Source organism: Lepidothrix coronata, unplaced genomic scaffold, assembly GCF_001604755.1.
Source record: "Lepidothrix coronata isolate B3197 unplaced genomic scaffold, Lepidothrix_coronata-1.0 Scaffold193, whole genome shotgun sequence".
In the NCBI taxonomy this organism is placed as follows: Eukaryota; Metazoa; Chordata; class Aves; order Passeriformes; family Pipridae; genus Lepidothrix; species Lepidothrix coronata.
Window position 1 is genome coordinate 1,646,108 of NW_016690373.1, and position 72,089 is coordinate 1,718,196.

The 72,089-nt window shown below is 41.5% G+C and overlaps 1 protein-coding gene and 1 long non-coding RNA gene across 4 annotated transcripts; both read right to left on the reverse strand.

Moving 5' to 3' along the window:
* Positions 1–5,848: 5,848 nt before the first annotated feature.
* FGF9 (fibroblast growth factor 9) lies at positions 5,849–32,451 on the reverse strand. Its single transcript, XM_017831606.1, has 3 exons — positions 31,211–32,451; positions 24,625–24,728; positions 5,849–6,287 (listed from the first exon to the last, which is right to left on the reverse strand). Exons 1-3 carry the CDS (start codon positions 31,485–31,487, stop codon positions 6,042–6,044), a joined length of 627 nt encoding a protein of 208 aa, XP_017687095.1. The 5' UTR covers positions 31,488–32,451; the 3' UTR covers positions 5,849–6,041.
* A 12,284-nt stretch (positions 32,452–44,735) lies between these two features.
* LOC108505514 lies at positions 44,736–56,334 on the reverse strand. Of its 3 annotated transcripts, none has more exons than XR_001877546.1 (4): positions 56,222–56,334; positions 55,374–55,469; positions 53,599–53,812; positions 44,736–52,728 (listed from the first exon to the last, which is right to left on the reverse strand). It is a non-coding gene; the product is annotated as an uncharacterized LOC108505514 (long non-coding RNA). The 3 variants fall into 3 exon arrangements; XR_001877547.1 differs by having other exon boundaries at positions 44,736–48,426; positions 50,573–53,812; XR_001877545.1 differs by having other exon boundaries at positions 44,736–53,812.
* Between the last annotated feature and the right edge of the window lie 15,755 nt (positions 56,335–72,089).

Consider the following 72,089-nt stretch of genomic DNA (forward strand, 5'->3'; position numbering starts at 1 on the left):
TTTCTGAAATGAACTACAGTCTATGAATAAAAAGGATGGACTGTGGCAGAAGGAAGAGAAAAGGAAAAACAAGAGTCCTAGCTGAGAAGATACTACCTTGCCTGCCAAAACACAAGATGTCCAGAAAGAGAAAATTGGCTTAACCAAAGAAGACAGAGATACATAAATTGGCTGCAACTTCTTCAGTGTATGGACATTCATAACAAGCATAAAGGTTTCTAAAAAGCAATAGAAATCATACTACATAAGAAATATGAAAGAAAGAAGTATGCATTCAAAAGCACAGCTGTGAGGGAGTATTTCAAGATACTGTTTCAATATTTACATCTACTTTCTCAACAAGGGTAAAAAAAACAATAATAATTTCAACTAAAACTACTATTTACAGGGCAAGGGGGAGGCTGTCAATAAAATGAATGAGTTCCAACATTACAGAAATGCTCTTTTCACCTAGACTTACTGCCTCCAACAGTAAGATATACATAAATCCAGGCCCTCTGCACATGGAAAAAAAAATCTATAGGGCATATTTTGCATATCACCATAATTTGGGGGTCTGTGATTTCTCAAGAAAACAGATATGTGAGAAACATTTTGACAGTTCAGTCTAATTCCAGACTTCTTTTGACTACGTAGTAGTTGCTACTTGTGAGTGGTGCACATAAAAATTACTTTCCTTGACCTCAAGAAAAGTGATTGTTGGGTTTTTTTGATACAAGGTAAAATCCCTCTGCATAACTAAGCAACATGTAGTAAGCTNGATCTCCATGATAGGATATTTGTGAGCGAGTGTTCAAGAGACAGTTGAGGTTTAAAAGAGCTGGCATGACTTGAGGATCATTTAAAAAGACCTCTTCTATAATAACAGCAACATACCAAATATTAAGGAATAAATAATGTTGTTGTCCTCCATGTGATAGCTACGGTAAGACAAGGACTATGGCAGCTACTCTGAGCACAACAGCAGCATCTTTGCAAAGCATGTGATCCCCTATCCTAACCCAGGATCACACAGTAATTTTCCTGCTCCAGGGTTTAGACAAGAATAACTCTGAAAAATTATATAAAGAGAGCTGGACTTCAGAAATCATGAATGAAAAATAAAAGAATCTTTTCCAATATCACTGAGTAGAAGAAAACACACACACAAGCTAGTAAAGATAAGAAACCATCAGGGAAAAAGACTGGGTTTTATAAATTATTTTGCAGGTGGAGCTTGCTTATTATTCTCATTTAAAATTTCCTGAACATCAATAAACATTTTCTGCTTTCAAATTTCTTGCAACTCAGCTGGGAAGACACATTGCACAATAGCATTTTTTGTTTATAATCACTAGATGTCTTTCTTATCCCTAACAGATAAATTTTTTCAGACCTAAATTTAAGATGCCAATTAGCCATGCTCTGCACACTTCACAGTGCCAAAGTGTTCAGCAACAAACTCTAGGGCAGGTTGTTCCAGCTTCTTGACAAGAGGAGATGAGGTTTTGCTACTGGTACTTGCTTAGGGTCCAGATGGCAAAACCAACTTGTAGTGTTATGGTAAGTTGAAAGATAACAAGGCAGGACAGAACTGACCGGAGAACAACCCATGGAGAGTTCTAACAGCTTAGGAACAGAGATAAAATTCTGGAAAACAGAAGTCTTCTGGTTTTTATTGTCAGATCAGTAAATGATATGCCATGTGGAATGAAATACTGAGGATGACGTGGTTGATTACTTCTTTCCCCAGATTCTCTACCTACAAATACAGCTCCCTACATATATACAGCTACATCAGTAATGGGGTTGAGTTTCCAAGATTTCATCAAAATTTTAAAGAATCTGGAGCCTCACAATTTCTGCAAAACAAACTGCAGTTGTAAGTAGCGTGGTCAAATCTCAAGGTTCGCTACTGTACCTCATAGGGACCCTGTGAGAGTTTACTAGCTGGGACAGGAGTTCACACAAAAAGGCATTCAGCACAGTTCACAACCCATCTATTTCTACTCCTATAATCATGAGTAACAGAGCCAGACCTTATAGTCACTTTTTCACTTGATATAAGAGGCAGAGCAGAGCATAAGCTATGCTGATACAAGGGACTCTGAAAGACATGCTGCAGAAGCATCTTCTCTTGCCTCCTGCCATATTCTGTCTCCCAAGAAACTTAGAGATTGCCTCAGAAGCTGTCTCTCCAACTCACTCCTATTTTTATGTTTATTAAACACATATTTCTCTTTTATTCAGGCGGACAATAGCAACACTTGACTTCTTAGACCAGAGTCTTATCTCCAGCCTCCACATCTTACACCCAGGCATTTATACAAGACACCTTTTTTTTCCATCCAGTTAGCAGGCAGTTTAAGTTCAGCACTGACTGGAGACAATTTAATGCAATTTTCCTAGAATTTTTCTCTTTCCACTCTCTGCACTGCCCAGTTCTCCCAGGTTTAACCCACTCTACTCAAGTTTGGGAGGGGGCCTGACACATTAGCAGATGCAGCTCAAAATCAGCCCATAACATAACATTGGTCTGGATCTCCATCACCTTTCTGCCCATGCTGCTTGCCCAGACACATCTGCTTCAGGTGAAATGATAATACAATTCTTGACAAAAATATATTTCCCTGCTTTTTTCCAATTTAGCAAAAAGACAGAAAATATTGATGACTTTTGCCTTCTGGGGATATTCTCACACACTTTCTAGGAATAAGCAAGTACATCTTTTTGCCATCACATTATCACACATGTGCATGGTTATAAGAAAATGTTCTGAAGGGACATGAAGCAAATAATACCAATTTGCAAAATTCTATAGCAATATATTTATAGGAATTACAGAATTCTGTATGTATTTACACACCATTACAGAATATCAAGTAAATAACATGAATTGTTCTTTTCTTTTTCCCTCAGATTTTTCTTCAAGTGAATTTTAGTGCTCAAGCAAGGTGCCAGATGGACAGCACTAGAAAATGAAGACTTCTGTTTGTCCACAGCACAGGAGGAGAGGCACCGCAAGCCTCCCTGCTTTGCCACGTCAGCTCTCTCCAGCCCTGTTTTAGCAGGACCACATAAGGAGCAGGAGGGCATCCATACCCCTTCATACCTTGGCAAAGGAGCAAAGCAGCACCCAGGTGACAATGGTTTTGCCCATCCCCCACCAGAAAACAAACAGAAATAACTCATTTTACACCAGTGACTGAACAGAATCTGTTGTTCGCTACCTGAAACAGGCCAAATTTGACCCAGTGAACCTGCAGGGAGTGGCAAACTGCCAACTCCTAGGCCTTCCAGTCTTGCAATAATGCCTAAGTTAAATTACATGTTTCTATATTTACATAAAGTCAGTATTTACACACCATTACAGGTTATTCGAGTAAATGGGTTACAGTTTATTTATATGGACTGCCATAAACTCATAACATTTTTCTTGAGTTTAATCCTTTCTTTAGAAAAATACAAAAAAAATAAATTAAATAAAACATGTTAACTAGTAGTAATGATTTGCCTATGACTAAAAATCCAAGTCGATTTAACATTAAGACTCTAACCATGGCCTAGTATTGTGGCCTCAACTCAGAGTATTTTTAACCCTTGCAAATAATTTCCCTGTGTATGCCAGATTTACTGAAACAGCAGAGAGTTGTAACCTCTCTTCCTTGTGGTAGGATTGATCCATTTAACACTGAGCAATGAGTTCTCTCTGGAGTTCTCTCCAGAAGCTCCCTTTCTTCTCCTACGGTCTTTGCATTGCCCAGACAAACAATTCCGAATCCAATTGACCCACAGCAGCCAAAATATCTGTAGATCTCAGTAGCCCCAAAGGGTCAGAGACAAACACATGGGCTGCAGTTGAAGGCTATAAATTCCCAGGCAATAACAGTCCCTAGACAAGTATGTCTAACTGTATCCTACAAATCCACTAATGTAATTTACATATCTTTATCATTCATAAACAATTACAACAAAATGCCATGTTTTATTTAAGATTACTGATATCGCCATTTGAGACATGGCCCCTTCCACCTGCTTGAGGGCAGAAAGGGCATGTTTGCTCAGGACACCGAGCCAGAGGTTATTCCAGAACAGAAATAAGTTTCAAATAATGTAAATCAGATAAATAAGAGTGCCTTAGAGCAAAAATTTCTGAATTATGAATAGGCTACGAACATATGTATTGCTCCTCCAAAACCCATCTGCGCTCAGCCCCTGTGCCTCTGCGGACAGCCAGGGTGTCAGGACCAGCCCTGCTCCTGACATATCCAATGGCAAAGGGTACACTTAGTGGCACTGGATTAAAATCCTAAGGGGCACAACAGCTACAAAATGCATTCTTCATATGGACCTTAACATGACATTTGTCTCTATTTTTTTCTTCAAGGTACTGGGGAAAAAAATGCGTCTTGCTAAGGGCTAATTTCCAAATGATAACTGCTAATCAATGTGTTTGTGTATTTAACATAAAATGCTACATACCGTTAAACATTACATACTGTTACCTCACTTAAGGTTCATGAATATTAGAACATACTTTAGGAAAAACAGTAAAAATAAGTCTAATACTGTCCCCCTCATTGTCATTATTGATAGAGATTTATTAGTTTCATTTTGCAAGTTTTACTTTAGGAAGGGTGCTAATATCATGTATTATGACAGTTCACACTGAAAGCAATTTTCCATAAAAGATATTACAATGACCCCTATGGAACTTGTATAATTTCACAGTAGATAGTCAAGTGCACAAATAAACATGTTTACAAGAGTGATCCTGTTAACCTGGTTCTTGCCCTCTGAAATCTTTATGTGCTCTTTGTGGAATCTTAAAATTAGTACAAATGTTGTTGGTATTATGTTGTTTCTGGCATTCTCTTTAGGAAAAAAAAAGCATATTTATCACTTAGCTTTGGTATAATCTGCAATAGGTTTTAACAAGTAGAATATATTCCAACCCCTATATTTTTCACAGCTGTGAAATTTACAATGATGTAAGAAGTCATTTTATCAGAGAGGAAATATTACAGACACATAAAAAAAAGTTGAAGACCCAGTTTTCTCTTTAATCCTCTGGGGTAAGCTATGAAACAAGCAGTCAGAAGAGTGAGGACTCAGTGTCATGAGTGGTGTGCATAATTGTACAATAATATGGGCACAAAAGAGATTGTCGCCTTTAGTACATGAGGGTCACTAGAATTTATTATTATTGTCATTACCTTTTTATTGTTGTTTTTTTTATCCATGCACCTTTATATTTACTTGCATGAATTCACCACAGGTTCATAGTGGCCTTTGCCATTTTAATGCTTACAGAGCCTAAAGCTTCCAAAATGCCTATCTGGCCTGTACATATTTCATTAAAAATAAACTCTATATAATAAATAAATATATAAAATAAATAAAATGTTGCCTTTGGAATTTCTATAAATAAATTTAACTTTTTATTTTTATTTTTTTTACTAAGAGGTCTTTGCTTTAAACTCAGTGGGGTGAGACCCAGAGAGCGATTAACTGAAAAGTCTCTTGTTTAAGTAAGACTGCACCCTCCATGCCTTTGTAAATGCAGCGTACACTTGAGCAGGCCACCAGCCAAAAATCCTGATGAATCAAAGTATGGCAGCTATGCTGATATATGACGAAGTACAACTGATCAAAAATTTAAAAGCGTGTCTATTCCCCAGCATGCATCAGGCCTTCCTCCTCCTCACCCTCCTCCTCCTCCCCTTGGTTCCTCTCTCTCGCGCTCTCACTCCCATTCATGCTCTCCCTTTCTCTCTCTCTCTCTCTCTCTTTCTCTCTCTCTCTCTCTCACACTCACTCTCTCGCGCTCCCTCTCGTACTAAATCAAGCGAGTGGGCATAGGCTCTCCTCCAGGAGGACAAACCTTTAAGTGCAGAACAAAATCAGCATGTTCCATCCAAGCCTCCATCATACATTATGCATGCGACAAAGTTTGGCAACAGTGGAGCTGATGTGATGACACAGCTAATCAATAAGAACCCACCGCATGAAACCTTTATAGTGGTTACTTTTTAAGGGCTCAAGTGAAGGAATTGTCTTTGTCAACTTTGGCTTAAAATATCCTTATATAGTTCCGGTACTTTCTCAGGGTCCACTGGTCTAGGTAAAAAATGTGTAAATTTTTGATGCCGTTTAGTCCTAGTCCCTTCTCTTGGAGTCCCATCTTTATTTAACGCAACATAGTATCGTCTTCCAGTGTCCACATGTTTATATAGATTTGATGAATATGTGTTATACCAGTTTTCTTCAAATTGCTCTCTGAATACACACTCCTGGGTTAATTTTTCCTGTGGAAAGAAAAGAAAAAGCAGTAAGGAGATAGCCACTAAAATAAGCTACTTGTTAAAGAACTACTGTTTCCATAGCTTGAAATCAGTACCTCCTTGCTAAATTGTGAAATTAAACATTTCAATACTCCTAGTTTTAGCTATGTAAAGCTGTATTGCTGGCTATTTCAGTAGGCAGTCACGGGGTGGATAACTCTATGTAAAGCAAAAATGATTCTCCCAAAGTCTCATTGCCCAAATCAATACAGAAACTACAAAGCTGAAAACAGATATTTTCGATTTTGATCATTCCCAAGCAGATCACAAGACCTTACTGGACTTGTATAACTAATTGCTTTAATCATAAGTGCAGGCATTCAAACAAACAGATATAAGTAAAGAAAACTAGAACGGGTTCGCAGGACTCTAACAAAATTTATGGTCTTAAAATCTCAATGTCTTCTCATTGCATGGAGAACTCAATGCATTTCATTAATTTAAAAAGATATAATTTACTACCCTTCGTTTGTTTTATTATTTGCATCATGGAACCACGACCCAATAGAGATTTGAACAGGAACACAAACCCTGTGTGCTGAGATGAAGTTAGGCAAGGAAATGTCCTCCAGACTTGCCTTACCAGGGTTGTCCTTGTGTCCTGTCCTACTGACTTGACCCACTGAAGACATCAACTGTTCATGAGATCCCCAGCAACAGAATTTCACTCCTTCCAATTGACCCACTTATTCAATCTGTGTGTATCCCTCTACAACCTTTTGGTCTAAATAGGTGGGGTTTGCTTAAAATGCAGCCACCTGATAACAGGATTTATTTTAGGAAGGACTCACACAAATGACTGAGCAAGAACACTGAAAAAAAGGCAATGAGCTCTAGCATGGGAGAGCTGATGGAAAGCTGGGAAAAATAAGCCTGAAAATAGTCTTTTCAGCTGGCACAAAAAATATAATGATAGTTCGATACATTTTTTTGTAACAAGGTTCTCACTTCAGTAACACCATATCAACCAAACCAAGCTTCCAGATGAGGATCAATTTCTAATTACTACAAAGTTCCATACAATGCATGTGTTTTACAGACATGAAATCTTAAAAAAGTCCTTTTAGATAGAGGCACAGAGAAGGAAAAATAGAGACCGAGAACTAGATGCAGCAAAGCATATGTGACACCTATGCCATAAATGTGCAACCGAATACAAGAAAGGAGCCACAGCTCAAGCTCCAGTGCCCTCAAGAAGCCACCTTCCATGACTTAATACAGAAGCTTCCCAAAGTCCACCATCACCGAAGCTTGCATCTTGCCCTGGGGCTGCAGGTGCATTTGGGGCCACCTCTGCTGCTTGAGACTCAGGTCACAACCCTTTCCCAAAGCAATGTGTTTTGGCCCAGATGTTTCACTGCTGATTTGCATGGCAAGCACTCTGCTCCCAGGTTAGAGCTCTGCAGCTCACTAGGATTGAGGACTGGGGTCCCAGTCAGGTCCAAGGAGCCTTACACACCTTACAGGAGCCACCCAGTAAACATCCCATGTGGGAAAAGCAAACCACATTCAAGTGGGGAAAGAAAGCCAGCACCCCTCTACACCTGTACAAACTGGGTACTGAGCTGCAAAGCCAGGGTCCTCCTCAGTGCCTAAAGGTTTGGGATTTTAAGGTTTCTTCTAAATTCAACATGTGGCAACTCCAGTAGGCAAGAAAGGCAGCAAGGGAGCAGCTTCTGATTTCTGACTGAATGAGTACTGGGTACCTCATTACTACTCAGTAAGGAGAAATCCCTGACAGGACCAGGGATGTTAAACACTTGAGAATTCACTGTGGCAGCAACTGTATCCCTGTGTGGATATAATAACTTATTTTAGAGGCATTTCTGACTATGACATTTTTAATGTTCTAAGTAGCTCAAACACAGCAACACTCTATACTGGTGATAGGCAAAAGAAGCACAAATTTGTCAAGTTAAACCCTTATCTATGGGCCAGACCTTGCAACCTCCAGTTGATAATTGTCTCTATGTCCTTTGCTAGCTCAAAAATGCAGCTGCAATGAGTACTACTGGACCAGCAGCAGCTGCGAGTTACACCCATTGCAGTATCCCCCTTGTACAGCCTCAAAAGTACAAACTACTATGAAAAATATTCAGCTGCAATAAAGATTATCTGTAAGTATAGGTTTCATTAGTGTTTTATTTTGCATGAGGTTTAAAATCACTTTTTTTGCTTTAAGACAGAAGCAGATGCTAAGGGATATTATATGCTGGGCCTATATAGGTCCATGGGGAAAGAGAAGCCAATTCAAATTGTTTTCCTGCTCTCAGAAGGCAGTAGGATCACATGACAAGCACTGCAGAAGCACTCCCTGCTAAAAATAGCGGCATTTTAGGAAGATATTTCAGTCCTGTCTTGAATTCATTAATTATTCACTTCATCTGCATTTTTTTTAGCATCATCATAAATTTCTATCTTTGCAAGAACAGTACTTCCCCATGCCCTGAAGGAGAAATTTTAAAATAGCCTCTCTTTATCTGGCAGGTTTGATGGATCATGACAGTGCTGTGGCACACATAACTAGCAGACCTTGAATCAGGGGGTTTGCACTGTACTGCACTTGAGATGAGTTAAATGGATTTCAAGCTTACAAATTCAATCTTTATTTTACCAGCCTATCCTGGTTTTACTTTCTATTCACTCACAACACAGCTACATCTCTTTTGTCCTTCAAAAATTGCAGAAATTCATGTATAAACAGTAGGCAAATACTTCGTCATGAACTTGACAGAGCAGTCAGGATTTAGGATCAGATATGTAGGGACACTAACAATCAGCCTTTCAGAGAAGTGAAATAATTTCTTTATAAATTCATCAAACCTTTTCCTTCTAGGACACCTAGAAGTTCTGGCTGTAGTCAGAAAGCTCTGGAGCAAGTTGGTGTCAGTGACTTTGGATCAGGTTCTGTAAGTATTGTGGGACACTAAAATCCCATAATACCCTTCTTCCCATGCCCTGCAAGGTTATTACAATAATGGCTCATCTAGTACCAAGAGAGAGAGAAATCAACACCCACCAGGATAGTCATCTGTGTAGAATCATAAAGTCATTTAGGTTGGAAAATACCTTTAAGATCGTCGAGTCCAACCATGAACCTAACACTGCCGAGTCCACCACCAAGCCATGTACTACCACCAGCCTGCACAGCATTACTAGCTTACACTCATGTTTTAAGTATGCACTCCATTATTCAAGCCAGAAACGAGCACAATGCAGGGGTGAGGCTGGTCCGTCCGACCAATACCACCTTCTTGCCCCACCAGCTTAGGATGGGAAAGTCTTGATGAAAGCCAACTCTTCCAGTATGGAAAGGATACAATGTTTCCTGATCATAAGTAGCTTGCATTTCTCCTTCTGGCTGTGACTTTTAGAAAGTCCCTCTATTCATAGTTGAAAGCAAGATTTAGCCCTAGAGTACAGCAATTTTTGCATACTTCTATTCTAGCAACAGACTTCTCTATCAATTTTCTAGTGCAAACATTTCCTTGCACCATACTTAAAGTTGCTAGATGTCTTGGTCGAAAGCTGACACAAATACCAAACATACCCAACTGGAACAGCTATGGAAAGTAACCTGCATTCCTGTGAAAGGGGAGGCTGCCTGCCTTGCTCAAATAATTTAGTTCAGGGCCAAATAAGGAGGTGACCTCAAAATTATATCAATCAGATGTTCCACCACATTCCACGTGTTTTCTGTGAGGACTGTTCATAGAGCATTCAATTCAAAGTAATTGATTTTCATTTCACTACATTTCCACTCTTCACCTGTTAATTTTTTTAACTCGGAATGTTCAAATAATTGAATTGTACGAAGATGCACATATCACAAGCACAAACCTCCAAGACAGATTCAATTCAGAAGTCTGCTAATGCCTGGTCAATTAGCAAGCACAGGACCCCTTTCCCTTCCTACATTCTCTACCACCTAACAAAGGAGAAAAATAATTATGTTTTCCTATTTCCAGGCAGACCAATTAAAAGTGGCATTGTAAATTATTAAAGTACATAGTTACAGCCATCACAATGAAAGTTTTGCTAGCTTGTTTAAGAATAGCTATTCCTGTGAAGTAGTTCATTATAAATAAGTGAAAATACACAAAACACACGTACACTGCTCAGAGCATGGTTTCATGACTCTAAAGAACATAAGATATTTGTGCTGCTTAGTAGTTGAAAGAACAGTGTAGGGTCCTATACAAAACACTTTAATATTCTTTCTTTTTTCTTTTAAATAACCCTATGGATCTAAAACTCTCATTAATTTTGTAATCTGACAGAAGGAAGCCTCTTCAGACCACCATTCCTAAAATCACAATACCTTTCATGCCTAGCAAATTATTCTGTTCTATATCATGTATCATTTTCCCTTTTGCAAACTGCTACAGTGATTCATAAGAGACAAGAAAACATCTAACCCAGAATTCCAAACAACTATTAACAAGAAATATATCTGATGTAGTCAGCACTTCCTATATACCTGCTGCACGTCATCACCATGTTAATCCATTCTGTCTTAATAAAATCATGTTCGAATATATAATCTCCTAAATAATTTCATGGAAATCCCTCATTATGGCTACATGGCACTAATAAAAACTGCGTATGTAGCGAAGAGAAACAACAAAAAACCCCTATTCTTTTCTGAAGTGGTTTGCTCTGCTGTTCTGCCTACCAACACACACATTTTACATGCCGTTGGCCCTTCCCATGCTGTAATGCAAACAGCCTCTAGAACATACTATGTTCAGCTAATAATTAACACTCATCCAGAGCCGTCATAAATAAAAGTCTAGTTTAGCATTTGCTGTGGTATTGTCTGAACTCCCATGCTAAGCCTGTTAGTCTCTGGCTGGGTGAACAAACTCCAGCCACAATGAGAAGCCAAATACCAGGGTCCAAGCAGCTCCACTTTCTTTTCCAAATTAGACCACAGTGTGAGGCAAACTCTGCACACTGAGTGTCTGACTTTGTGAGTGTCACAGAGCTTTCTTTGATGAGTTTCTCCAAGCAGTGTTTTTTTCAGAATGCTTTGTTTGATAATTTGACAGAACATGAAAAAGAAAAAAAGAGAAGGAAAAAAAGTCTATCAAAAGGACCAGCTGACTGGTTTTTTGTGTTTGCGTCAGTACTTCTCCACAAGCCTTTCAGACAGAAACCTTACAGGGCCAGAGGAGAGATGGGGCGAATAGTCAGGCACCCATGTTGCCACTCATACACATTTCATATTTCACAGCACTTCTAATGAGATGAGGGAAATCAGACAATGTGTCCTGGCAAAACCACAGTTAGGCAATTGCGTTCTCCCTACCTGAGGTCACCTTGTACTGTCACAGAGATGGAGCACTCATCTTCCTTTCTTCTCCTAAGCCACTTAGTTACAGTTCTTTTTATATATAAATCCCCACTTACAAAATAAATAAAAAAAATGTGTGACTGTTCTGTGCTGCTGCCATGGAGTAGTTATGACAGTGCTTAAAGATTAATATTTTTCATACAAAACATCCCAAGACCCAAGAGAACCTAGTCCCCTTGGTATCATGATTGCCAAAAGCCACAATACCTACACAGATACACACCCTGTGGTGATTCCATGTCCCTATGCAGGTGACAGAAAGGCAGAGCTTCCTGAACAAAGCAAGCAGACTCCAGCATCAACAGTAAAATCCCAGGAGACTGTCAGTGCAGGAGGGATTTCATTCCTTCATTCCTTTACCCTGTTGCCCCACTTCTCCCACTCCCTTGCTTTCCACACTATCACAGACCTTCTCTGGAGGGACCAGACTGGGATAGGTACTACACTATCCCAGGGCTGTTTATGGAGTTCTGACATGAGCTGCAGGAGGATGAGATGCCAATTAGGCTTCAATCCATTTTTGCCACTGCCAGCTCCTCAGCTCTTGGTTTTGCTGATATCCACCCCTTTGAGAGTCTTCTTTGCAGCATCTGTCAAGCTTTAAGCATGCCCTCCCTGGACATGAAATCATTATAAGACGAGCAACCCCACTGTGCCTGAGCTTGCACCTGTCAGCATAGGCTGCACATCAGCAGCCATGTTCCTGTTTATAAAGGCTTGATTTAGATCTGTCCAGCTAAGTGCATGAGATGAAAACTCATTTCCACCTAAATACCCAGGGTCTGCTCATGATGCTTTTGGAAGTCATGACAAAACTTCAGGGACAAGTCTCGGGCTACATAAGCTGTCACAGTGTCATTTCTCTGGAAGCTAACAAGCTTCCTTCTCCACACCACAGTGGAGTAGTACCAAGACAAAGTCAACTCTTACAAAACAAACAAACAAACAAACAAACAAACAAAAAAACGTGTTCCCCTACATTCCAAGCCAGCAGGAATTGGCCCACACTGTGTCATTTACTAGTCACACTTCTGACCTCTATTTTATTTTTGGTTCCCCCAGCACAATCAAGAACTGCAGTCATCAATGTTATCTAAGTATCTAATTTATAACGCTTGGCTGAACCCTTCCAGGAATCAGAAAGCAAGGTGGTATGCAATCTGATACAGGGGTCAGAGCCAATTTTTAAAGAAGACAAGGGAAGAGTTCCCACCAGCTTAAATGGAACATGGATCAGGCTTGCAATGATAAAAAGGCAACAAATATTTTAAGACACTAAAAGAACCATTTCAGGCATGCTCAGATTTACTGAAAGCTGTAACTTGACCTACCCCAGCTCCCCACTCCACAAATTCTCTTCTGTCAGAAGACAACATATATATCAAACTAGGGCTGCTATCCTACAGCTACACACACATACTCTTTAGCCTGAATACTACTTAAGCTTTTAACTGAATGGACATTTTTAAATAAAACATGCTTTCCTTAAATCTAACCAAGACGGAACATAGCACAAAAGTGTTTTGTCAGTATTTTTTACTTTGTTATGTGGTTCTCTAAGCACAGAACACAGGCTTAAAGGAAAGATGGCCCTCTTTCAGCAGAAAGTGCTGCCTCTTGCAGGAGCAGCAAAACTCATATGCTGAAAAACATTGTAAAGTGGGGGATAAAAGGCACTTAATCTGCGTGAATCTCTACATTCAGTGAGTACCCCCCAAACTGGATTTATCCATCATAAGAGAAGCATTTCATCTCTCAGCTACAAGGTGTCACCATAAAACCAGCAGAATGCTCAGTGCCTCTCATAAAACACTTTTGCCACAGGGACCAAATAATTATTATACGTAAATGTACACTAAAATACTTCATGTTTTATTCTTTCAGCAAAACGATTTGGTCAAGGACTGATGAACAAAAGCCTGTCTCTGTATTTTGCTATTAATTTTATGCAAAGCTACCTGCTAGGTACTAGCTCAGAGGACAAGGACAGTACTGACCACATTGTCATTCTGGATGACAAACAAACACAGCATCACAGGCTATCACAGTTTCGAAAGGTCCAGCCCACCTCAATGAAATGCCACACATCCACCGGAGTCTTGGAAATCAACAAACTTGCCAGAGAGATTTTAAAATCTACGGTGCTTTGGTGGGCACTATAGCAAAGAGTTGGCACTCTAAAATCTTTACCTGGCAGGATTCAATAGCATATTCAGTTTAAGTTGTTTAAAAATGAGGCCTTTTAATTTCCCACCTCTTTTGGACAGGAAGGAAGGCCAGCATTTCAAAGAGCTGCTGCTGAAGAAAAGATGTTCACATTTCCCCTTTCAGACAGCAGTGCTCCTCCATTGACAAACACTTCTCATAAATGATCTCTCCAGAGATGACTCTTCAGACACTTCCCCCATTCCTTTTCCCAGAGGCAATTCCTCCATAAAGTCATGGATTTAGATACGTAATTTTTAGTATTTCACTTTCTGAGTAGAACAAAAAGTATTTCCTTAATATTTTTCGGGAAATTCCCTCATCTTTGGTGTTGCTATGCCCTGCCTTAGGGAAATGCTGGAAGTCAGGTGGCTCTGCTCCTCCATGAGACCCCTACTCCTCACATACACATGCACGCCAGTGGACCTGTCTTTCAATGGGTCAGACTTCAGTCATGCAGTTAATTTCAGCTTTGATGAAAGAAGTTGTCATTCTGTCTGAAAAAAAACAAGATATATATATATATATATATATATATATAATAACAACTTGAACAGAACTGGTGACTGAAGAGCTCAAAGACCAGGCTGTTGGTCTACTAGGTACCTGCAACACATGGACTTTCCAAAGAATTCAGGTTTTTAGAGTATAAGGAAAAAAAGAACTCGGTTTTTTGTTTAAACTTTACAACATTTTTATATTCTAAAATAACTCAAAATATTTTCTTGAAGTCTTCCCTAAAGAGTTTCCTATTCTGAGTCTGACTACAATAGATGCTGTCCTAACAAAGGCATCAGCAGGCCAAAATCCCCCTTGCTATGCAAAACTATACACGCTAAAAGACTGTCTCTAAATTGCAAACTCTCACAGGCAGGAACCTTGTCTAGATTTACATTTTTAAAATTATGAATACAACAGAGTTCTTATCTTGATTGGGATCTGCTGACACAACCATAAAATTAATTGGTGGGTTTACAGGAGCAGGTTTGATTCTGATTCCACTGAGGTCAACAGTATTTCAACCATAATAGAATCAAGTCAGAATTTCTCCTGAGTCACAGTTGCCTCTTATAATTGTGTTAAATTTGAAGAGCAAAGTTTAGCAGATTAAAGATGCATGGCCTAGGCCAGACCTCAAAAGTATGCAGCATCCACACCTGAAGACAAGTTTTACCTCAGCAGCAGCATGTGGTACCCAGATATAAAATCTTATCTTCAAATCAAAAGTAGTGGCAGAGGTCTGCCTTTATAAAAGGAATGAAAAGGAAACAAAGGGGCTTTATAAAGGGGAAAATATGGATTTGCACTGTAACAAGCTTTATTTCTCAAGCTTTTTGAATGCAACACAAATGAATTGCATTACTGCCCATCACCAAATCAGCCGGAGCACATTCAAACCCCAAAGCAAATCTCAACTTAGACAAAATCCCTAATGAAGTCCCTGCAGGGTGGACTTTGTCTACTCTGTCTTTGAAAACGATGAATGGCAAAGTGGGAGAGAGTGCCACATTCACATCTCCCTGGGTCCTGAATCAGAAACAGAGAACATCAGATCTTTATCTGACGCAGTGAATAATCCCCAAGCACATCTCAGTGTGTCACTGCTGCTGATGCTCTTTTAGCAGGTCACTTCAACAGAGTGTTCTCAGATCAGCCGAAGACACTGAACCTTTTCACAGCTCTGGATAGTTAACACAGCTAGCTCCAGAAATGTTCAGGCTGCAGTGACTGGGAGCAACAAAATTGCAAAGAAAAGAATCTGAAGATGTCCCACTCTTGCTTGCTGGGTAGGATTTGGGTTTGTGACGTAGTTATGCCAACTTCAACAACTACCTGCTTTCAGAAGCACAGTGCTCAACCCTTCTCCCATTCCACATTGCACCTGATTCCCCCACTGAGCACTAGTGCTTGCCCAAACAGGCAGCAAGCCAGTTTCAGGAAGCTAAACCAGAAGTGAAGCAACCCTTCCAAAAAAAAAAAAAAAAAGGCAAGTTTTTTGGGTTTTTCTGTGGCTTTAGATCCCTAAAATGACCTCCTGACATGTTGGACAAGTGTCAGTGTAGCAGCAAGAAAGAAAGAAATACACAATAGAAAGAGGGAATCTCTAATCTCCTATTTTCATAAGAACATAAAATTCCAGACATCTTTAGCCAGGGGAAAGCAAATCATCAAACTAATGTTTGAGTAAAATCTTGCTTAACAAAGCTTAGCTTTATATATATGTACACACACACACACATATATAGTACATAATTTATGTAGAAGATACTCTAATCCTGTCCCAGGCATGTAGTGAGAGTCCAAGATCAGCAGTGAACTACAGACCAAGGTAACGAGGTCATTGAAGGTTTTCTCTCATATAAAATTATCTTCAGACCTAGTAAGCATCTGAAATTAAGTCCTCTGAGGAATATCAAAGATCTGAGGAAAAGTGTAGTATCTATCTCATAGACACTATTATTAGTCTTCAGTGACAGGTGTTATAGTCTGTGAAATTCTGATTTAAAAAGTACTGAAGCCATAGTTTAAAAAGAACCACAACAGTTACAGTTTCTCACAAAGCTTTCTTGCTGTGTCAAGCTTATTAATTGAACTTTCAATTCTTCCTAAACCAGTACCCACATCTCAAAAGACCTTTCTTTTCTACTGAGTCCTTCATACCTTGCTGAGTGGACTGCAGTTTCTGCTCTCATCCCCAGTGCTGGTACCTGTGGAGAACATCATTTAACAACACCCAGCTTCCAGCAAAGCTGCTCATCCAAATTCCAAGAGAGACTGTCTGCAAAGGTGAAGTAGATGAGGTAGCTCAAGTTTCAGGGGTTTTCTCAGACTTATGCCCTCCACAAATGTCCACAATCGCAGAGCTGTTTCCTACTGTACAGTGCAGAGAAAGCATTTATGCTTAATCTCCCAGCTCCCCGCAAAATTCCCTCTGGCCAGCTCAAAATCTTGCTTCCTCACAACCTGAAACTTCACCATTATCCAGCCTAAGCTTTCTTGTGACCCATTCAAACCAATCCATCCTTGTACTCTATTTCAAGGACTTTTTTTTTCCTCCCTGGTGTTAAACTTCAACATATTTACAGAGAGCAAGAGCATACCCTCTCAGTTTTCATTCTGCAGGCTAAGTCAAAATCTTTAGACTCCATTTGATAGCCTTTTCATCCCCCTGATCATCCCAGTAAGCCCTTTCTGCACCTGTTTTGGTTTCAATCCATCTTCTTTAACACAAGTGACCAACTGCATTGTGCATTTAGACTGAACCCTCCCAGTGCTGTATGTAGCGGCACTGACAGAGCTCTCCCTGAGCCTCACAGGCAAATATTTTAGGTACTTTAAGTCACCAGAGCCCTTCTGTGAGGTTGCCTCCTGTGCTGCAAATACTTCCCAGCTTAGCAAAAATTTCAATAATACATCACTACCTTTTTATGGTGAGATGTTTAATGTCCCTAATAAAAACAGGGAATACAATCAGTCCAAGGACCAATCCATAAAAACTCCACTAATAGCTTCACTCCAGTCTAACACCTTTCAGCACTCCCCATTGCTGTCTTCTCCTCAGAGTTTTCACCATCTATCATACAAGTCTTCTATTAACACTAATTTTACCCACTGTAACAAATGCTCTCTTCTGTGGGTCATACCTAACACAGCCCTGCAGATTAGCACAATTTCCCATTTCCAGAAAAAGAAATTCCTACCAAAAATAAAATACGAGGTTTGCCTGAAACAATTTATTTAATTTAATTATTTAATTGCGTGTACTTCCAGGTCCTCCTCTACTGTTTCATTTAGAAGCATGTTTCTATGCCCCAAGCACAACCCAAGTCAGACTGACAGCCCTTCAGCCAAACATAAACCACGCAGCCAGAGGTACACACACACTTGAGGATGGAAAACACCTGCACTGCCTTGGAGAGAAGCAAACACTCCCTCACCAGGGCTTGCTCCCACCTTTGTGCTACACCTTCTGGTGACTTGGGAAGGAACCACTGTGGCTGAAGACCTTCTGCTTGTCCAGATTTGTTTTCCAGTTTCCTGCTTCAATTCCCCAGGCAGCAAAGAAACCCTTGTGCCAGGAAAAGGGAGCGGATGGAGGGTTGGAGGGAAAGCAGTCGCTTCTTTTAGCAGTGCTATTGGCTGCCCCTGCTCCCTTTGTTCATCCCATGACAGGGAATTCCCCAGACCCATGTTTCCACCCCAAGGAATATATCAGAAATAGGGCTAGCCCACTTAGCATCCACACTCAGACTGTATTCCATTTACAGTCCCACCTGAGCACACCATGTTGGCAAAGACTCCTGTTCCTTTTCATTTAATAGCTTAAAAAGATTTCGCTTTATATCTTAGTATATGTTTCAGGACCCAAATCAGCTTTATTGCACGAATTGCCATTTTATCCCCATGCTTCTACATCTCTAAGACACAGGTTTTTCTGCAACTTGCCCTTCTCCCATTCCTCACAGACCCTCTGCTAAGCACCCACAGCCTTTTAGTCTCCAAATCCTTGCTTGCAGTTTCACCCTTTCTGGGATAGTGTTTCCACAGGATTTTTGCATTTCTGACAAAGTTTCAAGTTTCCTTTACATTCAGAGCCATAATCACCTTTTTGAACTGGGCCTCTTCAGATCTCAGAGTCTGCCCATCAAATTACCTACAGGCCTGCTTCTTGCAGTCTCCTGCTTAAAGCAGATTTACTCAGAAAGACACGAATCACTGTTTTTGCTAAAACACACCAACAGGTTTTTGATCACGAGAGTGCCAGCTTTTCCTGAGCAATGCTGCTTGTGAGGAAAACCTGACCACTCCTTGCAAGTCAGCTGCCATAGAAACTGCCTTCTGTCTCTCCACCATTTATACTGTTTATCAAAAGGCACTTTATTATTGTAAATAATAATAACAACACAAGCAGAAGGGTTTTTAATCCGGTGCTGCAGCCATTACCCCTCCTGGGATTTGACCACTCAGCCTAGAAGTCTGTGCCTTCACTCAAGGAAATTGCATTTAATTCTCCTTCCAAAAATTGTGCATTGCAACTGTGCTGTTTCCAGGCTCACCTCAGCCATGGTACCTCTGATGAACACTGATGAACATATAATCCAGATTATTATTAAAAATTAAAAAAAAAATCTCTCTGAAGCGTATGGAAAAGCTTTAGATCAGAGGTGCTTAACACTAAAAGGAAAGTGTGATGACACTGCAGGGTAATTTATTTAAATGCTTGTAGTGATCATATACTTGGCCCAAATGCTGTTCCCAACATGCACTTTCAACCTGTTTTTTTCTTGATGTTGTTTCCGTGCACCTTGACCTAACCTTTGAAGGGCTGAACGATTCCCTTCCCTTATTTGCATGGGAACGTAAAAGATATTTTTAGAATGCAGCCAAACAAATCCATGCCTACATCAAGCAATTTTCAGTAAACTATGACAAACCTTTTTTGCCAAAAAAAATTCTGTTCATCTGCCTTTGTAGCTGCATAGCCCTTCCAGGACTGTGGGGACCCAAACAAAAGCATAAAGCACTGCAGGTGCAGCCCTGCTTGGACAACAAAGAAGCGTATCGTCACCTCCCTGCACACTTGCTGGGAAAACATGCTCCTTCAAGGACAATTCTCTCTCCCTCTATCTTCCTCCACCCTCTGCCTAGTGTTTTAGGAGCAAAAGGCAAGTTTGGTATCCCAAAACAAGCTTTCAGTTAATTTTTTGAAGGACAGCAATTTATTACTCTGTTAAAAGCGTTCCTAAATATCACCTTGCAGCACACACACTCTAAGTCAAACCCAGAGGTGTGTAGTTCCCTCTCTGGTTCCCAGTCTGGGCTCTTCAGCTCTGTCCCAGCTGCTCTGTGGCGACATGAAACTTCTCTCTTTACTCTCCCCTGGCCTCTCCTTCTATACACTCCTAGCTCTTTCCCCCTTCTCCAGAAGTCCACCATCTCCACTCCTGCCTTCCTCCTTCCCTCTGCACAGCTCCCTGATAGCTGCTCCAGATCTTCCAACTACCAGTATTCCTCCTGACCATCCAACCTGAGCTGTCTTTTGCGACCTGCCAAGGACACAAGGAGCAATGGAGGCACCAGCATTTCACAGAATCATAGAATGGTTTGAGTTTAAAGGAACCTTTACAGCTCATTTAGTCCAAACCCCTTGCAATGAGCAAGGACATCTTCAACTGCATCAGGTTGCTCAGAGCCCCAGTTAACCTGACTTTGAATGTTTCTAGTGATGGGGCATCCACAATGTGTCTTGGCAACCTGTTTTAGTGTCTCACCACCCTCATTGTAAAAAATTTTTTTCCTTATATCTAGTCTGAGAAGAGGAGTGGGGCGAGTCCATGTTCTTGGGAGATTGGTGGGGCAAGGATGTCAGGAGTGGGATGTAGCACAGCTCTCTACTGCAGAAGAGCCCAGGACAACCAGAGCACCTGAGGTGAGGGTGTTCCATGGTCTTGCTGTGCTTGAGATAGCATAGGACTGCCTCAGAGGACAGCCCGCAGGGGGAACAAGAGGTACCCCATGGCATGGGTACACATCACTATCTGCCACGTAGGTGCCACCTTTTAATATGCCCAAGGGCAGCACAACGATGGGAACAGCCCACAAAAGCATGAAGGTCTTGAGACTGATCAGAGAGACCTCCCTCACTCCATGGCATGGCCCTGAGGAGCACAGCTAAGACACGTTTGCTAATGTTCTTGTCAGAGGTGTTGGCAAGAGCTGTTTGGCACTTGGGAAGGAAACAGTCTTTGAATCTTCTCTTAACACCCTTAGGGTCCTGCCTGTAGTTTGTATTTTTCCTCTTCTCCAGTGACAAGCACAGTAGATGTTGTAAAACCTGATGAGTCATAGCTGCAGGCTGCAAGGGAAAGACAAGGTAAAAGGAGAGCAGGGACAGACAAGACAGAAAGCTGCTGTCACTAACCAGCTTCCAAGTCATTGCCATGTAGCTACCAATGGTTTCTCTGCAGTATCACATACATACATCTTCAGCTTTCCCTGGCTGAATCCATGGCTTGAGGAAGAACTTGAGAACAGCCACACTATGTTACACATACCTGCCTAAGAGCAGCATAAGAATCACTGTGCCCTTCTGACCAGAAAGTGCAGTCAGAACTGCCCACTGTAACAGTGGGACTTTGGGAAGAGTTTGTCAGGCAGCTAATCTAGAAGAAAAGCAGAACTTTGAGAAGGACAAGAGTAACGTGTTTTGATCAAGATATGCTGAAACTGCCTTTACTGTTGTCTTTCATGAAAACTGGCAGCGGTCACCAACCCTGGCTGCTCTGCTTTGCCATATGTCCCATCTCCAGTGGTACCACAAATACACTGGGAAAAATCTTCCTGTGACAAATGTTTCAAACTCAAACATAGAAGGATAGAAGTCTTTTAGGTCACTGATTTGATTCACACCTAATATATTTTTCATGCAGTAATTTGAATATGAATATGGTAGTGTCATAGACAAAGGACACCTGTTCCAATAGTGTTCAGTACTGAATGCCTTACAAGTGGTAGATCTAAGCACCTACTTAGATCCACAACGCTAATGTGGAGCAATACCAAGTATTTCTTAGGTTGCTATTCAGTTGTGTGTAGGAAACAGTTTTCCCACTGTAGGAAACACATTCACAGTGTCATAAGTGTACCTACTCCATGAAAAAGCTGGTGTTATTCATGGCCTTTAGAAAAGAAACCAAGACAGAGGGATCCAGCTCCCAGCGCAGCAGCACAAGGACAACTTACTGGTGCAACAGAACAGTTCCACTCAAGTGACTGCTCTGCTTAATGCAGGTGAACAACTGAATTATTTTTTTTGCAGTCTATCACATATCAGTCTCAAAACTAATCTTGCTTAAACTAGTCTTCTACTTCACCAGAGAGATAATTCTGTGCTGGATTGTGCCTTGCTTCTAGTTCAAGCTGTAATATTTATTCCCTCAGAGAACTTACTTTTCAATTAAGTGGATTTTTTCACCAAAACCAAAAATGAAACGTTGTCACTTAAAAATGTCCAGCCAATTCTACACAAAAATCTGATCTGAGGCATGCTTATCTCAGTGTTTCTAAGAGAGCTGACAGTTGTTGAAATATAGGCACTAGGATTGCTAGTGTTGACAAGGCTTTAAAGCATCATCACATTGAGTAGCCATTAGAGGTTATATTTCATTGGAAGTAATGTAATTCAATTACCATCACTCTTTAGTATGTCCCATCTCTGGAGGCTGACAACAAGCCGTATCATCCATCAGATTTTAACCTGAACTTTGCATTCTAGCCTCACAGATTGCCAGTTCTCCATTATGAATGGCTTCATATTTTTAGTGTCCTTTCTTAGGGAAAAGAGGCTATCCAATTATATTGCACATCCATCTGCCTGCCTGTCTCTCTTTCCTTGGCTTTTCAACTAGTTTCAATCAGGAGGCAAAGGTCTTCAAGAAAATTAGGTTCCTATCAGTTTTTCAACTAATCAGAGGCATGGTAAAGAAGAGAAATCATTTGCACATCCCACTTGGGAGTGGTAAACTATGTAATCCCTGCAAACTGACAATCTGGTGAGCATGGACAGCTAATACTGTCTCTTTCTCCATACAAGAAACACAAAAGGCTGAGGAATTTGTGCTATTGCAGGGACAGAAGGTCAGGGAGACCCATGTCTTGTCCTGTGAGACACAAACCCCTAGGAAAGCAGACTCTTTTAGAACTGCTGTTCATGGAACAACTATTTTATAAATGCAGTGAGCTTAGTAATTTACAAAGAATTTCTTGTGCGTATTTCTTCCGCAAAGAATGTTTTGAGTAATTCACTCTGACAGTCAAACATATTGCAAATAGAAAATATAAATTACACAGAAAAGCAAGGTAACATTTGTTTTCCCAAGTCTATGCATTTAAGCTCTATCAATAAGCACATTTTCTTTCTCAGAATATCTGAAATGCAGAGTAACTGATTCACTATGTTTGTAAGTTTAAATGATTACTCTTACTGATGATTATCAACATTACTGATTCATATTACTGTTGTTGTTCTGCCTTTTTGCTGCCTAACTGAACCATAAAAGTACTCATGACTTTGCTAGTTCTTAATCACATTCATCAACTGCACAACAATTGTGATTTATGACAGCTTATTCCTCAAAGGCAACCTGTTTACATCTGTCATTGTGTCCATTCCCTTTCTCACTCCCTCTCCATCCTTCCAAACTTTACCTCCTCTGTATTACTATTTATGCTAAATCCCTTTTCTTTGGCCTTTCCCACTTCACTGGCTCTCACCAGCTCTATATCTCACCTTCTCCCATGTCCACACATCCTCCATCCCAGTCTTGCCCCTCATTCTACTACCTCTTTTTCTGCCTCCCACATACACTGTCATTATCTGTATTTTCTGGCTTCCTCCCCTAGCCTGCTCTTTGCTCAGGAGATAGTTCCCTTCCCCTCGCTCACACAAAACTTTACTAGAAAGAGAACGGTGAACCTGGACACCCTTATAAAAACACTTCTGCTGGACTTTTCTGGTTTCGCTTCCCTATACTTCTCCATGGATCACATTCATGGAAGCTGCATTTCCCTCTTACTCTTTCTGTTCCACCTGCCCATTCACCACCAAAATCTCACGTTTTCTCCCACTCTCATTGTGGCCCCCACCTTTTCCCACTTAGTGCTGCTCCTTGTGACACAGTTATCTTCAGCTACACCCAAAGCTACACACTCTATCACTTTAACTTCTTTTTGAGTGTTTCTCTGCAACATTTACTCTATCAGTTGACCATTGTCATCTTCTCTTCTGCTTCTAATGACTCCCTGTGAATACACAGCTTCACTTTCCTTTAGACATTTGCTTACCCTTCAATATTTCCATCCTCTTCCTCAAAGACAACTGCCCCTCTAGTCCTTGTAAACCTCGGAGGTTGACATTTTACTGCTAGAAGAGTTTGCCTTCTACCATTTGGGGAGTTACCTGATCCATTTCAGATGCCCCCTGCCCACAGTCTACACAGTGTGAACTCCAGCATACATCATTCCCAGATAAGGGTCACGTCCTACATACACACACACACACAAACACACACACACACTCTCCTCTGCTGGAAGACAGCCCATGCTGCTGAGAACAGTCACCCATCAGCTGCAGGTAGGCTGGCAAACTCCCACGTCCGAAATACCAAGTTTTACTCCTCCCTCATACCCATTACTCACTCCTGCTGCCATTCCTTAGGGAGCACCAGCGGAACATTCAGGACAAGACCACCAAGCCTCTTGCCCTCGTTCCCATACTTTTTATAACTTTTGTCACACTTCTGTTTCTCATTTTCTCATCTACATATGCCGTCCTTTCCCTCACGCTCTACCTTATTTTGTCAATTCCTAGAAAGCTCTCTGCCTACGCACAAAAGGAAGCCACTCCGTCTAAGTTTCTACTAAAAAGACACATTCACAGATCTTACAGTCTTCACAAATCTTTTAGTCTTCAATGACCAGCTCTGGCCATCAGTCTCTATTGCTTGTATCTAAATTGCCATTCATGTCCATTATTACTCTTTCCTAATTTTGTCACCTTTTCCCTCTCCCATATTCATTATGTCACCCACAGGGTCTTGTTTCAAATTAGACTGCAAGATGTTTAGAGCAGAAAGAGTGCTCATACAGCATATACACCTAGTGCAACAGGAGCTTGTAGAAGCTAGTGTTTCCCCCATAGAATACAAGTATCATAACTGCCCAAGGCTAGTGGGAACTTACCGAGCCGTACAGTTCCCCTTTCTCATTCATTCCAAGGTAAAGTCCACTGTCGACCCCTCGGATGCTGACCAAGCCCACTGCTATACTGATAAATTCCAGTATACCTATAAAATGCAGGAAAAAAACAAACAATGCATATATTGTTTCCATTGAAAGATTTTTTTTTTTCAGATGTGACTGATCCCTGAGTGTCAAGCAGCTATTTTCAAGGCTGTTTTCCCATTTTCTGTGTTGTTTGGAGGAACATAAGGAACAAACAAATATACAATACTTAAAGTCCTTTGAGTGCCAGTTAGAATGATGAATTACAAACAGCATTAATGTACCAAATGAAAAGATTACTCTTAATCTTTCTCATCATTTCCAAACACAAACTCAATTATACTCTGATCTGCACAGCAGATAGTACATTCAGAGAAAAAAAAAAGTGTTTAGAGTGTCCGAATTAGTAGAAGTGAGGAACCTATGAGATTTGTCTTGCAAAATAAATTCTGAAAAAATACGATTTAATCAGAATTGTGAGATAAAACAATGTTACACATGGAACCAAAAGATCTACTTCCAGCCATCAATGAACCAGGAATACAGGGAAAGATTTACTCACAGTGTGATCTTCCAGAGGCTTGAGAAATTAAAATCCTTAGTATAGTCCACTTTCATTCATTTCTGTTTAGATAGTAACAATTTTCCCTGATATGTTATTATTTATTCATCTCAAATTCAAAAATTAAAATATCCTACACCTAAGTAATAGTGTACACAGGATTAACTCTTCCCATGCACGTAAGAACAAGCTCACACAGACATTTGTGCATGTAGAAATAATATTTTGCCAAGAAGCACTGCTTCTGCAAAGCTCCCAGGTTCAGCATCCACGTGCACAGTACAGCAAGTATCTGTATCAAGTATTGGCTCATCTGGTTCTGGGGGTTTGGGGATTTTCTGGCAGCCTTCCCTGCAAATTGCTTACCTCTTCAATGAGGATGCTACCAGCCAAGCCTTGCACAAACCTAGAAGTCTTGTGTGAAAAATGGAAATTGCTTTCTATTTGGGAGTGCTCATCTTAGATTGTAATGATCTCACAGGAGTTATCCAGCAGCATTCAGAAGCATGCTGCTGTGTTACTTTCTGAGTCACAAAATAAAGCACAGAGTAGCATTTTCAATATATTTTGTGAATTTTCATGCCTAAGCCCACCATATAACTATTTTTAAAGCTCATGGGAAACTATATGTATATGAAATAATAAAATAAGGGTATAGTATGTGTTGAGCCTCATGCGGCAAATAAAAAAGCACTTTCATGGATTTTTCTAACAATTAATTTGGCATCTCCCACAAAATAGTTGTGCACTAATCAATAACAGGCATGAATCACAAATCTAACATGGCACAAGTTGAAGTCAATAGGGAAAATTTATAGCCAAGCTAATGTGAAGATGAAAAGTATTCCCTGTAAGGGACTATTGATCATTACCTTATATATTATTCAGTACTACAAACACCATAGTCTTACTGTTTTGATAATCCTGTTTTAAGGCCTGAGTATCTTAAACTATTCTCTACATATGCACAAATAAAAATATTTAGTAATTTTGGATTCTTTTAAGTAATATAAAGTGGCAGTATGCTGTTTATCTGGTGTATGTAGTATCTCAGATACAATTGATCCATGGAAACAATTTAAACATTCCTATTATATCTGGACATGTAGTACTTCCAGATTTCTTACTAAGGTTTTTTCTATAAAGCTTTTACCAAAATATCGTGTTACTTGGTACATGTTACCAAGCAATTTTAATTGAAGTTAAAATCTTACATTAAGTGTGTATTATACAATACTGTAGCTAAGTTAGTGAGTCTGGCATCTTTCACAACAGTCTAAATGTAGTCTTTAATTGCTGTTCTAATTTCAAATATTTGGGTGCATGCTGCCTAGTGCATAAAAAGAACAAAAAACACTGTCACATCCTATCGTAAGTGTAGAAGATGAATTTAAGGTACTGTGGCAAAGAACATCCACATATTTGAAGTCAGAATAGAGATTTCTTCATTTGAAATATTCAAAAGCCTATTCACAGCAAGTTTTATGTGCCATATTAAGTCCTTCAAGAGATTATCTGGGGTGAAACATACAGTCTTACAGAAGCCTTGTCAGTTTAAGGATTTCATGATTTGCCCCTACAGTTCTGTGAATATTTTCACTGTATAGTTTCTATAATATATGGATAGTACTTAGGACCTGAACCAGATATTAAAATAGATAATCCTCCTCAAAATGAGGCTGGATCAAATGGAAATCAGGGCATCTCCAAACTTTAAAAGCTAGGGGCCTATTTATAGCTAAAAACGGGGAAGGGAAGCTTTGAGGAAATAACTGACTCAGTACATGGGGTACTGAATTTCTTTTCACCAGACTCTGAGCATTTTCTTTAATGAAACCACTTCACAAGAAGTTTAGGAAGAAAGTTTTGGGGAAGTTATTTATTCCTGACACATCAGCCCTTCATGCACCTTCTTCTACATGATCCAACTTTGACCATGCTGAACAGCAGCAGGACACCAGCCTGACATAAAGGCTGGTCATGCTCTCCTGTCAGGCTCACAGGTGAGAGGGGGTAGATCGTTCACAAACGCGAAATTTTAACTTCCATCTAGCTTAGCTCTGGTGAAGAACGGGCCTACAGAAAAATTTCCCTTGGTTTTTAAGCAATGAACACCTCTGGAACTACGCGGTCTTTTTGTTGTTGCCGCTTTGCCCTTTGCACATTTTTGTCTTTGGTTACATATAGGCTTTCTTTGTATTGATGGGTTGAAGCAATTTAGTTTCCCCTTAGCACTCTAACACACCGAAGACAACAACGAAGACGGTAAACTCTGCCAGCCAGTTCTTTGTAGGGCTTCCAAGGGAAGCGAAAAGCAGGGGAGGGTGAGGGACCGTCCGGACCCTGCTCTCCCCGGGCTGCTGCGCGTCCAGCGATCGCCCACTCCGGGAGGGGCGAGGGAAGCAGAGCCCTTCGTGGCTAAGAAGCCGCCGGGAGGACAGCCTGGTGACGGGGTGAGGGAAGGAACTTCCCCGGAGCCCCTCAGCTTCCGGCGCCCCCCTCCCTTGCTCCCGGCCGCCGGCCGAGGCTGCGGCGCGGGGCTGCGCGGAGAGGCGCGGGGCTGAGCGCTCCGTCGGGATGCGTCCCGCCTGTCGCAGCTGTCACCGCTCCGCCCGCTCCCCCACATGATGCCAATTAAAAGACGGGAGGGGAAGACACAGCCCCCCCAGGCAGCAGGGCCCTGCTTCAGTTTCAGGCTCTTATAGCGCCCTTGCCCTCTTCCCCTCATCCCCTCCCCTTGCAACACTCAATAGCGGGGAAGACTGTCGAGGCCGCTCGGCGCCCTTCCCTCCCCCTAAAACCTGGCCCACGCTTCACAGTCCCGGGGGCCAGAGCCCTCCCCGCATGCATCGCCTTGCTCCCGCCCCGTGCCGTCTCTGGGGAGAGCCAGCAGACCGGGGCGGGGGGCAGGCCCGCCCCGCCGCATACAGCAGCAGAAGAGGCGGGCAGCCGCAGGGACCCCCCGTCCGTAGCCGCCCCCGCGCCCTCCCGGCGCTGAACCTGCCCCGCCAGCCCAGCGCCGGAGCAGGCAGGGCGGGCCGGGAAGGCGGGAGGGCGGGCGGCTGAGCGGCTCCCGCAGATGATGAACGCAGCGGTTCCTTGTAGCAGCAGGTCCCGAGGAGCGGAGGTCACCTGCTGACAAGCTTTTTTTTTTTTCCTTTTCCTGCATGCTCCTATTTTTTTAATGCTGTGCATGCAGTACTTGTGCTGACGCACAGAGGCACGCCTCTCCGCTGTTACAGAGTTCCTGAATTTACAATGACTCTAGTGTCTAGTCAATGCCCTAGACTAAAGGAGACTGCATCAAAAAAAAAATTCTTTTGTGACCCAGGAGAGATAAGGCTTTGATCACCTGAGATCGCATTACGGGGGGGACCGAGCCGGACTCTCCCGGGGAGCTTTTCTTTCAGAGATGGACATCTTGCTGCAGGAATTGCGAAATGCCAGGGCTCCCAGAACCGGGCGAGTATAGACACACAATATGGCTCGGTTTACTGTATGCAATAGGCACACATCCAACATAGCATCACAAAAGAATTACTCTTATCTGATGTCTCTCCAGAGGTGTGTGCGTGTGTGTATGTGTGCGGGGAGGGGGATTCCCACAGGGCAGAGCCCAGAGAGGAGTTTACGCGCAGCCCCTAATGTTTTCTCTTTGTCCGCCTTATTCCTGAAAGAAAACTTCCTTCTGACGCGTACCCCCACATTGACACGCACACGCGCGCAGGTTTCCCTGCACGCGCTCGGAGGAGACCATGTAAACCCGCTCTCCCCCGGGCAGCTCCTGAGATGGGATGCAGACCTCCCCAGTATCATCACAAGACTTTACAATCACCAAAACCCAAAGAGCATCTGCTATTCGGTGACCTTCCCGCAAACACAACAGCAATCTCACAGCACCGATACAAAAGCACTGAGATCCTCTTCCCTCCCCCCAGAGAAGCCGGGAGCCCCAACACATCTCATGGGTTCGCCGTGCCCGCTCTACCCGACCCTGGAGCGAGCAGGGGCATCACCGGCGCGCTCTATGGGAGAAGAGTTGTCACTGGGGCGCGTCCTGCGGGGGGGAGAGGGAGATCAAACCGACAAGGACAAAAAACCCAATCTATTTAAAGCCAAGGCGCTGCGAGGAGGTGAAAGAGCTGCCCCTCGGAATTGTCAGCTTCCTAAACTGCGGCTGGATAGCCATTTTTAAAAACAGACGCCGCGAGTAATGTGGTCACCGCCGCCTTGCAAAGGGGAACAGCTGGCGGCCCTCCTCTGGGGGCGGCGGGGCCCCGCGGGCCGCCAACCCCACACCGCCCTGGCTGCCGGTGCGCAGCGCCCTACACCTGCTGCGGCCCCGCACCGCGCCTCCCTCGCCGGCTCCACACAGCGCCGCGCCCGCCGCTCTCTGCCCGCACCGCAGCGGGCTAGGGGAACCTGCGGCGGTAGCTCAGCAGCCACGCACGGCGTCTGCCTGTGCCAAGGAAAACGCCTAGCTGCAGAATTCCCCTCACTCCGCGGCTGCCTGAAACACTTTCAGCACTTTTTCTCGCCAGCAAGCGTGGATGTTGTGCCCCGGGGATAGCCGCGACGCTCCCCCTCGCCCTGCACCCACCCCCGTGGACCCCGGGCGGGTGGGCGGCGTGGGAGGGAGGCAGAGCCCGTAAGCAGCACGAGAGTATCAGGGAGCAGCGGATGCCGGGGGATGGAGGATGAACCTGCGACCATGCGAGAGCCTCAGTCCTCTCCTCCTCCGTCGTCCCCCCCCCCCCGCTTCCCTTCTGAGCCCTTTGGAGATCATCTCCTGCAACACCAGCATTATCTAAACAGCTTCACAAAGCAATAAAATAAAGCTTAGATATCGTTCAACATCTGGCATTAAAATACAAAGAGAGAAAAAAATCACCACAGGACTTTGTTTTTACGACCGAATTTAAGTGCTGTCAGGTTAGTTCACTCACAAGTTAACTCCTTCCAACAGCTGGGAGCGTGGTGAGCTAACCTGGCGTATTTTCCTCACCCCTCCTTAAGAAAAAAACCAAAGAATCAGCTCATCCAGGCTGTTTTAGTTACTTTCATGCATTCAATCTGCCAAGCCTTTAACAGACTCCCTGACAGCAGAGAAGCTCCAGGCCCACTGGACTCGCGTGTGCATGTGCATGTGTGGATGTGTGCGCGTGTGCATGCACAGGCTCTCCGGAGCGGCCGGGGCCATCAGCCCTTCAGCCCTCGCTGCTGAGTCACAAATAGCGTCCCTGGAAAGGAAATCCATGGAATGCTATTTCAAATTCGCTGCCAGCCTGACACGCCACACAGCTCGGGAAAGGCAGATTTTGGCGCAGGATTCCCGGCGGGTTCCGGACCCCACCTGCGCTCCCTCCTTCCCGGGCCGCCGGCCACCGGCAACGCCGCACAGCTGCGGGTGCGGGCTCGGGCGGGCGGCGAGCACCGCTGCGGGTCGGCGGGCGCTGCCGGTGAATCCTCGCCGAGCAGCGAATCAGACTGGGTGTGCAGTTCGGGCAGTTACTAGGGCAGGTAATCGGCAGAGAAAACGAAAGAAAAGCCCTCGTCAATTTGCGTATAGGACGAGAGCCACTCCCTCCAGGAAACTCGGTGAATTTTAAATTGTCGTGGTTAATGATTAAAAACCCTTTAAACTCTCGAAATCAAATCATTCAGCAGAAACGTCCCGAACAAAAATTCCACCACCGCCACCACCACCTCCCAGTACGCGTCTGCTCTTAAGCAGAACTTGAGGCTACACAAACATCGCTACTAAACACCCGGCGACTTCGGCGAGGGCTCCTGCTCCGCCGCGGTGGTGCCGCTCTTGTACATCTGCAACCCTGGACACAACTCATTTTTCCCCTCGGCAGATCAGTCATCAGCACAAACCCCCCTTCCCGCCCGCCTCGAACCCCCCCACCGTCCCCCCGCCCGCAGTTCTGCCCCATTATTTCATCACATGACCACTAAAGGGTTAAGGATAATACCTACCAAATCTGCTGTGGTCTTGCCTGGTTCCCTGGATAGTACCATTGGGGAAGATTTCTAAATGAAATCCAGTCCTGCAGTATAGCTGTCTCCGCCTGAGGATCCCCTTTAAATGGTCCAAGTCCGTGACCGCAGGCCCCCTGGGTAGCCCACCTGCCTCAGACTGACCCAGGTGGTCACTTAACAAAACCGGACTATCCACCGGCAAAACGGGCACATTCCCAAAGGGTACTGCATCCTGCACACCGAAATAGTTCCCAACTTCACCTAAGGGAGCCATCAGAAGATTCTGCTTTTAGAGAATGAGAATAAACAATAATGATGGTGCCAAACCCAGGAGATATAAGATTAGGTATATTCCACTCCTCTCCCCTCCCTAGCGCAGTTACAGAGAAAATGTTCTTTCTTCAATCCATTAAATGCATAAATAAAAGTAATATTCTCTTTTGACTGGTACAGGTTCAAGGTCAAACCAGTTAGTCTAAGAAACCACCACTTTATACTCACACACTGACATATTTATAAACATATAGATGTGTATATCTATATAAATGCATATATCCCCAGCTCTTAGCAAGCAATACGGTCTTCAGCCCATCCAACTGTAATAAAGAAAAAAAATCCGTAGTTTCTCCATTTGGTTTAAGATAAGAATGATCATAGCAACTTAAATACCTAGGCGTTATAGGGATTTTTTTTTAAGATGCACAGGCTACGTCAGGATTTATGGATTCTGATTCCAGAAAGGCATGCGCTGTTTTTACTCTATAACAGACTGCATACATCAGCATGAATCCTGCAAAGGGGGAGGGGGGAAATCTCACGTTGTTGGCTGAGATAAATCCAAAAAAAAAAAAAAAAGAAAAAAAAAAAAAAGAAAAAAAAAACTTTTGACGTCCAAATCTATTATCCAGAATTCTCAGGAGGCTCAGCAGATGTCCACTGGTTTAGGATTATTGACGATCCACAAGCAAAGCAGCAACATACAAGTGCTTGTGTCTTTCTTGGCTGGCTCGAAACAGGTGTTGCTTCTGCAGGGCTCCCTGTGAAATGTTGTACTCCAGCACTGAGCTGCAGCTCTTGACTGTGGATCTCCATCCAGCACGCAGAGTGGCGCAGGAAGAGGCATTGGGCTGGGTTTAAGGTAGTCCTGATTGCTGCTGGAAGGATTCTCCGAGGTCCTAGCGCTCAGCTCTACCTGCTGCAATACCAAGCCGCTTCCAGGGCTCGGCACGGCGCGGAGCGGCTCTTGCCGCTCTGCGGCAGCGCGGCGCTCGCCGGCAAATAAATAAATAAGTGGGCGAAACTTTGGGGGAGGAATAAAGCGACGCGATGCTAAATATACCGCGCCCGCCCGCTGCGGGGAGCGGGCTCCTCGGGAGATGCCCGCATAGCCCGAGTCCCCCCTGACATTGGCGGGGGGAGCGGGGCGGGCAGCGCCCTGCCTGCCCAGCCCGAGCCCGGCCCGGTGCCCGGCCCCGCCGCAGGGGAGGCGGAGGCGAGGCCGCCCCGCACCGCACCGCAGCCGCGGCCCCGGCCCGCTCTGCCGCAGGTAACCGGGCTGCCGCTGTCCCAGGCGGGGTTCAAACTCGGCTCCGGCGGGACGCGTCAAGTTCGGGAGCTGGGGCTGGTCTGGGGGGTCCTTATCGCCCACGCCGCATTTCTTGCCTTCTCCACTCTGGCCCCCAGCCCCGGCAGCCCGCAGCACTCTCGCCCTGCCTCTGCTCTGCCGGAGGGGCAGTTTCGGGAATACCGGTGCGGGTAAGCGCCAGGGCCCTGTCACCGTCCGGAGCGCTCCGGGGGCGAACCGGGTCTCCCCGCGCCCGGGCTCGGCCTCAGTATTTAAGAACCCGGTGGAGGAAGGGAAGAGAGGGCCAGGAGGTGGCATGGGGTGAAGCGGGGGTGCGATGCGAAGTACGTGTTCTCCTTTCACCCCAACAGCCACCCCCCCCCCCGAAAAAAAAAAGTTATTTAAAACTGTCGGGAGACACCCGGCGAGGGGAGAGAGAATTTCTGCTTTTCTTATGATGTTGAGGATTGGTGTTATTGTGGTTTTGCCCTTAGAAAACAGCTGTGTTAACCAGCAACGGAACAGAGGGTCTCCTGCCTTTGCAGAATTCTTGAGCAGAGCTCAAGGACCTGGCACGATGCAGAGCCTTGCACGTGGGAGAGGACGCTCCGGCAGCCCCTTGAATTGAGTGCAAAACCTGAACATAGGCTCTTCTGGGAATGTTGGGGAGAGAGAGAGGCAGGGAGAAAAGGAGAAGAAACTTAATATCTTGGGGGCTGAGGGGAGAGTTTGCCTGGTGTGAATGATGATGTGCACCACTGAGGTAGCGGGGTTTGGGAAGGTCATTGGTGGAGCCTGGAAACAGAATTCTAGAGAAGGAGAATTTTGCTAGGGGCTTAATTAAAAATAATCGACTCTGCACGTCCTCCTGCTCAGTGGGCATGCGGTGGAGGGGGCAGCTCTCCTTGCCTTCCCCACCACAAAAGCTAACAATCCAAATCTGACTGGTGCAGCCTTTCTGCATCCCCCCACTTGCCAATGTGACTAAACACAAGAGGAGGGAGGGAGAGAGACTAGTTTTCAAATCTAGCAGGGAAACTGCTTCAGGGAAAAGCTGTGTCCTGAATCCCCATGGACCTTTAGGGAACTGATACCCGCCAATGGCGCGTGAGCCACCCCCTTTTATTTGACAGTCTTTATTGCAATTTGAAGGACGGGATGTAGAAGCTTCAGAGCAGGGTCACATCACTCTAGTTCTGTACAAACCCACAAAAAGAAACAGTTGCTGCATGTCAGTCCATGCATTTTGACGTGCAAGAGCAGAAAAACCCCTAACAACAAAACAGGAAAGTCATTGCTCTCTGGCAAATAGTTCCAAAGCATTTACCCTGTATATCAGGTTTAAGGACAGTGCTCTCACACACACACTGCTTATATCAGCATGAACAACTGCAGAATGACTTGGGAAAAACTGCAGAACTCACCATGTCAAAAATCATTATTCTTTATCAACTCGATCATGGCAGTACCCAGAGGCCCCATTCAGGGCTCACAGTCCCATTGTGTCGGATACTGTAGACACATGTAATAAGAGAGATGGTCTATGCCCAAAGAGCTTATGATCTTAACCCATGATGAAAGACAACAGGTGTATAGGACAGACCCATGGGGGGAAGGATAAGGGAAAAACAGCCTTGAGAATAAAAAGCAACAGGCCTGGCCAGTGACAAGTGTTTGGTGTCAGAAGAAGGTTTTAAGGAGATTTGAAGGAGAACAATAAAGGAGCTTTACGGTTATTATTGGGGAGATTTTTTTCATGCATAATGGCTAACTTGGAAGAGAACATAAAATTGCTTATTAGGAAATTGGACTGCTGAAGAGTGAAGGTTTGTGCCACTGGCAGAGCAAAGGGAATGTTGCCGAGAGACCAAAAAGCCTGGTATCTGGTGTGCTCTCAGTCTAGAAGCAACAGGGAAAGAGGCTCCCAGCAGCTTTCCAGTGCTTTAAAATTTACATTTCTAGTCCCAGTGAAAAGTATTATGTGTATTTTTTTCTCTAGTTCAGGCTTCAGTATTTTTTAGCTTGTACTTCACACAAGCATACCTTGTGAAAAATATCTGACAGTAAAGAAAAAAGTATTGGTATAGTTACCTTTTTTTTATGGAACTTAAATGAAAGGCCACAGGTTATTTGCTATAGGAAGTTTAGTGTTATAAAAGTGTTATCTAAGTTGAGGCTTTGATGTCTGAATTACTCATAAGTATCAAAGCCACACATGAATTATGCAGGACATCCCCAAAATTATACCCATCTGTGAGTAGGTGGTGTTCCAACCCTGCTTCACATAAAATGTATGTGTGATGTGTAATGTCAAACTTACTCCTTACAGAAGTTTGGCATTGCTAATAGCTGGGGCTGTATTAAAAACCTACACTTTTATCCCCGAGACACTGAGGCAGGAACATCCCTAGCTCCCCTCTACTCGAGATTCACACCCACTTCCCTTATACCCTCCTGGAATTAAAGACTGCATCTGCCACAGTGAGTCATCAAGAGCTTACTCATCAGCTTTATGCAGGATTTTAACTCTTGAGAGCAGAGTTGGTCAGAAGGATCTTGCATGTCTTGAGGAGTTCCTGGCACACAGTGTCCTCACATGTACCACACTAATGTGACACCTCAGCCAAGTTTTAGATATTACGACTTTTTTTAAATAAAACTGTTTCACCCGTAGTCTGCCAACAGTTCAGTTTTAAATTATCTTTTTACATATCAATTTTGGAGTGTCATTTAAAAAATAAATTAGCTTGCCTGGTTTTTCTTGGTTTGTGTTTTCTTTTTTCATTCTTCCAAATTGCATAATTTCACCGAGAGTACAGAATCTTATTCTGGACCTTTAATGTATCTAACTAAATTATTTCCCAACCTTGCAGACAGACAACTGAAAGAATTACATTATTAAAAAGAGAAGTGTTACAACTTTCCCATGAAATGCATGGCATTCGCCATTTTAACTAAAATTGAGGTAGAAAACTTTCAAAAGCTTTCTACAAATGGAGAAAAATATAAAAATATAAAAAGTAATCCTATTTTCAGTTTTCTTGACAAATAAGGATTTTTAGGGTATTTTGAAGCATGATATAAACCTGGATATAAGACTATTAAGTAATCTCATTTCACTCGAGGCTGCTAGAATGGAGACATCAAGATACAAACTACTTGTTCTTTAACATAGATAAATAGGAGCAATTTTAGGGCACAAATCATCTGACCTATTTCAGGCGTCTACTTTAGGATGACATGACTCATGCTCTAAAGATGCTTAGTTCTTCCTCGTGTATGAAGGGAGCCTATATTAGATGTAGACTTCTACATGACAGAGGTCTAGATAGGACTGGATGGATCCCACCTGCTGCATTATACATGTGATTGAGAATTTCCCCAGCATGGGTGGTGAGAGCACCAAACTATTAATATAGGTGCACAAATTCACACTCCAAAGAAAACTCAAGTCACCTCAGCAAAGAAAAATTACTGGAAGTCATGATTATGAAACATTAGATTGCCTGGAAATAAACAATGTTTGTGAAAATAATAATAATAAAAAAAACCAAACCAAAACAAACAAATAAACAAAAAACCACAGTGTAAGTCAGGTTAATTGGATTAACATAAGAAATGCCTACAAGTTTAGAAAACTTGAGCTAGAGGAATGTATTTGCTTTCTCATTTCAGTGACTGTAGAAAAAATAGCAGTATTTATAACCAAAAAGATTCCTATAAGAATTCCAGAAGACAACAGAAAAGGGCTTGTTCCCAGTTCATCAAATTTTCACACTAGAGGAGTGTAAAATATGCAGTTTAGATGGAACACTCCAAGAAAATATCAGTGTCAATGTCACAGTGACCGTGGGATATCTGACGTGGATTTTTCATGGTGTTATGGTATTTTGCTTTGTACAGGAATTAGTGAATTCACATAAATAAACACTGGCAGAATACGACCATCCTAGGGAGGGAGTTATCATGGTCCATGTTTTAAAACACCTTAATTTAAGCACAAAAGTAAAAATATCACTATCAGTCAGATACAGTCAAGTGCATTGACACAGATGTCAATATAGTGTTTTGGAATGTGTGTCATTGTTGGTGCTACTTGAAGATATAGAGGATGATGTAAGCATGAAAGCTGCCAAATATGTTTGAAATTTCTGTGATGTGTTTATTTGTACCTGGCTTGTATCTGTTGTTTTTAGTAATAAATTGATTTTCCATGATGTTGCAAGTCCTGCCAGGTCAAGAGCCAAAGTGTCACTGATTGGAAGGAGAAAAGGGAAGGCAGTCAGTTGCCATGTGTGCAGGTGACTGCAGAGGCCTCCACATGGCACTCAATTTCTGCAGCATGGCTCACAGAACTGCTCACTGTGAGAACGTTTGCCACTGCCAGTGCTTTTCCTTGTGCGCCTTTCCGGCCCAAGCACACACAGAGTCTAATCAGAGGTTTCTACCGCCTTCATGCTCTGATGCTGTCAGTGCTCATCTGTGGATGCAGATTCAGCAGGGTTTGTCAGCAGGCTACAGAGCATCTCTGAGGCTCTTTTGGCTGATACACTTCCTTTGTAGATAGTTCACCACCTGAAGGATGAGGCAGCATTCGTACACCAACCAAGGCCCAGAGCTTGACCATAGCTGGATGCTACTTACCAGTGCTAGACTGGAGCTGCAGCCGCCGATCAGGTCGTCGTCACCTTCCCGGGGCAGGGAGAAGGTGCCTTTCGGCACCTGCCCAGCTCGGCAGGAGGTGCGTGTGTGCCCCCACTTACCACTCCATGTTCGCTGCAGCAGGCACAGGAGCAGCCTAGCGTGCTGTCGCCCCGATGGAGAAGGTCCGTGCCAGCTCCATGATGGTTCTATGCCCGCTTTCTGGAATGGCCAAAGGCCTTGCTAGCTTTCCCGATGGAAGTGATTACCTCTTCATCTACAGCTTCGTGGCCATCGAGAAAATTTCATCCCGAATCGCCCTGAGCCCTGGCCTGCAGCGACCACCCGGGGCTGCTCCCCACGGGGGCCGGAGCGGGGCGGGCGTGGCGGGCCGGGGGCTGCGGGGCAGGGGCAGCCGCCCCGCCGCGCTTCTGCGAGGCTCTCTTGCCCTCTAGCGGGCGAAGTCAGTGGGGCGGCCCCGCTGTGCCCCCGGCCAGCGCTCCCCGTGCCACGCCAGGGCCCGCGGCCCGCCCGGAGCCCCGGCTGCCGCTGCGGGACAGCGCGGCCACACCGGCCCGGCAGAGCGGGCGGGCGGGCCCGGGCCGTGCCCTGACTGCGGGCGGCCTGGCTGGGGAGCGCCGCAGGAGGGGCGCTCCATGGACAGCGCCTGTCCAGGGTGCCGCCAGCACCGCTCAGCCAGATGCGGGGAGGGGGGCCCAGCGCCACGGTCCCAACCAGCAGCACGAAGAGCTGACGAGCAAGACCATAATGGGGCAGTCAGAGGCACCATTCATCTTTGCGATCCCTTCAGCCAGTCATGGTGGCTGACCACGTCCCCTGGCTGGGATCAGCTGAGCAACGGATGGGGAGCCAAGGGGGAGCACGGGGCTTTGCACCCCAGTTGCTGGGCAGGCATCGTGTGCCCAATGCTGCTGAGGAAGGGAGTAGCTGCTGAGGACAAAAGAGCCTTGGGCATGGCTTTGCCACACAGAGATCTGGAGACAGCAGTGAGCCCACAGTTGAGTGGGGTGGAAGTGATGCTGGAGGTTGTACTTGCAGAAGGGAGGACATCTGTGCTCATGTGGGATGTTCTGACACATTGTAAGAAGACCAGCTCTTTAAGTTGTCTATCCCATGTTTACTAAGAATTCTCCTTTTCTGCTCATGAATTAGAAAATATTTCAGTATCCCCATCTCCATCATCTTCTTCCTTCCCGGACCCAAATCAGTAATGTACTATCTCCATCTAACAAAAGATCTTACAACATCACTAGGAATTTTTGCAGTACAAATGTTTCAGAAAATTTGCCTTTCTATTTAAGACTGTCAGTGACTGACTTTCTTCCTGTACTCTTCAGCTTGACTTCATCACTTCATCAGTTTTCCCATTTTGTAAATAAAGTTTATACTTTTTCTCCCTCCCCATTTTTAACATTATTTTCAGTATTATATATTGCATTTTTACTCTGACTGTTGTTGTAACCACCGAACCACAACACATTTAAAACTATCCTTCTCATGAAATACAGTTTGTTAGCCATCTAACAGACTTCAGAATTTGAGTTTGTTTTCTTCCTCTCCAAAGCTTTCCTCCTCTCACTCTCATTTATAATTTTTGGGAATCAGTGATACCTCTTGAGTCCCCTCTCATTGTGTGAGATAGTGTAGTGATGACAAAGTCCTCTGTTTTCTGGTAGTGAATATAGTTGGGTCACTTGGAATGTAGTCACTTGGAAACCTCCACTCTCTGCTACAGCTATTATAATCCTTTGCATGCCTGTGTCTGTTTCACTCACTTAAATGCTATCCAATTACTTTGTTGATAACTAACATATTTTGCGTGGTTTTGCCTGATGATTTTCTTAATCATTCTGTTGCTATTTCACCAATAACTCAACAGTATGTAACTGCACTCTGATTCAGTGATGTGAAGGGACAGAAAATAATATAACCATTTGCTTTAAATAATTACCCTGGGGATGTACTAATGTTTTCCTTTTGGCTGGCCAAGATAAAAGCATCTCTGACTAGAGTCTTGCATGTTTCTCCTGAACTCACTGCTTTTACCGGAAGACTGGAGATCCTTCCTCCTTGTACAGGGAGGAAAGGGGCTGCTTTGGAGAAGTCAGTAGTTGTGGGGAGCTGAGGGATTGTAAGATTACTAAGCCATTCCCCATAGAGAACTACCATCTTCTCTTTAAGCTATTTCTGTTTGCCCAATCTGCATAAGTTTACAAAGGAACTGGGCAAAAGGTGAAGGGGGAGAGAAAGGACTGTACTGTACAAATTGCCATCAGCATAATCTTTTCACATGCTGTTGTGAACCACAAAAAGTATTTTATATATTGTCCCATGTGCCGGTGAAGAATTGAAAATGCCTGTGATGCAGCAACTACTAAGGTGTTTCAGATAAGGAGTTTTTCTCCTCCAGATTTTTGTCATGAACAGCTGCAACCCATGCTTGCTGTTACACAGAAAGTTAATAAGTAGTAAAAGCAGTCTCTTCTAGGTTTGAAGTAAGTGAAAACCAGGCTTTCCAGAAAAGGAAAAAGAACCTAACAACAGTGGTTCTAAATTACTACACAGCCCTCAGTGTGACTCTCCCTTTCTCTCTCTGTCTCTCAAGGCACTGCTTTTATGAGGGTCACCAACACACTGCTGAGTACCCAGCTGTATCTTGATCCCTACCTAGGATTTCTCCTCTCTGTGGAGGAGAGGAACAGAAAAGGGTCTTCATTCCTCTACCCCCACCCCTCAAAATTTATACTGGGTTTCCACATCCCACCCTTCGTTTCTCAGAAAAATGGGACAAGGAGATGAAAAGCTCTTTACTGACAAGAATTTGCTTCTCTGCCTTCATAGCTGCTCTTGACAAAAAACAGCTTTCCCACCCTGTTGTTTAGATTTCATCAAAGTCTGCGAACCTGAAATCCACCATAGGAATTCCAGTCCCCTCCCAGAAGCTGTTATTCCAAGAAAGCTTAGAAATTCATCAGAGGGTCTGAAAAACACATCAGCACTGGGAATCCACAACTAGGATTTCACGCCAGAAATAGATGCCGTCTGAACTACTTTGGTTTTTCTAGGCATTGCAGTGAAATCACTGACAGGCGATGGGAAAAGAAACTGTTCAGGAGTTTCCTGTGCTTCCTCCGCTTTAAATATTGCTCTAGGTTTGAGGAGAATTACAATTACTGTCAGGGATTCTCAGGGACTGACTTAAGAGCAAAACCAAGCACTGAGAACTCACTTCTGCAGATACAGACAAATTGGCTGTGACTACCTTGCCCTTACTGCAGTAGCACTGCAGCCAACAGAACTATGCATGCAAATTTTGAGACATCAGGCAGACATCTAGTATTAGGTATCCTGCTTTTTTTAATGGGGGACAGGCTTGTGAAGAAACATATGGCAAAACTGAAGGAAAATTATCTTGCCAAGCCTTGTGTTATGCTATTTGTATAAATCTTGATATGAACAAGCAGAAGGAATTTGCTTGAACTTTCTGGAATTCATACCTTGTATTCTTGTAATCATCTGAGTGTTCCAGCTCTGTATCTGGGAACCTGGTTCTGCTGCCCTGCTGGGGGCTGCTAAGGAGAGCTCTGATATACAGAGCTTGCAAGCTTGCTCCCTTCTCTATAGAGGTGTTCTCTGGCTGTGTCTTCCAGTGGGGTAATAGTGATGACACTGCAAACCCTGTTCCTCAAAAAAAAAATGGAGCAAACTCCCTGCTTAGGTAAGCTGTCACAGCACCCTCCACTGCTGGACCTCTGACAATTTATATAACACAGGACAAGCACATTTGAATCTTTTATTCTCTCAGGTAAAAAAATCCTTTTATAGTTCATTGTTACAAACACTCAGAATTTGTGGGCCATTCTTGGTCACAGGTTACATAATTAGAAAACTGTATAAGGCACCATACAAGGATAGATGAAAGCAAAACCCAGGTACACCAAGCATAGGGAGATGGGCAAAAGATCTAAGAATTCCTTAAACATTTGCATAGTCACACAGTGAATTGTTGTAAAGACCTTTTACAGTCTAGCTGCTCAAAATACTCAACTTGCAACTGTAAAAGTGTGAGGACAGAGGGCTTAGTAAATGTTCTTGAATAGTCCTCTCTGTAGATTTGACTGTCACTAAATTTTTCCCGTGTGCAGATTTTGGTCCAGTAGTTGCCATATTTTATTTATAATTTAAGTCATATGCTGCTTTCATAATTTTTTGTCTAGTCATTTTAAATACCTTTGTACAGTATTCAGACAACAAGAGCAAATCTTGTTTATTATTATTATATTTGCAATTTCCCTTGGGTTTAAGCAAAGTCTATATAATGCAAAGTCTATGAAACACTTCAAATTCACTTTGAAATTTTATTTCAAAGCTACTCAAAAGTTAAGGCATTAGAGTTGTCTATTAACTTAAGAGTGAAAATGAAGCTTATTTCTTAGTATTTCTGAAAAGTAAAAATAAATCTGTATGACACACAAATGCCACACTTGAAAAATAACCATACTAGTAATACGCTTTGAAAAGAGTCAGTCATTTATAAGGATGTTTTACAAGTGGAGTCTCTCTTCAAGAACACAGAATCAAATACCTTCCATTACTGAAATAATTTTAAATTATGCATTCTGTAGGGGCAAATATTCAAAAGAGAGAGTCTAAATTAAGACTGAAAGGCTCAGGTTCTCAGAACTGTCCTTGGTGTCTCTTTTTGCGCAATTACATTAAAAATCTCTGAAGATGTCTCACATGAGTGCTCAGTAACTGAACTGCAGAAAGTACATGGGAGAAAATTAGGTCCATTAAGATCTCTTCATAGAGTCCTAGAACTTTTTAGGTTGGAAAAGATCCCTAAGATCATCAAGACCAACCTTTAACTCAACACTGCCATGACCACCACCACTAAACCATGTCCCCAAGTGCCACACTACATAACTTTTAAATACCTCCAGGGATGGAGTCCACCACTTCCCTGGAGAGCCTGTTCCAATACTTGACAACTCTTTACATGATGAAATTTTCCCTAATATCCAGTCTAAACCTCCCTTGGTACAACTTCAGGCCATTTCTTCTCATCCTGTCTCTTGTTACCTGAGAGAAGAAACCAAACAAACCTGGCTATAACCTCCTTTCAGGTAGCTGCAGAAAGTAGTAAGTTCCCCCCTGAACCTCCTTTTCCCCAGGCTAAACACCCCCAGCTCCCTCAGCTGCTCCTCATAAAACTTGTGCTCCAGACCCTTTCCCAGCTCCATCACCCTTCTCTGGACATGCTCCAGCACCTCAATGTCCTTCTTGTAGTGAGAAGCCCAAAACTGAACACAGCACTCGAGGTGTGGCCTCACCAGTGCCAAGTACAGAGGGACAATCACTGCCCTGGTTCTGCTGGCCACATTGCTGCTGATACAGGTCAGGGTGACATTGGTGTTCTTGGCCACCTGGGCACACTGCTGGCCCATGTTCAGCTGCTGTCAACCAGCACCCCAACATTCTTTTCCTCTGGGCAGCTTCCCAACTACTCTTCTCCAAATCTATAGCGTTGCATGGGGTTGATGTGACTCCTCAATGTCTTTAACTATTTATTTACTTATGACCTAAGTAAGGATAATGATTTCAGTGCCTGATTTTAAGCTCCTGGCTGTTTTAAATTCCTGGCCTCATCTTTTTGTAGTGAGATTACATTTCCATTAATCTGTGGTATTTTTTTCACATGAAAATTTAAAATAATCACTTTACATCACTTCATACCTCCTTAGCCCTTCTGAAAATTATGTCAACCCAGCCTAAATCACTACAGGTTTCCTATTTCATGGGATCCACAGAAATCACTGAAGGTTTCCTATTTCATAGGATATACAGCTATGATCTTTGCTTTAGAGTATTTGAGTAGTCACAGGGGTAATCCTGCCAGGTTATGGAGAACAGACATGAGCTGCCACGAAGGCTAATAAGCATGGTACTTTTTTATTCATGGTACCTTTTTATTCACATGATTCTTCTTAAGAAAACTGAGAAGAAAAGCTGGTGCAAGCAACGAGACAGCATGCAATCAATGTACACCATGAGACGAAGAACAGTTCAGTACTAAATTCTGCCTGTAACTGGCCTTTCTAGCAATTCCTTTCAAGAGTAGTTCTTCGATAAGCTATTCCTGAGTAGAAGGTAAAATGATACATTTTTTGTATCTTTTGAACAGCATTTAAGCACAGAGATCAGAGTCTTTACTCCTTTTCCTATCACACAGAGCAGTCTGACTCCTCCCTTTCACTTTAGGTGGGTAGCATGGGCGTACAGCTCGCAGCTATTGTGTGTTTGGGGACTCAGGGCTGATTGTGGCTGCTTTGACCCTCGATACTTCAGCCATCTTTGTCAGGCTGAAAATGCAAATCCTACTTCTGTCCACTGGCCAAAAATATTAGGCAGTAACCTCAAACCTCCTGAGGCAAGATTCACACAAGTGGCTCCAGTTAAAACTGCTCAATTGTATAGAACTGCATGAGCTTAACCCCTCTTAATCCAACAGGAAATATAAACTGCTCAACTCAAGGTCAGTTACATCCAGATCATTACAAAACATTAATTCACACTAAGCTGGAGAGGAACTATTCCTGACATTAAACTCCTTGAATATATCCACAAATGCAGGCACCCCTGTTAGTCCTAATACTGATATTTAGAATATATGTAACTGCTAAAAATTAAAGTCCATTAGGCTGCATTTACAAAAATACACTGTTACATCTCCACTGAGAACCAGACTAGGTATCTAGTGACACAAAAGAAGGAAAAAGGTAAAATTCCTATCTCATGAGAGATACTTGTCCCAGTCCACCAAACTAGTCACCAGTTTAGACTGACAGGCAAAGATTTCTCTCACATTGCAGAATGCTGTCTCATGCTCTTCGGAGGACATCTGTTCCCAGTCACTACAGGCTAGCTGGTTCCCTTCAGTTCCAGCATTTCAACAGTACTAACTGCTGCCGCATGGCAATTACTGCCGAGTCAGCAGAAATTCATCCAACCTCTTTTTGCTGACAACATAAACTATGAGATTGCAACGTCATGTGAGCTGTTTTTATGTCTCGCCTTCTGGGGTTTGTTTTTTTTCCCTCTAATTGCTTATAATTATTGAAAGGTTCTTACACTTTCCTGCTTCTTTACCTTTTCAGGAAGGTGCAATCAACTCAATTCAATCATCTTTGATCTCATCTCCAGTTCTGCTCTCAGTATGGAGCCATCTCAGCTTCAAATTCCACTGCAGCCTTGCCTTTCATCTTAGTCATGCTTTGGTGTGGCTGTTTGATGACAGAAGCAAGAAATATTCATGTACGGAGTCCTCAAGCTCTGAATCATTGAGCATTTGGTGCAGATTTCTAGCATTTTGCCCTTAATAATATTAATACCTAGTGACCTTGCACTGGGTATTACGACATTTGGTCTTGTTCCTGCCCTTCCATGAAAAGTTCATTCAGGTGTTCTTGTCTAACAATCTGATCCTCTTCGACTTTTTTAAGAAATTTGTCATCCTTAAACTATGAGATTTCTCAAAGAACTATATGTGTAAAACAGAGACTAAAAGAATATGGAATTCTAGAGCTAAACCCTGTATCTTTGTATCAGCTATGGCCCCTGTGCCACAGATTCTTTGTCAAAACTACCTTCAGCATCAAGGCCTCTGCATTGTAGGACACACATCTTCTGAAATGCATGGAGTTAATATATCATCCTTCCCCTCCAGATGGGAACATTCTCAGCTGTGCAAGTCTGGAGCTACAGCAGAGCCAGATGAACAGTTGACTTACTGTGTCCTGTCAATGATGTATCACATCCATACAATCTCTTTTGCGCAAAAAGCTCAATAGAAATGTTCAAAACACGAGATCTTACTTCAATTAAGCTTTTCAATATTAAGCAAAATTTCAGAGATTTTTTGAATTTTCTTTGTTTGTATTTGTGTGGTCATTATTCTCAGTGTTTGCTAAGTGGCAACATACCTTCAGAAGACAAATACTCTACCATATTTTGGTTGTCTGGAATACTTCTTTTTTATTCTTGTTTAGCCTCATTGCCAGTTTTAGTACAGCCAACATTCTTTAACAGACGATGAATCAAAGAGAACCACAACTTCATATTTTAAATATCTGAAAGTCTGTAGAAGTCCTTGGGAAAAACAAAAACTCTGCTTAAACTTAAACTGTGTACCCCAAAACTGGCAGCACCTTTGGGAATTAAAAATCTCCACAGTACAAATGAAACTAATGTGATCACAAAACAACAGGCTGTCTTAACCTATATCTGTAAATAAAATACAATCTGTGCCACAAACTTGGTTAAGAGGGTTAAGGGACCAAGAGTCAGAGGAGACTAACATGAGCAACAGGAAAAGACTTGCTTTTGTTGGGTTTTTGTTCTGTTCGTTTTGAACAGGCCTTTTATAGAGCACTTTCTGACAGGAAACCTTGATCCAGAAGCCTTCCAAGCACAAACCTCATCCAGAATTCAGCAGAAATTTGTTGGATGCAGAACTCATGGGATTACATGTGGTACCCAGTGTACAGTGCCAAGCGCTCGTGTATGCACATAAACAGCAGCATCTACTTCTCTAGCAGTAATACAGAGATTTGTAGGCAGAGTTGCAGCACCACGTTATATAGGCACACTGAAAATCACTAAAAAATCTAAAACCAGAACACTCTTTCCCCTGATTGAAGCTTTGGGCTGAGGTTCTAACCTTCATTTCAGTTTCCACAATATGTAAAAGCTACAGATAAAGACAAACGGAATTCTTCTTCTTTCTTCTCTCATCATCATAACACTCTTGATCACAACATTATTAGATATTTTTCAGGCTGCTAATTCAATGCCCACTGGCAATTCTGCTCTTTTCAAGCAGATTTTTAATGTTATCCCCTCTGAAATTCAGGTCTGGTAAATATAACAAATTTGATTATAAAACTTAGATTCTCTAGTTATTAAATTAGCTTCTTTTCAGAAAGCATGCTGAATCAAAAGAAGAAAAAGCGGCAAATTATACCTGACAGCTTTAATGCACTTATAACTATATGAATAAAAGATGTTGTGATTCATCATAGATAATAAGTCTTGCAAAAACTTTGGGTGAGCTGAGAAAATAATACTAACAGCCTTGCAAAACTACTTATAATTTAAATAATTTGGGTGGCAGGGAAAATGTGGCAGATTCTGAAGACTACAAAGTGGTCCAAATTGCATTAAATTTTCTCTTGCAGAATTTCTCCTTTTGTGTAAAAACACAGCAGTAATTTCTAGTTTCATAACTGCCAGTGTAGTATCAAGTATGGAGAAACCAGGCGAGATACCTTTTGTGAGTAAACATCTCACCATTCCTCTGATTTGCTAGAAAACAGTAAAAACTCTCACTTTGTACTCACAAGCCTAACACCTGATATTATTACCTCTATGTCAATAGGGTTGTGTTTTGTACAGTATTAGTATTGTAACTCCAGGATGCACAGGAGAAGGCAGGACAGATGATTTTATGATCTAAACCCATTTCTGTAGGACATGTAAGGTGCATTTAAGAAAGTGGATCAGTAGTGACATAAGACAGACACAGACATCCTTGGATTTAAAATCAAATGTGGATGCCAAAAGTTCAGTAATGCAGAAATTTTATTTTATTTTTTTAATTTGCAGTAATCAACCAGAAACCACCCAAAAAAGCAATAATGGTAGAAAATATGCTACAAATAGCATTTACCTTCAGAGATTATTTCCAGCTCTGTCACTGCCTTGTTTTAAGATTTTAGACAAGTCATTTCAGGCTAATGCAGTCCATGGTACAAAAAACAAGGTAATCAACTTCTAGTGACCCTCCACAGATGCCGTACTACCTAGTTCCTGATGAGGTACCCTAACCTTTCAGAGCAGCAGAGTCTCCTGTGGCTCTCCCTGGAGGGATTCTGGTACCTCCCCAACTACCAGTGGCAGTTGAGTTTATGGTGATCAGCAAGTAAACCTAGTTGCTGAATACACACAATATTACTTACAATAAAATAGAGGTTATAAAAAAAGAGATTAAGGTGGAGAGTAGACTAAGAGGTGAAGAAGACAACAGGCAGAGATTCCATGGGTGTTAAGTCATTTAGACCCTACTTAATCTGTAACAACAACTACTAGCCTACCATTTATTCAATATAATAATGCAATACTTATTCCTCAAGCTTGCCTTCCACTTCGTCAATCCAGGCCTGGTAATAGCAGTGGGCTGGTTTGGGTGCTGAGATGTTATCAGGTGTAACAGATCGCTGTCATGGGTAGATTTGGGGTATGATCACGCCATAGATAGTCCCTGGTTTCCAGCACATTACCTACAGACTCTGCTGGTCCTCAGTTCTTCACTGGTGCCAGCTTCCTGGAGCTTCTCAAGGCTTCTGACTGACCTCAGATCCTCTGAGTCAAAATGGCAGTTTATCTTGCTGCTGTGGAGAACAATAGTCATCAGTCACCCTCTCCCTTCTCACAGAGCCCCACCCAGCTAATCTTAGGGGCAACTTAGCACGGTAAGGCAAGCACTCTTAAGTGCCTTCAACTACCACAGGCAAGTAGGCAGGTATCCTCCAGAACACTAGATCATTTAACTTTGTGAGCTCTCTCCAAGCTCTCTCTGCAGCAGACGATGGAGTAATGTCTGAACTGACAGAAGATATACATATTTTTCATCCAAGTCAAGACATAAAAAAGACGTAAATTCCAGTGCTTCCAAATACAGATGTTCATAGGCCTAGTAACAGGTTAGTAGACAGGGAGGGAGGATATCACAACTTTTCCCATGCAACAGCAATAAGACATTCTTCCCTCAGCTGCATCTTGAAGTAACACATCCCTGCTTTCATCTGTCATCAGGGTGGCAACCCATAATCAAACTGTGTCTGACTATCTCTTTTGTTGCCAACTCTGACAGCATATGTGCCCAGCAAGTTTGATATCCAGATCTGCAAGAGTTCCTTTTCAACAATCTCTGCAGCAACCATAAGCAGAAAAGCAGTTTACAGATATTTACAGCTGAATAAAAATTATCTCAGTTCCCCTTAAAGCCAGAAAGAGTAATATGGATATTTCTTTGGTTGAGACTCAGCTGAGCCACTTTAAACACCCATCTCGGAATGAGACAAATCACGACGCAGAGATGCACACTTCCCCCCATTAGTGAGAGCGTAAGGTGATAAATTCAGGTGCAGAACCTGTATGTACACATTTATTTTTAGTGGGATGAATTTTAGCCATGTCTTACATACTCCTGCCTTTCAGCGAAAACCTCCTTCGCACATGGTTTAATCTCACCAGTCTCCTTTCCTCATAAATTAAGTTACAGCTGTTTTGCTGTGGATCCTACTAATACTGTAGGGGTACATCTTTTGTGCTACATAAACGAGAGCTCAGAGACCAGAACCCCCATCATGCAGGTGTTCTAGCTGTGCTCTGGGCTGCTCCAACTTAATCTCTCCATTACAGACCAGATACAGAGAATCTACACCTAAGCTGTGGGAACATGAGACCCATAAGCACTGTAAATGTCACGTGAACAGAAGACTTCCTAACCCTTGTGAACATGATACAGTCTGTGTATCTCAGCTTTTTGCTCTTTGTATAGCTTATGCCTCCTTGGACACATGCAATTCAAATATTGCAGAGTACCGACTCCCTCAAGTTCCTTCAAGATACTTCCCTTCTTTAGAAAAGGGTTCTGTAATGGACTAGAAATCCTCTCTGGGTGTACTCAGCCAACAGCTCCTGCCTGAATGGTGCCAAGTGGGGACCATTCCCCAAAGAGCAGCTTTGTCCATAGTTCCTTCAGAGATTTTATTAATGCCACTATTACTAAGCCTTTGTGAGTGGATCCAACAGTCTCGTTTGATGTAGCTACAGACTGAGGAATTCCTCACTAGCAAATATACCAAGATTGCCCACAATATTTACACAGACAGCAAAGCTGTTTTTCAGCTCTGCAACTGCCAAATGCACAAACCTATGGAAAGAGATTCTGCTGACTACAACGAACTTTGTATTAGGACTTTTAAATCTTTTAGGAAAGGATGACAGAATCTTTTATAGTGAAGGTATGTGTCTACCACACACTCATTCTATTAGCTTAGATTGGACCCTATACTAAGTTTAGTTACTAAACAACTAAACATACGTATTTGAAAAATAATCATGCCTTCCCCTGCTTACACAAAAGTAGGTGCAACCAAAGCTCATAAATAGTATTGTGAGCAAAAGGAGAAAACACTACTTGAAATAATGGAATACATTACAGAAAACAGTAATTTAGAGTTTTATAATTCCTTTCTTTTTCACAGAAATGATTATATATAATTCACCATCTTCAGTAGTATTAAAGATGTTATAATTAAGGTAACTTGCATTAATAAATCACAGTAGTACTGCAACGTGTTATTAATAGTAGCTTTAGAGAGTGGTCTGGGAAAAGAAACAAGAAGGTATATGATACATTTTCTACTTCAACATTTCCAGAAAACATATATTTTAAAAATATTTTACAGGTTAAAATACTGATAATTCTATAATTGTTTCTTAAGTAATACTGTGAAGTAATGTCTTTGCCATCTTTATAGTATTTTTTGAACTTCATAACAATAATTATTTAAAATTATATCAGTCTCAGTCACATTGCATTTAAAAATATAAAGTCAGAGTCCCTAATAAATCCTTCCAGTTTTTCAAGTAACACAGATAAAATTAACTTTGCTAATCTTAACATGTTTTATTGTACTCTTATGTACAATTTCTATCCCTCTCTCTTTTTTAAGTACAGAATCTATACAGTGGAAAGTCTTAAGCAACCTTAACTATAGTTGTTGCTGCCAGCTCTTCCTATAAAACTCAGGGTGAAATACTGGTATAATTAAAATTGATTGCAAAGCTCACACTGATTTCAGATAATGAAAGAAAAGAGAAGAAACGCACCCTGAGATACAGTAAAGTCCCTACAATAAAATTTTATATTTACATATGATTTCAGGGAAACCTATGATTAATATATTATAGGCAAAATACATATACAAATATGTACACATCGGTATGTGTATAAAAAGATGGGTAAAAAGTCAAAATTATAGGATTTCTCTTAGATATAGGTCTACCTTTTTAATCAGCACTAGCAACACCACAGAAGAATGTTTGGAAGGGAAGAAAAATGAAGTATAACTTATTCAGCTGGAAAAAGGAGGAAAATCTAACAGTTAAAATACATAACGTAATTCCATTACTGAAAGCATTTTCAGGGAACTTCTATTATTGTTGCAAAATTGCCATGGGATGTTATCTTTAAAAGATAAAACAGAAGTTGAACAACAGTTCTTATCTAATGGCAAGAAAGTCCCCACTCTCCAAAGATTTATGTATACAGCTAACTTTATGCAGTCAAAGTAGTCTTGCTTCAGACCACAAAACTTTCCAAAATGCTTAAAATTAGGCATAATATATGTAACTTGTCACAAAATTGAGACCGACAGCCTTACGTGGAAAGTCATAGCAAATATATTTTTCAAATTAAAAAAAATGCATAGTCTGTCACAAGACAATATCAGTTTTGACCTGCATTTTTTATTTTATTTTTTGACCTGCATTTATTCATAAAAGCAGTGTTTTAAAAGTCTGCGTAACATTTCTTTGATGAATCAAATATTTATCACAAAAAGGTCGCTGACAACTTAGAAACTGTATTTTAAAATCTTTCCAATTACATTACTGGTATTTTCCATTCTCACATTTATTTTTTTTTAAAGTAAGAATTTTGCTTATAACTTTTTTTCTCTGATTTTTAAACTTGACTGAAAAAAATAATTCTGAAGTTTTAGGGAACTTTTTACAAATGCCAGCAAGGTGTTTTTTCAGCTAACTATATACAAAGAGTGTGGGAAGACAGTATGTTAGAAAGGTCAATATAAATGAATGCTATGAGAGGTATTTGGGGACACATATCTTAGATAAATTTTAATTCTTTTCCTTTTAAATGGACTCTATCATGATAAGCTTTCAAGTAACTCCAGCAAGTTGAAAATATTTGAAGATAAGCTATATTTATAGTGTACTCCTAAATGCAAAGATGGCTGTGAACTCTTATTTATGACTGAACAGTGTTATCTAGCCACAAAATGTTCACATTTATTTTCAGTTTTACTAGTGGATGAATGTTGACTGTCTGATAATTAGTTCCATTTCCATCATCTCGAAAGCATACAAAACAACAGGACTTTCTGTAAACTAACAGCACATTGTCATCTTAAAACTTATTCATCAGAGAAAGGTATTTCAGCTTCCTTGAAACTGATCTCTCCTCTATTTGTTGTTTGTTTGGGTTTTTTTTTCTTGTGGAGAGGGATAGGTAAAAATTATGCAAATACTCAAGGTAAGGTTGAAAAGGGCTCTGAGCAACCTGACCTAGCTGAATATGTTCCTGCTCATTGGAGGGAGGGTGGGGATTAGATGACCTTTAAAGGTTCTAAACATTCTACCAATAGTAGTCTTTCTAGAATACAAAAGAGCTTCGGAAGTCCCTGAAGCCAACTCTCAACCTTCATCATGAAGACCTTGGTACAGGACTTTAGAGACTCTGGATAAGGATCAAGGTATCAGCTGGCCAACTTTAATGACTGTTCAGTTCTAACCAATTACCCTGTACTTTTCTAAGTGTGCCTATTTTGTGTTATCACTTTTAGGAAAACTTGTCTTCCTTGTGCTTATATCCTCACCTGTTTCAGAGCGTTTGCCTTGTAATCGCAGTCAGACAGATTGCTCTCATGTCCGTTAAAGTAAAATATAAGTTGATATTCTTAAGAGGACCAATGTAATTTTGAAGGGGCTAAAGAAGGCCTGGCTTTGTGAGACACTTTGTTTCAGTCTTCTATCTGCGTTTGGGCAAAATATAATCTACAGTCCAGTTCTTGACCTGCAAAACCAAGCAGTGATATTTCCCGTCTTTCAATTAGCTTGTCTGTTCAGCTCCTCCAGGAAAGTATCAAAATACTGTTAGCACAGTGCCTAGCCTACTCAAATCTTACATTTTGTTGGAGCTTACTGTCATATGTACTTATGGTAAATAAGTCAGACCACCCCCACGCTCTTTCTCAGGAAATAGGGACATGTATACAAAAGATGGCTTGCCAGCCCCTCCTTCAAATGGCTGATCATCGCCTTCCTCGGTCCAGCTTATGCAGCACTTGAAATCCTGAAAGATGGACGAGCATGATGGGTGGCCCTCAGACTAGGTGACTGAATCCAGCTCTCAACTCTTACTCTGTAAGAAAGGGTTTAGATAGAATGTAACAGGAGTTAATTTAAGCTGTTACAAGAGTAAATGAATGCTGGCACTAAGCCTAATGCTCTTGAGAGGATTGGAGATCTAGCAGAGAGTGAATCCCTGCTGGAACTTGGTCTAACACTATTAAAAGACACTGAGATGTGGAAGTGGACCTTCAGGCATGAGGAGATGTATGTCTACTTCGCACTTTTAATTTTTTGCTTTTGACTTTGTAACAAAACTTAAATTAAATTTCAGCCAAACATGATTTCCTAAGAATGACAGGATTCACAAGGGTTTGTTTCATGGTAGTATGTTTTCGTCTTTTGATGTAGCTTCACATTATGTTCATTATGCCTAACAAGAAAAGACCGCATTTAAATATTGTTACATAACTATTCAGTGGAACATTGACTCTTAAGGAAAAATTACATTTTAAACATTTCAGAAAATATTTTCTTAGTCTTTTAATTTGCTTTTTCAATATTTCAGCAATGCAAACACCTCTAGTACAAAGTCTGAAGTCAACATGTAGAAAGCACTTTTTAAAAAAAGCAGGTATGTCTTGCTAAATGTAATGATTTCTGCTTACAAGAGCCAATGAAGAGCAAACTGAGCAGGATGGGAAAGGGAGCTAACATTTTAGTGCTGCAGGGCATAGTAGCTGATTAAATTTGTCACCACATAGCTCAATTTGTCTGATGAAACTCATATTTACCAGACTGTCAGTGTCATTTCTACAGACCACAGTAAGCTTTGCTTTCTATCATCAACTACCCTGCAGTGATAAATGCAAGGGGTGAAACAGGACTTTCTCTTCCTAGCCAAGAGTTTTCCAGCTATTTAGGCATATGTTCTAGCACTCACAACTGTACCAGCCTGGTTACAGCAACACAACTGTGAGCAACATTAGTGCAGCCATAGCTCTGTACTCCTGGACACTGCGCCCACAGGGTGACTTCACTGCAGGGAGAGAAGGGGTGGCTGAGGACACTTAACTTCCACATCAGCATTGCGTGCTTGCAGTCATATGAGGATAACTCTCCATTCACACTGCAGTTGTTCCAGTCATGAATGTCATCTGAGGAAAGACAAATTACCTACTTATTTATTCTTACTTAAAGAAAAACTGAAAATGCCTGGCAGAGTAATGAACTAAACCTGTTAACCTGTGTTGTGACAGTGTGTTCGACATCAAGGGATCTGGCATTCAGAAATCAAATCACTCTGACATCCTTTACAATGTTTCTAGGATTTTGCCAGCATTCATAAAGTGCTTGGTTATTGGTTGACACAGAAAATAAAGTACTTTTAATATGTTTGTACAAATATTCTGTGTCAAACTATAAGATTGGGATGGAAAATATTTTGTCTGTCTAGAGGGAATTAGAAACAGGCAATAGGAATTTGCTGCAAGTTTTGCATCTCTGCAGAAGCAAGATTTTGCTGTATGTGTTTGTGTATAATGACAGAGGGATTTTGCGCCTATGTTTTGCAGTATCTGGGGTTTAAAAAAACTTTTCCCATATGAGTTAACTAGGTTTCAGGGAAAAGGAAAAAGATTTTGCGATGTACATTAGTATGTGAAGATGGAAACCATTTGCCCTACATGTTGCACTTTTGGGTGATTTTGCAATGAGCAGTCATTTGTGTTCCCCAAAGAAGGTGCTTTTGAAGGAGTTGTATCCTACTAAGAACTCAGGTCCTGTGATTCCCGAAGATGTCTCAAACACTTCACAGAATGACACTCAGCAGACAACACATGCTAATGGAAGACTGGATAAATTCTCAGATGCCATTAGTTAAATGACTGAAATTACCACCTATGTAACTGAATTCATGACTCCAAAATTACTTTAGTGGCACTGATGGATTATCACCTTTCATCAGTGGATAACGGGCAAAAAAGGATTTCCATGTTTCAGAGCCTGTACCACAGCATTTGTAATGTTGACAACACAGTACTGCCTGTCATATCAGAAAGAGGTGAAAGATACAGTTCGCTAAAACAGATTGAGTACTTTCGGAAGGCCTTCTTCCAAATAGCGAAGTAATAGGAAATTGCATGCAGCCATTCTCTCACCAGTCTTTTTCCACATTCACATGGAGTCACTAGGTGAACTGGTCTGAAAACATAGATACTTGTACTGCCAACATACAAATGTTGTTTAGCTTCCTCTCTGCTTTATTTCATATGACCTTAGCATTAATTCCAGGATGGCCCAATTTCTGAACGAGATCAACTAACTAATGTTTGAGTGTGACCAACTGACTCAATCTAAACAAGACCTAGAGAGCTTTGTTAAAACTATAGCAGTGGGAGAAAAAAGCACTCTGAAGCATGCACAGTGAATAGCTCTCTTTTGACACAAGGGATTACTGCCAATCAAATTGTTCTGTAATGCTTTTCGGTGAACACCTCTGCCATGACAGTTTCTGTAAACAGCATCTTCTGTTATCTGTATTTCATGAGAAACTCTACTCTGCCCTTGAAAAGGATATTCTAAACTTGCTCATGCTTTTGGTTTTTCTCGTCTAGATCATACACCGCGCAACACACCCATAGGTGACATTTCCAACACCCAGAAAACCCAAACTGCAGAGCACACAGCGCGAGGTCAGCCCTGCTTGTGGAAGCTCACCTAACGTGCCTCTCTCAGTACACCGGGCTTCCCGCAGGGTTTCGAACCCCAGTCACGAACCGTTGCTCTTCATGTACTTAGCAGCGGCTTAAAGCTCTGGGACAAGAGTCACATCAGGGAATAAGGTGAGCTCAGCGAGAGTCACAGGGTGTGGTTCACCCTGGGGCCGGAGGGCCCCTGCAAGCGCCGTCACTTTTCACTCCCCACCGCACAGGGAGACCTGCGGTGCTCCCTCCCCTGGCACAGACAAACGCCTGGCCCTGCCCTGACCGTCTTCCCCCCTCCACCAGCAACCCGCCAGGCCCTCTCCCCTTCCCAGGGGAAGGCCAGGGGCAGCCACAGCCCGCAGGGAAGGGCCCTGGGCCGGCAGCCCCCCTCCGTTCGAGGTGTTTCCAGGGAAAGGCCGGGAGCGGGGCCCTGCGGCCTCCCCTCAGCCCCGGGGGACTTGGGGCTGAGGGGAGGGCGCGACTCCAGGGCAGGACGGCGGCCTTATGGCGCCGGTCACTGCTGCGCACCTCCGCCTGCGTTACAGGATCACGGAATCCTTTAGGCTGGAAAAGACCTCTGGGATCATCGAGTCCATCCTGCGACCGGACACTACCTTGTCAACTAGACCTCGGCATTGAGTGCCGTGTCCAATCTTTCCTCAACCACCTCCAGGGATGGTGACCACCACCTTCCTGGGCAGCCCAATCCAATGTCTAATCACCCTTTCTGCGAAGAAATCCCTGCTCTTGTCCAACCTAAAGGTCCCCTGGCTTAGCTTAAGATATGTACTCTCGTCCTGCCGCCAGCTGCCTGGGGGAAGAGGCTGACCCCCAGCTGGCTATAACCTCCTTCCAGGTTACCTCTCTGCCAGCTCCGTCCCCTCCGGCGGTGCGGGCGGCGTCGCTCCCGCCAGCGGAGCGGGGACAGGCCGACCCCGGTGGGACCGACCCGGGGACGGAGCCGCCCCCCGGCCTCGGGCCCGGCACGGCGCATGCGCGGCGCGGCGGCCGCGCCGTGTTCCGGGAAGATGTCGGCGGCGTGGAGAGCGGCGCTGGCCGCGGGGGCCCGCGCCCCGCTGCGGGGGCGGCTCGCCGGGATGAGACCCCCGCGGGGCCAGCGCCGCCCGCCCGCCGGCGGGGCCGTCCTCCTGCTCGGGGGAGGCTGCCTGGCGGCGTGCTATAGCCTGCGGGCTCGTGTGCTCCCGACAGTCCTGGCTCAGGTAAGGCAGCAGCGGCACCAGCATCCCCGCTCCCGCCGACAGGCAGGGCTGGGCCGGCGCAGTGGGAGCCGCGGCCCGGGGGCGGCTGTCGGCGGCCTGTCGGGGTCCGCAGTGGTCAGACCCCGTCCTGCAGGAGCCGTTACGGCCCCGGCGGTCCGGCAGGTAAGGCGCGTCCCCGGCCCGCTGGGCATCGGCAGCGCATCACCTACACCGAGCCCGCCGCGGTGGAACTCCGCCGTTCGCCGCAGCAGGAGAAGGCAGGTTTTGCCTCGGCACCGAGCGCTTCCCCTGTTCGCTTGACAGCCCTGGAACCGGGTCGTTTGAACAAGCACACGGCCTGTGCTGAGCCCTGCGCTTTGCTGGTAACTTTCAGGTGAAAGGTAACTTTCTTCCTTTCACGATGCCCGGGCTGCACGTCTGGTGCTGTTAGACACTCATGCACCTTTTTCCTTCTAAAAAAAGAATATTTCGCAAAAGTAGTACATTTATAACTGATACTTTGTCTGAAACGCATTGCACAGAATGATTTCCTCTTACTCTGTCCAGACTGTGTGTTTGGACACACATTTCCTCTTACTCTGTCCAAACAAACTGTGCTAAAGTGTATTTTCCCTTGGAGCATCAGTGCACAGTCAGAAGGATATGTTCAAGGACAGATGGTTATTATTTACAAAATTGTTGCAAGTTCCAAAACACAGCTATGTTTCCCAACTTTATCCTTTTCATGGAGGAAGTGAGCTTTTTCCTGTATTCCTTAAGAGAAGAAGTTACTGTCAACTGGAGTTGGTTTATTATTTGAAGGCTGGAAGACCTAAATGTTTTGTAGGCCAGAGGGTTTAGGTGGGATGGGGGAAGAGGTCAGTATATGCTTGCAGTACCCAGTACCATTCATCTACTTATATCTAACAATTTTTGGAAGTTCAGCAGTTTGTATGCTGTGATATCTTATCTCTTAAGAGTGATTGAATAGGCTGAACTACAGGCCAATAAATAGCAACCTTTATTCTTGAGTCAAGAACAAAGAATTTTTTTTTAACGTTGCAGTCTTAATTGTGGAGAATTTCTAAGCTGCATCTTCTCAGAAAACTCAATTTTTATTAAATAAGCATTTTTCTAAATAGATTAGCTTATTAATCCTGGTTCCTTGTACAGCACATGTTAAAACTTTAATTTTCTATATACAGCTTGTAGCAAGGAAAGCATCCATTACTCCACTAGAAATCCTACTGGAAACATGTCTGCTTGTTGTTTTTATGTTTAGTTATGTGACATTTTTCAGAGGCATTGCATTATGTTTAAAAAGTCCTGTCATTGAGACCAATTTCACATATGCATGGAACTCTTGCTTATGTAGATGTGTATGTAGGTATGCATAAAAAGTATTAAATGTGGGAAGTAATCACTTTTACAGGGTGTTGAGTGAAGTGATCTGGTTCTGGTGCTGTTGTGTTCTCTTGGAGTAGCCTCCATGTAACATATGGACAGTCCTACAAGTACACTTTTAATAATTCTTGGGGGGAACTCCAAAAGTCTAAGGCTTATTTAACTGATTTGGTTTTGGAGACAGTAAAGTGCTGGACTATGCAAATGTTGTAGTAGTTTATTCAATTTGAACTTTTCAGTTTTCCAGTAAAATGATTGTTGGAGATGCTAGTTCTCCAAATGTCTTGTATTCCATATTGCTGCAATTAATTTATTGAGCTTTTCAAAACTCCCGAAGAACTGACCATGCAGAGCATAATATTAAGGCTGGTAAGCTGAATGTGGAACTGGATTGTGAAGGCAATGAGGAATAGAGTGACAGAGCCAAAGAGGCATGCTGTGAGTCTCTTAAGCAGTTTAGATGCTTCTTGTTAATAGAAATAGAAAATAGTCAATAGCAAAACAGAGTGTTCAAACAAGTGTGTCGCCTTTATTTTATGTTTTGAAGCCGTCTTCTTTCAGTTCAGAGCTTGTGGAATCCTATTAAATGGAGATGCTTTTCACATTCTAATTAATAGAGGATAACCTTACTGTCTGTTATTATTCCTTTTCATTGTAATTGATCTCAAGCAGCCTTTCTTGAGATTGTGCTGGCAAACAGTATTGAACTGTTTGTTCCTGCTGAGGTGTGCTATGTAGAGGGAATGTTTGCAGCATACGTATGTGAAATATTATAGATTAGGGCAAGTATTTGAAATTAAACAGCATCATTTTCTTTATCATTGTTGTAATAAAGGAATAGGTAGTGGGTATGTTTATACTTTTATCTCATCAACTAGGCCTAACATTTGCTCTTTAGAATGCAATGAGATTTCAGTGCTTCCCAGTTTTCTTTGGTAATATAGTCTTTACTGTTGAATTGCTGCAAAATAGGTGGTAATTATTTACAATACTTGACAAAGTCAAGCTAACAGTGTATCTCTATGCCATCATAAAATAAATAGCCAACATAAGATTTTATGTGTAGTTATGTGACTTTTTCAGTAGCATCGCTTTATGTTTTAAAAGTGCCATCATTAAGACCAGTGTTACCTGTGTGTGGTACTCTGGTGTAAGCATAATTTGAGCCACTGGCTAATTCTCATTCTTGTAGAAAGTGAGATCTTACAACCAGTAGTAACTTTGTGCAGAAACAAAGTTTCCTTGTAAATACTTGTTGTTTGTTTAGGTTAAGTAGTTGAAGTTGCTAACTCCGTTTAGATTTTCTGTTATTCTCAATAAAACTGGTTTCTATCATATTATTCAGACATTTTTCAGCTACACCTTCTTCTAGGCAATTTCTGTTGAAGCTAGCACACAACATGTCAAAGCTAAAGTTCTGTAAATTCAGTATTTATCACTTTTTTCATCTAAAGCTTTTGGTTATTTTAAAATAGGTATAAAAAGGCTGATATTTTTGGCACCTAGTTTCTTAAATATTTAATTCCTGTCCTTGCTCCCTGCTGGAGTAGGTTTAATCCTTCTCCTGTTGGTTATTGGCACTCCTGACTTCTGCTCAGAGTGAATGAAATTCAGCCTGTGTACAGGTCTGCAGAATCAAAGGTCCTGCAGGGTCAGGTAACATGTTTTGGTTTTGTGAGTTGTATGGATAGTGTCTGTTTTATTTTGTAGTGGCTTATGTTTGATTACTGTGTTTTAATGTAATTGTTTATTCTGACAATAAATTTTCAGATTGGGGTTTTTTTAAAACTTTGTTTGACCCAGTTTTTTTGTCACCATTTTCACTGCCACTTATCTGTTCTTACAACTTACATTAAGTGGTTAGCATATTAATAATAAAACTTTCTATATTTAATGTAGTAAAACCTCAGATGTAATCTTTCATACAGCTTCAGTAAGTGATTTATGAAGTTATTTTCATTCTCTTCATTTGCTGACCTACTGTTTAGAAATGTGCAACTAATATATACTGGAGTAAGTCCTTAGCGCTGAGTATAAAACTCTACTTTACAAAGATTATTATAGCAAAGTGAACACAATTTGTAAAAAAATTATTTATAGCTACCGGGTTTTAGTTCTATCTCCACCAGTGAAGCTACATTGACAATATCCTAGACCAGATATAGCTTGTGCTGGGAAAAGCTAGATCTTTTTTTTTTTTTTTAAATTAAATTAGCTAATCAGCTTGTATCAAGAGGGGGAAAAAAAGAAGGGAAGGGGGTAAGAGCTTTTGTTCTACCAGTGTATCTCAGAATGGGGATTTATGTTGAATTCAATAAAAGTGTTTCTTCTGTTGTCCTAACCAACACAGCCAGGTCAAAAATGTACACAGTGCACTGCACACTGCAATGATACTATAAGGGCTGCTTTTCTTCTTCAGTAGTGCAATTCAAGTGACACAATGGTATGTAGTTTTTAACCTTGATCAGACCTTGCAGTATTGTCTACTATGTCTTTATTCTCTCAGAGTGTGCAGTTTGCCACGCTAATACGGCCTTAAACTGTTGGAATTCTTTCATTAATGTGTGCTGCTTATCTCAAGTCAGCTTTGCACACAGCTAGGTTGGTTACCTTTATTAGGGTCAAGAATCAAGTGTGTGATTGTCAAAGAGCATACAAGGAGATTTGGAATGGCACACACTGTAGCATTTTGTGAAAGGCAATGACTTCTGCCTCCCCATTCCAACTAAATTTGGAACCTCTCAAAGGACTGTAGGATCAATCTTGCATGCATGCAAACTGCAAATGATAAGAAAATTCTGAGAAACAGCAGGCTGCCAGAGGCAGCATATCCTGCCCCTGCTGAGTTTTTTATGGCCGTGTTTAGTCACTAGCTTCAGAAAGAAGCTTATAATTTGATTTGCCCTTGAAAAGTTGCCATCCCTGCAGCGTGTCACAATTTGTGCTAGGTCACTGTTTTCCACATGAGACTGCATGGAGTTGTTACTAGCACATATGTGAAGTTATATGTGTGCAAAGTCTTGTCTGTTTGCTGATAAACTTTAGTGTGTTTCAGCATTCTTCTTCTAGGGTTGTGGGAGCATTAGTTGGTACTTAAATATCTGATATTGTTTACCTGAGGTAAAGAAGAAAACAAAATTTACTAACAGCGTTTTTGGGGTATGTTAATACTTTCTGTTACATGATTGTAGTCTAAATGATTCTCTTTATCTTACCTTTTCTATTACTGCTCTGTTGCATCAGCAATCTTCAATTATTCCAGATAAGGAGAGGCTCAATTTGTGTCCTGGAGGTCTTAAATACATATGTTGTACTTGATCATACTGAAAATACTAAGATTATGCTTATAACAATAGTTAACAAACAATTTGTGATGTTTTGATATTTTTAAGTTTCCGAAATGCTTGCTTTATTTAAAATGTGTTTATTGAAATAATTTTTCTTGGACTGCATTAATTTTCTTATTTCACTTTTAATTGCGTTGAATGTTTCATAGTTTTCCAGCATAAGCAATTCTTAAGAGAGGCAAAGATAGCCACACATGGTAGTGGTGACTTTGTGTGTCACAATGATATGAAAACTGTTATTCTGAGCAACTGGGAGTAAAATACTTCAAATGATTAAAATTACATCTTAGATTAGTTTTCTGGGGCTACATATGTAGCCACCACAAAAATTTATTTTAGAACTCTTGCCTTACACTGTTTAAAGGAACCACAATATTGTAAAGGATTCTCCAAACACTAGTTTGTTCAGGAAAGACTCCATTGGTTCTGCCACTATGGAAAGGCAAGATAGTATCTTGGAGGACCTCTAAGCAAATCACAGGGCTGTGGTGCCACGGTTCATGGGATAATCTAAGGAGAGTGCTTATATTAAATAAAACTTAAGTTTATTAGGGGTTTAGTAAAAGTCTCTGGACTCCTAGACTTGGAAGCTGATAAGAATGGTTAAAAAAGATCTGAAATGCTGTGATTTTTTGGTGATACTTTTATGTGTGCACTGTGTCTCCAAAGAGATGAGTTTGATATTGTTGATATGGATCTGAGCTATGGTTGGTTTAGATAAATTCCATATTTTGCATGGTTTTTTCTCAGGTAAAATTTCCAACGCAGATCAATAGAAAACTTGCAAAATACTGTCTACTATAAGCATGTTACCCATTTAGTGTATATTTACTTGATTGGTAACCTCTGGCAGAAACGTGTAATACAAATGTAATTAATTGCATGCATTTTGTTTAAATCATTTGAAGTAACTTCTTTGGAGAAGTGGAAGGAAGAAGTGCATAGCTCCGGGATTTTGATGGGCTTTTTACGCATCCTTAGTATCCAGGACCACTTTGTGACTGAAGTTATGCTTAGACTATTTTAGGCCACACTTCCTCACTCATTTCTGAATTTATTTTTTTGTAATAGATAATGTTACTTAGGAAGGTAAGCTGTGCATAGCAGCTGCATGTGAAGGATTTTTGGTCAGATGAAAGTATGTATGTGGCATTTGAATTTGGTCACCAAATAGGAAAAAAAAGTGTATTTCATATACATTAAACAATGATTCCTACAAAGTTACGCGTAAATGCTTTGAATTGTGAGACACTGATGAATCTTGTTAGAATGGGAATTTTTGTGGGGGTATCTCTGCAATCTCTTTTAAAAGCATGGTTCATGCTGAGGGAAGAACATCACTATTAAGATGAGGTGTCTTGATAAATATAGAACCTGGGATAAAATTGCATAAGGATTTGTAATGATGTATGGAATCGCCTGGAGGGAGGAATGTGGTTCTAAAATAAAACCAGAAAGAATATGTGCAGTCTAATCTGAGAAACATACAGGAGGATTCTTGTGCTTACTCTGTCATAAAAAAAAAAAAATTGCCTGCTTTTGTCAGAGCAAAAATCCTAGAATAGTTTTTTTCTCCTAAATAGTATTTTAAAGAGTTTATCTCCAAGTCTTTGTTCTATTAGAAATTAATTGAGAATGCAGATGTAGCAGTGCACATAGAAGATTACTAGGATGCTCACAAATTAAAATTAAGCATCTATAAAATATGTCTGCATCATAATGCTTCAACATGCTTTTGAAACTTAAAGCAAGTGTTTGTAATCCACATCAAACAAGCTGCTCAGTGATGGCTTGCAGGCCTCAGAAAAGCCTCATTTGAATTCAGCTGGTGCAAACCTGGCCCCATGTTTACATTATTAATGTTTAAAATCTATGTAGTGAAATAATGTGATGTAAAAATAATGAAAATTACCATTGCTGTTGTGGGTTGGAGCGTCTTTGAGTAAGGATTGAGGTTTTTGTTGGTTTGTTTTTTAAATCTTTCTCCTGCTTTACAACTTCTTTAAAGGAAGGGATAACTTCCTTAAAATGTTGTCCTTCTGTCTTTTTGCGTCTTACCTTGCTGCTGGTTATTGTTCTCCTTACTGCCTTACTCTGTTCAGAGTGGAGCGGAACAGAGCGCACAGAACGAGGCAGTGGTTCCCTGCACAGCCTTAGAATTCTGTTCTGGTTGGGGAGCATGGTTGGAAATGTGTTAGAGGATTCTCACTGCATCTTCAGGTTGGGTCCTCAAATCATCTGCAAGATGGTGCCTGTAAATCTTCTTCCCACTGAAGAATCTGTAAAACTGACAAGCTTTGGAGGGGGGACCAGTTGGATTCAAGGTTCTCTGAACTCATGGTGTTTCTTTACAGCAGTGCCCAGTGCTAGAGAAGCTTCTTACAGAGGTGTAGTGAGCTGCAGGCAGTGCTCCTGTTGGCATGTGGTAGCATCCATCCCTCTGCCAGCTTTATGGTTTACTCTGAACTGTATCTTTATGGCTATATCTACTATCTCAATAACTATTACCAAAAAAAGTTGTCTTAGATCACAACAAGGCAGTCAACCCAGTTGGTAAATGCATTCAATACTGCCTTTTATTGAACAGGAAATGGGTAGTCAATTTTTTATTAAATGACTGAGATATCTACAGTCTATGGCTGTAAAAAAGACAATTTAACACAATTCATGCATGTGCCTTCTAACTCTGGTCTGTTGTGTGAATATATTTCTACTAAGTTTTTTGTTTACCGTGCATCTAGAAGTAAACTGAAGGACTTCAATATAATTGGTTTGGTTCTGTGTGTTTAAATGCCTTGGTAACATTGTTGCCTCTTAATTCATCTAGAATGAATGAGTTGTTAATAGTCCCAAAAATATTCTGAAAATAGTATGTGCTCAAAAAATGCATTTTTAAACAACATTCCTCCGGTTTTTAAGCATCAATAAATATGAATTTCCCCTGCAATTAGATTGCTAGCTCAGCTTATCCTAATCTTTTTTCCTTAAATATACTTAAGTATTTCTGAAACTGTTCCTCTGGTGTAGCCAAAGAGAGTAACCTTAGCTACCTCTTGTTTAATTCTGTATTTCACTGTATTATGGAAATACTGTATGTATCAGGTATCCACCAAGCAGTCTAAATCAATAACTGAGATATTAAATATATCACAAACATCATTCTCAGCATTAGTGACATACAGTCATTGTCATGTTGTGTGCCTAAAATAGAATGTGGTATACAGAGTATGGAATCTGTAGGACTGTGATGCTATAATTAATTATACCCTTAAGTATTACTTATGTATGTGCATTTGTTTCACAACTTTAAATATATGGTATCCGTTTCAGCTTTTTGAATGTGAGATATTTCTATCCTGAAGTTTCTGGCTTTGAAAATATTTACATTTATTCCCTTCTCTGTGTGCACAGAGATTCTTTGTGGAGGTGTCTTCATTGATACTAAAACAACATGATGTCAAATGTAATCTCAGGGGGTCAAGGTTAAAATTTAACTATCTTTCATCTGATCTGTCACCTTTTACTTGAATTCACTCTTGCTATATGACTTCAGTGATTAAATAAAATCTAACATTCTTTCTAGGCACTTTGATACATGTGGACAGATGGAGTGAGTTAAGCTACATGGTTTTGTGTTTTTAGGTAATGTAATAAAAGGCTAGTGTTTGAGAGTCTTTGGCTGTTTATGTTAGTAGGCAAACAGCTTGCCTGAAAACAAAAAATAGATTGGTTAGAAAGAATTGTACAAAATAATTTTCTGATTTTTAACAAAGAACCTAGAAAAGAAACTAACATTTATTTACTGGTGGTATAAGACTTTTCCTCCAGTAAATTCTGTAGATGGCTTTAAAATAGATATTACAAAGTTTCTTTTTTACTTACTTTATTAGATAGAAGCTCTGTTGGCTTTTTTTTTCCTAAAAACTTTGAACATCATGATAATTAGCCCTTTTTTTTTAATAAAAAATTATCTATTCTGTACAAGCAGTAGCAACTATTCTCCCATTGCTGCTGTTTTCAAATGTGTTTGCCGGGTTAGTATGAGAGCTCTGTATTACACTTCCTTGCAGAGCTTTGTGTAAGATTGTGGCTGACTGAATATAGTTATTCCTGACAAGCAGCTCAGCATCTTGGAAACATAATGTAGCCAGAAAAAGAAGAAACAAATCAGAATCTAGTTTAATTTATGCTGTGGAGAACATTATATAAACTTCACTGGTGATATGTGTGACAAAAGCTTAGTGCCTATTTTCTGCATTGGGTACTTTTAGGTCACGGGATTTTGACACATTATAATGTTGTATAATTTTGGTTTTACTATGGTTCTTATTATAAGTTTGTTAATGTAACTGGGCTTAATTTTGTTTGAATAATGTTCCGGAAAGACACTAATTAAAATAATCGTCCAAAATAAATGACAGATAAAACTGTGTGAAATGCTCATTCAGATGTACTATGTACTAGGCTATAGCTCCTTACTACTACTCACAAAGATTTTTATTACACTGTGAACTAAAAGACAAGAGAAGGGAGTCTTGCCAACTTTAGACACCAGACATCATTTAAAATAGTTCCTCAGAGTTTGTGTCCCTCTCAGGGTAGGAGAAATTTCAAGAATGACTGTATTGCACTGATGTAGTCTATAGAAAGCACTTCTAGTAGATGTAGCACACAAATATTATCTTGTCAGTGCTGATATCTTCCCTGCTCCTTTGCCAAATCATCAGAGAAGCTTTCATCTGCCTTCAAAAACTACAGAGACAAACCATAGAAACCATAGCATAGATGAAAAAGTTACATGAAAAGAAGAAAATCAGTGTTTCCAGAAATACTTTTTTTCTTAACTTTTTTTTTTTTTTTTTGTAAAGTAGGCATTTTTTTTGATAATGCCTCTTATTGGAGATACTGCCATTTACATTAATAATCTATTAAGAAATTATAATGTAATATTAAAACAAAATATATTGAACTGCATATAAAGCTATGTACTTATATATTTATAGTGTAAATTTATACTTTATATATATTAGTAAGGATATGTATGCATATGTATAAAACATATTTATAATACAGACTGTGTGAATGCAGGAATAAAAAATAAATAAAAAACTGTGTTAGTAATGAAGTTAATGTTATTGCATGTATGTGTGCTTTTGCTGCTGTATTTCTCCTTCTGGGAAAAAACAATTGTTAATTTTTTCACATAGAGCTGTAGTTAAGCACTACTGTAAAGAAATTTGTGCTTGTCTTTTTGAGCTCTCTCCAGGAAATTTTTTGAAAAAGAGTACTAAAGACCTAAAAAGTCATGAGTAACAGCATGTAGGCTGTCACCTATGGGAAGGACTCTACATGGAAAACAAAAATGGCAAAAACTAAAGCAAGTCTTTTGTTTCTGGATTTTTTTAAAAAAATGTTAAAACTTTTAGATTTTAGTTTAACTGAAGAACCACCATGAATGAACAGTATAAAGAGTATAAAATTACTTTTCTAGAACACAGTGTTTTCTTTTATTCTGAATATGCCTGTTGTGTGTAATATTCCTACTCAGTCTCTCAGAAAAACATTGTAGGAAATTGCTGACATAATTTTTTCCCAGCTGCTATTAAATTTGGAAAACTGATAATATCATATTGCCAAATGGTGTTGCATTGTTATTCTTTAATTTTAAGATTTATGCCTTTGCTTCTCTTCAGCCTCAAAAGTGAAAAATATAAAGAAAAATCTAAATATTTAGGTGCACCAGAAGTGTTGGATGTGTTAAGTAAGCAGACTTTGTGTAGCAATAAATACTGGATTCTTTATGTTAACACCCCTATGAAAATTAATGCACTTTCCCCATTAATATGCCATCTGTTTGTTGAGTGTTTATCATGGGTACCTCAGTTTATAATCTGTGATGCAGAAGTCTCTTGACAGTACTGCTTCTTGAAGTGACAGCAATGCAATCAAGATGCATTGTCAGAAATCATGGACTCATGGTCATATTCCTTGGTGTAAAACTTTTAAAGCAGTATATGGTGTTCTAGTACAGGTGGCTTTTTCCTTGCAGTGTACACTCTTTCTCTGTGGCAGTGGTAGGAGGTACCACTTCCAGTGTTGCAGAGTACAGGTACTGACAGCAAAGAAGTGATTGTCCTGAGAGTCATCACATGGGTGAATCCTTTGTGGGAAGGATTTGTGAGACTAGTTGTGGGAGTAATGTGGCATCTTTCTTCCTTCTCCCTCTCCTAATTGCTTGTGGGGGTCTGTGAGTCTTCCCTGCAGGGCTCCCCAGGATGAAGTTGTCCAGAGGATCCTGGGTACTTTCTTCTTCATGTAGCCTGCAGGTCACTCTCCCTCCATCACTTCCAGGATCAGCAGGCTCCACATGAGGGGCTGCTCTGCAGGAAGCCAGCAGGAAGTAATGCTTGCTTCTGCTCCTTCCATTTCTGAAGCAGACTGCACTGGGCTTGGCTTTGAATGCAGAGTTGGAAGGTGGTGAGTAATGAGAAGTAGACACAGTGGCTCTGGGCCAGGCTGTGTAAGGATTCAGTTCTGGATGTGGTATTAATATGGTGGAATCAGACCCTTCCATATGGTTCCATCGTGTGTGTGTGTGTGATTGTGTTTCACTTTGATAAATTCAAATTATGTACATCTGATGCTGGTCATCAGAAATATTCAGTTGATATGACTAGACCACTGCAAGTGGTTTTAAAAGTTGCTTGCAGTTCTTTGAAGTATGAAAAACTTCATGTGTACAATGTCCCTTGTCATTCTGGAGGTCATAACTGGGCTATTGTCTTGCTGCTTCAAACCTGGAGATTTTAAGTTTCCCATCACTGTATGCTTGTGGGATGCTTCTAGCCCATTTAGTGTCTCTGTGAATGCATTTGGCAAAACAAAGTTGATAGACTCAATATCCTTTATTTGAGCAGCTGCTGTAACTGGGAAAATTACACAAGCTCTTGTTCACCACACCGAGCTGTAGAACATGTCTTCTCTGTCAGTGAACTTTTGAATAGACAGATGATGATCTCGTTCTGTTGAGACAGTTTAGTGATGTGCTTTTAATTGTGGACAGGGTATTGGTCCTAAATGCTGTAATTTGCAAAGAACAGAGGCCATAGATAGATTTCATAAGAATTTAAAGTTCACATGCTAGCAACACTCATGCCTGTGCATCAGCTGAATAATTTTTTATATTGAGTAATTTTGCTGAATGTATAAAACTTCTCCTATAGGCAGTTCATAAAAACAGTTTTCTGCTTTTGCAGGAAAAATTTCCTTTATTCAGTTTTGGTCTTGCAATATTCCTATTTAATATAATACTTTTATAGTAGGGGAAGCAGGGAATGAGAAAGTGGATCTGTTCTTCTGTTCTTCTCCAGAGGTTACTCTACTGTATTTTTGGAACTGTTGTATGCATAAGGCACTGAGGAAAGCACCCTGTGTTGTTGCAGTTGTCTCAAAAAATGTTACTTTATGCAATAAGTATATACAATAGCACAGTTCATTTTCTGTTATTCATAAAATATGTCTGACTTAGGAAATGTCAGACATTAAAAGAAATTACCTTGCTGTTATATATATTTATAAGCAATTTACCTACCACATAGCCAACCTGTTAATGGTAAAACAATGCTTTGACAAGAGAGTAAGTGAAACTTCATGGTAGGGTGATGTAGTGGTCATAAGTGTTTAGAAGTCATAAAGCAAGCCTTAAAATTAAACTGACTGAAAATGTAATGTTTTTACTTAAGGTCATGAGGATTCTTTTTATTGGTTTTGAACCTCCAGGCTTGAAACATTTGAATTGTAAGGGCTAAGAAGCTTTTCAGTGAAAGCCAAGATACTTTCTCAGTATTGTGAATAATAACGAGACTTTCATAGAATCATAAAATGTTAAGGGTTGGAAGGAACCATAAATATCACCTAGTTCAAACCCCCCTGTAGTGGGCAGGGACACCTCCAACTAGACCAGATTGCTCAAGGCCTTATCTAGCCTGGCCTTGAACACTGCCAGGGTTGGGGCATCCAAAACCTCCCTGGGTAATCTGTTCCAGTGTCTCACCACCCTCACAGTAAAAAATTGCTCCCTAATATGTAGCCTGAATTTTCTCTCTTTCAGTTTGTGCCCATTAATCCTTGTCCTATCACTACAGTTCCTGACAAAGAGTCCCTCTCTGGCTTCCCTGTAGGCCCCCTTTGGACACTGGAAGGTTGCTGTGAGGTCTCTACACAACCTTCCCTTCTCCAGGCTCAATAGCCCCAACTTTCTCAGCCTGCCTTTGTAGGGGAGGTGCTCCAGTCCTCTTACCAACTTCATGGTCCTCCTGTGGACTTGTTCCAACAGTTCCGTGTCCTTATGTTGGGAGCACCAGAACTGGATGCAGCACTCTAGGTGGGGTTTCACAAGAGCAAAGTAGAGGAGGAGAATCACCTCCTTTGAGCTGCTGGCCACGCTGGTTTTGGTGCAGCCCAGGATTTGGTTGGCTTTCTGTGCTGTGAGCGCACACTGACAGCTCATCTTGAGTTTTCCATCAGCCATCACCCCCAAGTCCTTCTCCACAGGGCTGCTCTTTAATGATGCTCTTTAATGATATCAAATGCTTTGCTGATATTCATGATGAAACTAAGTGGAAGGATTGATGTATATATACACTTCGTATAACCCTGACCAGGGAGTCAAGTGTAGCAGGAGCCTTGACGAGTTCTTTGGTGGCTTTTGTTAAATCACAAGGGGAGAAACTTTAATAAAGTACCACGGTACACTACTTACCACAGTGAAAAACAAGTCTGTAATAATAGAAAAAGGGCTATAGAAACTGATGACTGCTTTAATCTTGTGGAATTCCTAGTTGGTTATTCATTTCATATCCTACTTCTTACGTTATAGTATGAATTTGCTCTGTATGACTTATTTTCTTGATTTTTTGAGGCCTAGTGACCTTCAGATGGAAGGGGGAAGAGGATCACTTCTCACCCAGAAGCATCTTGAAGAAGTTTTAAATCTGGGGAAAAAAACGGGCGGAGGGGAATTTTTGTTACATGGAAGTAATTTATCAAGCAAATATAAACTTAGATTATATTTGTGTCAGTTGTTTTTGTAGTGTCTTGTATGTTGAGATCATTGTTAATGACAAGGGTTCTTGTCATTAACGTATATAAGCTTATGTTACCTGAGCTATGAACCCTGGATTGAGTTTTGCTATGGGAGTAAAAGTTCCCTGCCTTTTTTTTGGTGTGGGGGTGTAGTGTTGCAATTTGGTTTTTTCTAATCCTCCTCCTTATTAGCATGGGAATGAATAGCTGTGTTCATAATGCCAGGCTTGGTGTATGGAGTTTTAGCGGCCTTGTGTTAAAAGCAACAAGGCTGCATTTCAGCATGATAACTGTGCTATTAAGTCCTGAGCATCTGCATTGGTGTACAGAAAGCCTCAGGCTGTCCTGTGGTAGTAAGTTTGCTGGAGAACTGGCAGCAATTTTTTTCAATTAGTTTTTTTCCCACTGAAAACAAAGCAGGTGGTTGTAGTCTATGGGTAGGAATATGTCTGTTTTGACAATATTAGGGAGATTTCTACTGCCTACAATGAGAACAGAGAAGTAATTTTTCAGAATAAGGAGAGTCTGAAGGTTGGTATATGAAATATTTAGGCTCAAATATCCATGATCTGGATAAAGCAAAACACAAAGTTCAGTCTGCATCTTTCAGATCACAGGTAATTATGTTATTAACTGACTTACTGAGTGTGCTGATTTCTAAAAAAAAAAAAAAAAAAAAACAAACCACAAACCCAAAAGGCTTTCTGGAACGTTCTCTTCTTTTTCCTCCAAGTAAAAATATTTAGATTCTTATGGTATTGTTAATCTGTGATAGGAATATGATTCTTTGGAGGCCGGAGAGAAGGAGAGGCACAGGATTTCAAAGGTATGCTAATCTTCAACCAGATTTGTGTACAACTGGATACAGGAAATACACACAACTGAAGAAAAAGCAGTTTTGAAAGGAAATGTATCATTATCTTTTCTCTATCCTCTGTTTACTAAGAACTTCCTCATAAGGACTGTTTGTTGTTTTTTTTTCTGAAACAGTCTAATTATTTATGAATTAAAATAATTGTTTTTATGGACATTTAAACAGTTCATGTGCAGATAACTTGATATTCAAAGTACAGTTGGATCAGTGTAACTCATGTAAGCATCTGTGTGAACTGTATCATTAGTTTAATTTGCCTGTTTTTAAAACAGTATTAGATTAGAGTTGGGAAGATAATGCAATAATTTGCCAAGTGCTAAACTGGGTTTTAAATCCTCCTTAATGGTATAGCCTGAAGTATGCACCTCAGTTGTGTTAAAGATACTACAGTTAAAAATAAAGGGGTGGAGGAAAGGCATATCTGTGGTGTCAGCAAGGCATGTGGTAAGCTGATGTATAAAGGGAAGGTAATGGATCTGCTTGGATTCCAGCCAGGGGTGCCGGACATGGGCATTCTGCCGAGGCACATTCCGGGGCATTAAGTGCAATCCCTTCCCTGAGAGTGCTGAGCCCTCTTCGTAATTCATCTTCCCTGCAGTCCACTCTGCCAGGGGCCAGGCATACAGCGTGGCTAATTTCATTACCAGTGCAACTTTTTGGTAGTGACTTTTTCAATTCAGGGCGGTGTTTATCTTCTGAACGCTTGGACGTGGATCGCTCCATTTGAATCTGCTATGCAGACACTATCTTTCAACTTGCTGTTACTTTTAATAGGGTATTGAACCTTTGCTCTAAATTTCTGGTTGTAAGCAAGATGTCTT

What these genes read in the sequence shown, in the direction of transcription:
- FGF9 (XM_017831606.1), bottom strand. Translation starts at nt 31,487, where the DNA reads ATGGCTCCCTTAGGTGAAGTTGGGAACTATTTCGGTGTGCAGGATGCA. An exon ending in GCAAGACCACAGCAGATTTG is followed by an intron (nt 24,729 to 31,210) that starts GTAGGTATTATC and finishes TGCATTTTATAG; the next exon opens with GTATACTGGAATTTATCAGT. An exon ending in AAGGGGAACTGTACGGCTCG is followed by an intron (nt 6,288 to 24,624) that starts GTAAGTTCCCAC and finishes TTCTTTCCACAG; the next exon opens with GAAAAATTAACCCAGGAGTG.